Raw genomic sequence first — 71,518 nt, forward strand, 5'->3', positions numbered from 1 at the left:
CTGGCGTTATAAAAAGCTTAACAGAACCTGTGTAACCAGTATCCAGGCCAAGACACAGAGACTAGGCTTAGGAATGGCCCCTAACGTTTCCTGTTAGTTTCTTGGCCTCCCAGGCTCTGGGACCACACGTGTGAAGCGCTATGCCTGGCCTAGTTGTTTCTATCTTATCTAGATGGGTTCATACCACGTGTGCAGGCAGCTCTCGCAGATTCTCGAATTCCAAAGTGCACTGAGAATCACTGAGGCACAAAGAGAACCAGTGCCTGACAAATTTGCCAGGGGCTGAGCTTTCCTGATTCCATCTAGGAGCAGGTAAACTAATTCTAGAACAGAAATACCAGCTTCCAGACAGAAATCCCAGGAGCGGAGGAAAACGTCACTGCACAACTCTGCCTGCACCATACATCCCAGGAGTCTTTAAAGCCATTCCCTTTACCCTGGTCTCTGCCCCATGTTGTCTTCTCCCGATTACTCAGTTTCCAGAATAAGCATGCCCAGAGAAAATAAAATAAGCTCTAAGCCATACTTAAGCATATTTCCCTCTGTGAGCCAACACCCTAAGGCTTGGGCTTTTTTTTTTCAGAAGTCTTTCTCAGGTTTCATTATTGGGGTTGGGGGCAGGGTCCAGCAGCAACCATGTATGATTAATCCAAGATACACCAATCAGATTGAGTTTCTGGATCTAGTTGTTAATAACTTAGTATTCTTAAAATAACTCATAATGTGATTGGAGATCTACGTTATACACTTAATACTATGCAGCCAGGCGCGGTAGGATGGTCCTGTGATCCCAGTACTTGGGAGGCAGAGGCAAGAAGATCACCAAAAGTGTCAGATTGGCCTGGAATACATATGGTGTGTATTCCAAAATACACCCAAAAGAAAATAATGTTACATAATTTAAAAAGCAGAAGACCCAAAACCAAATCCTGGGGTTGGACAGATGGATTGGTGATCATGAGCACTTGGTGCTTTTGAAGAGGATCTGGGATCAGTTCCTCAGTTCCCAGCATCCGTATGTCAGTGCACACTCACGACCGTCTGCAAACATCAGTATCAGGGGATCTGATATTCTCCTCTGACCTCTGAAGGCTCTAATGACACCCTTTGGTCTCTGCAGGCTTCAATGTCCTCCTCTGACTTCTGCAGGCTCCAGTGCTCTCTCCCGGTCTCTGCAGGTTCAAACACTCTTACTCTCTTCTGATCTCTGCATGCTCATGGTGTCTACACACACACACACACACACACACACACACACACACACACACACACACACACAACCAAATTCTTTTGATAGGTAGTTATTATGTGAAATTAAACAAAATATGCAGGGGCTGGGGAGATGGCGCAGTGTTTAAGAGCACTTGCTGCTCTTCCAGAGGATCTGAGTTTGGTTCCTAGCACCCGTGTCAGCACCATTTGTAACTCCGGCTCCACACGATCCAAAGCGTCTGACCTGTAAGGGCATCTGCATGTGAGTGTACTACCCACATATAAACAGACGTAATTACAAAGGAATCTTCTAAACAGTCGGTATTTAAAAAGTAGCTTGTAACTGGACAAACAGTAAAATCACTTATCATAGAGATCATGGAGATTTTGGACAGAGAGAGATTGGCTGGAAGCAGACACAGGTTCAGCCTTGAAGTTTAAACATTCTTGAGACTTGGCCAGTACTCTAGCACCATACAGAGCTTGTAGCTAAAGTCTGTGGCAGTCAGGACCAGCTGGTAGTCTAGCTGAGTCTGGAATTCAAAGCTGTCAAAACCCTCCTACTGCAGTCTCCTGAGTACTGGAACTATGTGTGGGAGCCATGAGGCCTTGCTCCATCCATCTGGACCTCTTTTTGATTCTTACTTAGACATGGCCTTATGCATTACAGTCTGGCCTTGAACTCTGAACTTTTGATCCTCCTGACTCTATCTTCTGAGTGTTGTGTGTATCACTAGGCCTGCCTGGTTTCTCTTTTCTTTTCTCTTTCTTTTGTGAAACAGGGTCTCATGCTTGACATGCTGACCTTGAACCCAATGTGAAGTCAAAGAGGACCCAAGACCTTGAGTTCCTGATCCAATGGCTTCTAGCTCTGGTATGATAGGCATGTTCTACCATGCTCAGCCCTAGGTGGATCTCTGTCTGTCTCTGTCTGTCTGTCTGTCTGTCTGTCTGTCTGTCTGTCTCCCTCCCTCTCTGTCTCTCTCTGTTTCCCTCCCTCCCTCCCTCCTTCTGAGATAGTAGCAAGGATTTTTATTGTCAATACAGGAGATAACACAGATAGATTAATTTTTATGACAATTTTAGACTCCAGGGCTTCTTTGTGAGATTGGCTCATTAAGTAAAACATATTACTGCCCCAAACAAAATCCAGCAAGCATTTGTGACAGTGTTCAAGACAATAGGCCCATGCACAGCAAGGAAAAAGAAAAAAAGGCATTTGCTTGTTTTCTCTCCTCAGTAAGATGTGTAACACAAAGCATGCAGTTCACTTGGTGGGAAATATTTTTGCTATAGAAGAGATCTGAATTTTTCCTCTTCCTCTCACAAACAAAATCCCAGGTCTTGACCTAATAAGGTAATTGAAATAAGGTGATTTCAAGTGAACCTCAAGCTTACCTCCTTACTTGCTATCTTTCCTCTTAAGAATATACATCCAGTACCTACAGGTGCTTAGTGAGCACCTATTTAGCACGAATGAGCTTCAAGCTCTGGGAATGAAGAACACAAGACCACAACAAGCCCAGTTAGGATGCATTTACCAATATGGACTTAGTAGACTCAGCTTTTTCCCATAGGAAGTTCTTTGACCAAATTGGAGCTAAGCTAATTTCACTTTCAGGAGAGGCCCTGGGAGACTAGTATTTGTTCTGTGACATTTAATAGCAAGGCACTAACAGCAGAGGCCCATCAGGCTAATGAAAAACACATAGCCTCTAGCTTCAGTGTGCAGAGCCGGGGTCTTACCAAGTCTGGCTGTGAGCTGTACCCGGCTCTCAGATAGGGTCAGTCCTGCTGACCAGGCTAGGAAACATCAGGAAGACACTGCTGTGCAGGTTAGTAGGGTCACATCTCCGTTGACGCTTGTGATGATCTCAGGAAAAGAATCGAGAAGTCTAGGTTTAGGAATCATGTAAGCATTGTTTACTCAGGAGTCATGGCTTAATGTCCCTCTCTAGGACAAGAGATACAAAAATAGGTCACAAGGTCCCCCAGTCAGCACAGCTAACATTTTATTTTTCCCCATCCAGCACAGAACAGCTTCGTTCACAAAGGATAATCTCTTTGAGGAATGTCGCTCTAGCCTCCACTTAAAAATACTACATCCCTATTTCAGAGCTGAGGTTACTCAGCAGAGTTCCTGGGACTGCTCAAAGCCTTCTAGAAAGAAATGAGCATGAACTCAAGTCATGGGGTCTGAGCGTACGGGCTCAGTGTTTGCTTTTTTCCTTCTATCACTGGGACATCGTTTTTGGGCAATTTGAAGGTTGCTGGATCTTCAGCTACTCAGGTGGCCTGGATATGTCTCAGCCTCTGGGGAGGACTCTGGGCTCCTTTGTAGGGCTAGCTGGCAAAACCTTCACGACCAGAGTAACAGGTTGGTCTTGGTCTAAAGGAGCTCTGTTTACCTGGTGAGTTCTTATCATTCCCACTTCCGTGGTCCATGGTGCTAGGATTTGGGCCAGATTAGGCGGAGAGGAAGTAAGATGAAGCAGCCTGCTGACTTCTGCTTACTGGGCGAGGGAGGGGTGTCTTGTGTGGTGGAGAGAACACTCTGCGGCTTTAACTAATGGAGTGCTTCTGCCCTTCAAAGCTGCTTGGTCTCAGTGCAAAGGCCCTTGTGCTGTGTATAGCCAAGTAGCTCTCAATCCTGCTTGTCTCTCAAAATGCCAGATGCTCTCCTAGGTCTGATTTGCGGTGAGATAATTCACTAGGATGTGGGTAGCTTTAGTTCTCACCATAGTAATTTTGTCCACACTGTCGCTGGCTACTGATGGAGTCCTCTCACAGTAGAGAGGTAACGATGGCTTCTCCTTCCTCTCCTTGAAGAGGTGCTGGTATGTGTGTTCTGGAATCTCTGGCTTCTAGGGGATGCTGCTCATGTCCAGTGGAGAAGATGTCATGGGTGTAGGGTCCTTGATGCCACCGTTATACCTGGATACCTGGCAAGACATCTCTATGGGCAGCAACACCTTGCCTAGATGCTCCCTGGGCACAAGACCATTGTGAAATGTTAGACTATGGTGACAGATGTTAAATGAGGATCATTATCCAGGTGTCGCACACTAACAAAGTTTCCATTCAGAGGTTCTGCACACCTGTCACAGCCCAGCTACCAACCAGGCTGGAGGATCCATCTTCCCTGGGGCTGTGCCACAACACAGAGCTAAGCCACTGTGAAAGCACAGTACGCACAGTCCACACCAGCTCTCTGGAGCACTGCCACTCCTGCCGGATTCCTTAATCTTCCCACCTATCCATGTGTCCAAGCCTCTGACTATTTATCTATCCATCCTACCACCTACCTCTCCAGACCCATCTAGCACTCGACTATCGAGGATCTCTCCATGACAATTCCATTCCAGGAGGAATCTGATGGCAGAGGCGCCTGGGCTACACTGCAAACCTAAGAGCCAGGTTCTCTGCTAGATCTGGGGTCCCCGCGGGGAGAATTTCTTACAAGGCATAATCATTTAAGTCCTGTTTTCTTTTCATCCTCATTTTACCTACTTATCCTCGTGGCCATTGTCTTCATCTGCCAATGGGCTTCCTTCTCTTTCTGACCGTGCGAAGCCCTCTTTGGCCTTGGGGCTTTAAGAGACTGCTCTTCTTCTGTGACCTGAATGTTCAGCCAGCAATGCAAAGAACTGTCTCTGTCTGTTCCTTTGCATTTGTAAAGTGTCCCGTCTTCGGAGAGGCCTTTTTGTGCCCAACTTCTTCAAAGGGTGCACTCTGCTGCTGCCTTGTCTGTCTACTTTATTACCCCAGCCTGTTTATTTCTCTTATAGAATCCCAGACTCTTCCATCATCTTATTTATTATTTTATAACTCACCAATTAGAGAAATAGGCCCATGTGGGCAGTATATATATATATATATATATATATATATATATATATATATTCTTATGGTGTGCCTTCTGCTTGTTTCACTGTTTACTGATGTGTAGTAGTCCTTCGATGTTTTTGAATGAATAGGAGAAAGATGCGGACTGGACCTTCCTGGTATTAGAAAGCTTGAAGATTTGTAGAGAATAGACTGGATAGAATAAGATTGGAGAGAAGGTCTTAATGGCAAAGCAGAAGAGCCGATCCGAAGGGAACCCAGGTGACTAGAGTCTCTTGAGTTGCGCAGTGAAAACTGTGGCTCTGGAGGGTGCCTTGTTATGCATGCCACAGTCGGTGATATATCAGAGGTTTAATCGAGTCACTGCAGAATTTTGTAATTATGCTGAGGAGTGATGAGGTACCGGGACCCAAGTCTTATTTTCATCACTGTGGGAGATTATACAGTGTGAGGATTCAGGGTGTCATGGCTTCACAGACTGTATGTTATTGTTTAATTAGCTGATGGTGGTGAACTACAGACGTAGTGTCATAATGAAAATTCTGTAAGGAAAGACCTGTGCATGTTTAAGTGTAAGCGTAATGTAATCCCCATAAGAGAGGTTTTCGGCTTTCTTACTCTGCTAGGTATCAAAACCAATGTGTGTGCATGTTAGCAAGCACAGATTTGTTTGAGGAAGGCCCAGTTTTTCATCTGTAAAGAGAGCTAAAACATATTTAATGGGTTTTGAAAACTGATTACTAAGATAGGGTCTCATTATGATAGTTGCCCTACCTGGTCTAGAACTTGCTATATAAGCCAAGATGGCCTTGAACTGAGATCCACATTTGCTTGTCTCCTTCACTAAAAACATGTACCACCATGCCTGGCTAGTTTTACTACTTTTAGCTATTCATTTATGTATGCCCGAGAGTAGGTTTGTGCACAAGGCTGGGGAGGGCACTGAATTGTCTAGAGCTAGGGTTACAGATGGTTGTGAGCCACCTGCTCTTGGGACTGGAACCAACTGGGGTTTTCTGCAATAGAAGCACATGGTCCTCACTGCTGAGCCATTTCTCTAGCCCCCAAAATACAGGATTTTAAATGAGAGGTTATGGGAAAATCAGTGTTACATAGTGATCTCTAAACAAACTCCATTTTCCCTGTTATCTTACAGGAAGATTCTGAATTCTCCTTGACTGGCATCTTCTATTGGACTTCCACTTTCCTCAGAACTGCTAGACTCTAAATAGAACATTGGCTAATATTTTTTTTCTTTTCTTTTTTCTTTTTTTTTCGGAGCTGGGGACCGAACCCAGGGTCTTGTGCTTGCTAGGCAAGCGCTCTACCACTGAGCTAAATCCCCAACCCCTGCATTGGCTAATATTTGCTTATTGTCATTTTGTCTTTTCTATAGAAAATACTGGATTTATGACTGTGTAATTAGCTAAATGACACTAGAAACCTTTTTGACTCAGTTTTTAAATAAAATGGGTATAATAGTACTTGTCTAATTGCAAGGACCATGTAAGATTGTACTAGAAATTGATATATGGTATTCAATGAATCATCTCCATTTCATTCTTCGCTCCACATCGGTAACTATCTTTTTTCTCTTTTGTAGATGTTCTCAGTGCCTCTCATCGCTCCTACAAGAAAGGGCTGGCTGAGGAACAATTCTGCAAGAAATGAACACAGTGGCTCCTTCTAGACTTAACAGATTTAAAATAGACTTAGTCTTTAAACGCAACACTTGGGAGGTGGAGAGAGGCAGGCCAATTTCTGCGAGTTCCAGGCAAGCCAGAGACCCTGTTTCAAAAAGCAAAACAAAACCCCCAAAAGGAAAACAAGGACATTAGGACACTGGAGGGACCCCTACCCCTCATTTCTCCTTTCTTGAGACAGGGTCTCACCCAGTCTATTCCAAAAACATTATTAAGTTTGGGTGGACTAGAATTTTGCCATCTCTGCCTGTGCCTCCCAAGTGCTGCTCCATGCCTAGATGGAGTTTTTTTTTCTTCTTCTTTCTTTCTGCACACAGCAGGGAAGAGGGCAAGGAAAGAAAAGGCTCCAATAATCTTTCCGTGGATTTAAGGACTTCAGTTAACTTAGCATGTCAGTTGTCTGTCTTCTCGTTAGAATTTTCCTTTTTTTAAACTAGCAGGTCCCTAGAGATTAGTCCTTTATTTTCTAAAAAGTGAAACCAAGGAAAGCACTGCTTGTGTGCATGCTGGAGTTCCTGTCATGTGGTTATGGAGAATGTCTTGTATGTCGTCCCATTTCCAGCACCTCATAATCTGTCTAGCAGAATAGGCACCCAGAAAGTGTTTGAGGATTATTTTGGAACTTTAGTTATCTTTCCCACAGAAGCCTGTTGTGCCCACACTTGGGCACAAGCAAATCCACGCCTAGAAATAACATTTATTCTAAGGATCTCTGCGCAAAGATTCTTGGGAAGTGGTTCCCCTTCTGCATTCTCCCGCTATTCCTCCCTTGGGGAGTCTTTGAAAGAACTGGCACGACTCGCGTTTCCTTCCCATCTCCCACCTCCGAAGAACAGGCCGAGTATGGGCAGGAGCATAAACCAATCCTAAAGCGGTATTTTCCCTCCCAACCAATAGATACAGGCTGTAAGCACAGGGCGCCGCTTTTGCCATCCTTCGGCCCGCCCCTCAAACTCCTTTTAGATTCGCCACTTGACAACTCACCTAACCAATGGGAAGTTCCTACTCTGAGGGAGGGGGCGGGACCCAGCCCGCGACAGACGTCTGCTCCTGACCAATGGGTTGACAGAAGTGAGGAAGGGGGTGGAAGGCGGAGCCAATGGCGCGGTGCCAATCACGAGCATCAGGGAAAGGGCGGGACGAGAGTGTTAGCGGGAGGGAGGGGAAGGCCTCGGGATCCCAGCCGCGCTGCCGCCGCCGCCGCAGCCCGAGTCGGAGGAGGGAGAAACCAGCGAGAAAATGGCGGCCGTGGCTGCTGAGGCGGCGGCGACCGCGGCGTCCCCCGGGGACGGGGGCGCCGGTGAGGCCGAGCCGGAGCTAGAGCCCATTCCGGGCAGTGAGGCCGGCACCCCCCTCCCGGTCACGGCCACGGAGGCGGCGGTGCCGGACGGCGAGGCCGATGGGCGCCAGTCCGCCCCTCAGGCCGACGAGCAGCCGCTGCCGCCGCCGCCGCCGCCGCCACCGCCGGGGGAGCTGGCTGGTAGCTCCGAGGCTGAGGAGGCGAAGCCGCCTGAGCCCGCGGCTGTCCCGGTCCCGCCGCCCGAGCAGCCTCCGGCCGCCCCGGAGCAGCCGGAGGACGCGCCACGGCCGCCGCCAGCTCCGGCGCTCGTGCCGCCGGCGGGCGGGGACTCAGCGGTATCGCACCTCATCCCGGGCTCGGAGGTGCGGGTCACGCTGGACCACATCATCGAGGACGCGCTCGTGGTGTCGTTCCGCCTCGGGGAGAAGCTCTTCTCCGGGGTCCTCATGGACCTGTCTAAAAGGTACCGCCGGCCCCCGACAGCAAGCTGTCCGCTCCGCCGCGAGGGAGAGCGCAAACCCCGGCTGCTCCCGCCCCGCCCTCGGGTCCTGCGCGCCGCTCTCCTCCGGGGGCGCGCTTCGCGTGGGGCAGACGCGCGCGACCCGGGAGGGCGGGCCGGGCCCCAGGTGTGCCGCTGGGGACGCGCGCGGGTGCAGATGGCTGGCACACCCCGCCTCCTCATCCCCAGCCCTCTGCGACCCTCTGGCTTGCGCACTGGGGCAGATGGGTTAATGCAAAATGCAGATGGATCCCCAGAGAACCGGGTGCTGGGCGGGGGAGAGAGGTGCTGCTGAGGCATTTGCCTGTCCTCAAATCAACCTTTAACTTTAGCGGGGCTGGAGAAAGGGGTGTGTGCTTTGGGCTTCCCTAAAGGTTACCTGTCAGTTGTTAAAAGAGCAAGAGCCTCGAGTTAATGAACCCTTTTTACTGTTCTTAAGAACTGCTGGAAATAGTTTCTCGGAGGATCACTCTTCAATAAGGAGGTACCTTTTGCTAATTTTACTTATAGCTTAAAGAAATATTGAAGACGGGATGAGTCCCTTGTTTTTTGAACCTTTACTATCAAAGTGTGGTGGGTTTGCAAAGAAATGTTCGCATGACTTTTTCTTTGGCAGTGGTAGGGATTGAATCTCTAATGACCCTGGAACTATGTTTTACAGTTAAATTAATGTTATGACTAGAAGGTTGAGTTCATCTCCAAACCTCTATCTTATCCAATATATTTTCACCTTTTGATTTAAAATGTTCTGGGCACTACTTTAAACAGGTAAAGAAGATAATCTGTTTTCAGTTTAGAGTTAACCTTTTTATTCTTTTCTTTTGCAGATAGGAAGTGCAGAGACTCCCATTCATGGCTCTCCATTCTGTTTCCTGCAACAGCACACACACTCTGGTGTCTCACCTGTTTGGAAATGGCTTAGTGTGTTTGATATGTTTATGTATTTATTTTTCCTTTCTTTTTTCTGTACTGGAGATTGAACCTAGAGCCTCCTGCATTCTAGGCAAGCATTCTGCCATCTAGCTACACATCCCCAGCCTTCTCCAGATTTTCTTTATTTTTGAGACATGGTGTGGGTTAAGTTGTCCATGTTTGCCTTGAACTTGCAATCATCCTGACTCAGCCTCTCCCAAGTACTGATACAACAGGCATTTCCCATCATATCCCAATATCCAGGCTTATGCTTCACTCTTAAATTCCTTGACTTCTTGTCAAGACACGGGTATTTGTTTCTACCTGGAAACAGCTATGTAAAATTTATATTGGAATATGGCAGGGGTGGGGGGTTGGGGAGGATGTTATGTTGGCCACCTGTTTGGTTACTCAGTGTACTTTGTTAGTCTTCAGGGTCCTTGATTTTATTTATTTATCGACTGACTTTGGGTTCGTGCTTTTGTTAGTACTTTCGTTTTCATAGTTAGAAAGCTGAATCAATTGCTTTCTACTGGTGTTTTTAATAGAAAGAGAGACACTCTAATGTGTATGCTATTGAATCAAACAGAAGAAGAGGCCAGTGATTGTGAGAATCTGAATTTCAAATCTGCAAAAGAAAGGTGCAAAAAGGTAAGTTTTTGGAAATAGAGTGGATCGTGATTTCTCATGTTGAGGTGCTCGTTATGTCAGTTTTACAGAATTGTCATTTTGAGTTTGAGTTTATTTTGTTTGCTAACAGCACTTCTTGTATATAATGATTTATTTTTGTCAGAGGAGCTTTGAAAAGACATGGAATCTTAGTCTTGCTGATTTGAACTCCTGGGCTCAAGCTGATCCTCTTGTCTCGGCTTTCCTCCTGCCTCAGCACTCCCAGTAGTGGGAAATATAGGCCATCTGTGTCCTGCCTTTTTATCTACTGTACTCAGGTCATGGCTACACTGTATTCAATAGACACTTTAAAAATAATTTGTATCTTATTTGAATTGACCACTGAATTATATATACTTTCTGGTAAAAAGTAACAAGAGCTCCCGATTGAAGGGCAGACATTGTAGACATTGTATCATGTAAGTTAGAGTCTTTGTAACTCTAGTGATAGTACACCTTTTACATGGGAGGCTATTAAGGCTTATTTAATTTGACCAGTTAGTTTGTGACTGGCAAAGATTTAAATATGTGAAAAGTTAAGTGGGGTAGCAAGTTTTCTTTTAAGCAGAAGGAAAGAATTGTATTTTTCAGATTCAGTGCTTTTTCAGATTTCTAGCAACACTGCAGGGTGCCGCAACGGGCCATGGGTCTTAAGCCAAGCAGAATAGTCCCTTACTAGTCAGGCTGCTTTGGAGAGTCTTTCTTTCTTTGCATATAGGAAGGCATATAACATAATTTCAGAAATTGGTGTTTTGCCCTGAGATAATTGGGAAAATGTGTCAGTGTATTTATGCTATTGTTTAGCCTTCCACAGGGTTACTTACTGCATTTATTTAGTTATTTAGGGATTTTCTTTTTTCTTTTTGGTGAGGATTGAATCAGAGGTCTTAAACATGAGTTTTAAGTATGACTTCTACCCCTATTGTCGTCCCCCCCTCCCCCGAACTGGGGACCTAACCCAGGGCCTTGCACTTAGGCAACCGCTCTACCACTGAGCTAAATCCCCAACCCCTATTGTTCTTTTGAGGGTAATTTGTTTGGCCAATTCACATGAGTACAAACAGGCATAAAGCATATAAATTGTATTTCTCGGTTTACCAAAAAGGACAGACTTTACTGTTGACCGACTGTACTTTTGATGAAGACTATATCATCCTGTGACTTCATAGTTCTCTAGTTTGTATGAGTGAAACCATAATGTTTTCAGCAAGTTACTTCTCAGGGTATACACTTCCTTTAAGCAGCATAAACAATACCATCCCTTACTTCTAAAGGGCTTGGCCTTAAATGACATCATTAGCCTAAAACGAGGGTAGTTTCAATATCTCGTCAAAAACAAGTTTTGTTTATCATAGCATTAAAAAAATACTGAATACCTTTAAGTAAAGCATAAAGTTCATTCACTCTTTTTATACCCATTCCTCTTAGATACTTTAGATTACTTGCTAAACTATCTGATTATTTTAGACAATATTAAATTCCTGACGAACTTTTTGGTAGGCTGTATATCATGAAATATGAGCCTGTACGTGTACACTGTCCTGCTTCAACATTTATTACAGTTTAGTCAAATGTATTAAATTATGTAACTGCCTCCATTGGGTGCTTTTTGAATGAAATCCCAGAGACATATATATATAGACATTTCATCTTACCTCTTTGAAAAGATACGGGCTTTACCAATAACCAGAATTCTAGGAATTCCAATTAGTTAATGTGGTTATGAATAAATATTATTTTCCCATAGACCTTCTCAGTCGATACCTGAAAGAATATTCTCTACATGATTTTGTTTGTTTGTTTTTGAAATAGGGTCTTATGTAGTCCAAGTTGGCCTTGAATTCTGGTTCTTTCTGTTTCTACTTCCCTAGTACTAGAATTACAGGCTTGAGCCACCATGTCTGATTTTTTTTTTCCCTTCCCTTTCCCTTTCTCTCTCTCTTTCTCTCTCTCTCTCTCTCTCTTTTTTCTTTTTTTCTTTTCTTTTTTTCGGAGCTGGGGACCAAACCCAGGGCCTTGCGCTTCCTAGGCAAGCGCTCTACCACTGAGCTAAATCCCCAACCCCTCTTTTTCTTAAAGATAAGGTCTTATGTGTAGTCTTGGCTGGCCTTGTACTAGCCGTGTAGCCCAGATTGGATTCCTCTTCACTTCTGTTAGGATTATTGGTGTGTGCCTTGTTCAGATGGATTATTTTATTTAGTACTATCTTTAAAAAAGTTAAAAAGCTACTTTAAAACCTTGAAAAATATTTCTGAATCCCTGAATTAAGGAAGCATGAAGTAGCATTGTCATGTTAAAAAGGCTTATATATTTTAATTTTTGTGGTTCATACATATTGTATTTTTATAAGTATCATTCTGTGTAGGGGGGACTGCTTATTAAAGATTGGAATGATTCTTTTGAAAACTTCAGCATTTACTGCCTAGGACTTTAAATTTGTAGAACATTTACTTGTTTTTAAAGGAAATGTAAACCAAGACAATGATTTCTTTTCTTTACAGAGACCATGAACGTATGGTGCAATAGCCCTACTTTTGGTGGGAAAAATATACAGCCATTCTGGTGGAGCAGTGAGTAGTGGTGTCAGTAGTTTATACTAAAGCTTTGAGGTTGAGGACATAGGCTCTTGTAGTTTGCATAAAGGCTGGGTTAAATTGTATGTTCCTAAAAACATTTAAATTTATTGGTTGTTTTATCTTAACTTGAAAGGTGTTAGAGGGCTTTGTATAGTAAGTAAAGTAGCAGAGGCAAGTGCCAATCACTTTCTGGTCTAGACAACTTCTAGGATGTGCACTACATATTAGTATTATACTGTACTGTGCTGTCCTGAGTGACTTCCTCCATTGCATGGTGCTTTAATCTCACTGTTTCTGTGGGCAGGCATAATTAGTTGTTGGTAAATAAAAATCTAGTTTGAATCTGAGAACAAAGAATTGTGATTTTTTTTTTTTTTTTTTTTTTTTTTTGCTTTGAGACAGAGTTTTTCTGTGCAGCCCTGGCTGGCCTTGTAGTTTGTCGGCCTAAGCTTCCTTGAGTCTTGGGATTACAGAGATATACTTGTTTAGCTCTCAAATAAAGTTCCATCGATTTTATTAGATATATTTTTATATTATATATAACACTCCCACCTCCAGTCCCCACAAAAGTCTGTGTGGACAGGCTTGATGCATAGCCATGCTGGCCCTGAACTCAGATATTCTCCTCTCAGCTTCCCGAGTGCTGCAATAAGAAGCCTGTGTCACCACATCTACTTAGAAATGCTACACATTAGTAACTGGGTGTGCTTACATACTAATGCCAGACATGCCTTATTGGACCTGAAGCTTTTGTTTCTTTGAGATAGAATCTCATTCTGTGACCCAGGCAGGCTTTAAACTGTCCATGGTCTTTTCTGTCTTAACCTTTTGAGTGCTGGGATTTCAGGTATGACCATTCTAGCTGGAGTTTCTAAGGTTAATTTTCAGATGTTTAAATGTAAATAAGACCATATTTTACTGTATATTAGTTTAAAATCATGATGAAATTGTTGGAAAGAACAACTTTTTCTGGATGGGGCTTAGGGGAGGGAGCTGTTAAATAATTTGAATATTAGTGCTTATCTTCCCTGTTGTGGCTGATTTCAGATGCTAAAGGGTGAAAGATGTTTTTAGTTATTTGGCCTTTCAAGTACATCATTTCTTAGTGGTTTGGCTCTCCCTAAATTTCTAAATTAAGATGCATATTATCAGAAAGAAGCTTGCTGTAGTGACTGCTAGATGCAGAAGTAAGAAAGTTTAGTTACATTATGCCTGGATTTAATATACAATGACTTTGCTAAACACAGTTTAGTCAGTAGTTCTCAGAAGTGAATAAATTTCTGGGGTTGCAAAGATGGTTCAGCTCTTCTAGAAGATACAGCTTCAGTTCTCAGCCCACACAAGACAGCTCACAGCTGTCTGACTCCTGCTCCAGGGGATCCAACTTTCTGATCTCCAAGGGCACTGTATGCATGAAGTCTACATGCAGGCAAAACACCCCTACATATAAAATATTTTTTAAAGTGCACAAACTTTTCACCTTGTCCCCATCAGTTTTACTTTCACTCAGTGTGATTCTGATGCAGGACCATTTAGGAGACACCGGTTTTTAGGGAGAGTTTACTTCAAGCAAAATTTCATAATCCTATTACAAAAAGTCATTTTAACTTTTTATAAAAATTATATATATAATTAATACATAATATATATTATATTTTTATAAAATTATAGTAATAATTTGCAAACTAAGCAATGCATTTGGAAGGTATACAACTTGGGTAGCGTATCCAGATTCTTGTTGAAAAGCTGGTATGTACACTTGGAAGTGGTTTCTTAACTTTAGCTACCCATTGCCCATGTAAGTTGTCTGTAACTTTTAATCTTTATCTCTTTTAATCAACTTTTTTAGTTGCCAAACTGTAGTTCCCTTCTCTCCTCATATTTTTGTTACCTAACAGAGCTGCCAAGCTTTACTTTCTCAATTTAATAATTACACTGCATTTGTCATTTATTTATTTTTATTTTCTTAATTTCTTGAGAACAGGGTCTTTCGTTTAAGTAGGCTTCAATTACTGTGTAGTTGAGGATGACCACAAACTTTCAGTCCTCCTGCTTTTGTCTCTTGAGTGCTACAATTATAGATGGCATGCTACCACCTCTTATTTTTAGAGGTTGAGGATGCAGTCCAGGTTTCACCTGTGCTTGGTAAGCACTTAATCAATTGGGCTACTTCACAAGCTCCTACAGTTGCCATTTCTGTGTTGTGTACATTGTTTCATTTCACTCTGAAAGGGTTTTCAGTGTTAAATTTGTAGACATAGTGCCAGATTAAGTAAATTGATTAAAATTACAAATGGTAAATGTTAGTAGGAATATGTAAGGTGTTGTTATTTAATGAAGCAGGGACCTTTACCTTGGCTGGCCTTGTCTTAGCCTTCTAAGTTCTGGCATTACAGAACTTTTATTTCTTCTACATTTATCATTTATTTATTTGTTGTTTCTTTTATTTATTTTCTTTTTGAAAATTTATTTCTTTTATTCTTTATTGAGGCTGGGTCTCATAAAGTCTAGCCTTACCTCAAACTTGACAGCTGAGTCTGGTTTAGAAGTCCTGAACCTCCTGCTTTTAATTCGTAAGGGCTGAGATGGCAGACATATGCTCTGGTCCCCAGGTGATTTTCTTTGTGCCCAGTGCTGGGGTTTGAATCCAGGGCTGCGTGCACATCAGAGGAGAGGAGCACCCTGTCACTGACTATTTTGTCACTGACAGTGTGTTGCCTAGGTTAACCTGTAACTTAGGGTTCTCCTGCTCTATCCTAACCAGTTACTGGCACTAACCCCAGTAGCCACAATGCAGCCTACTAACCCTGCGCTTTTTTTTTTTTTTCTTTTTTTTTTCTTTTTTTTTTTTTTTTTCTTTTTTTTTTTTCGGAGCTGGGGACCGAACCCAGGGCCTTGCACTTGCTAGGCAAACGCTCTACCACTGAGCTAAATCCCCAATCCCGCTTTTTTTTTTTCTTGATAGTGTGTTTTGAGACTAAGCCAAAGGACAACTTGCAGGATTTGTTTTTTTCTACCATGGCGGTTAAGTTCAGGTTGTTGGCTTGGTGGCCAGCACCTTTACCCACTGAACTGTGAACCACCTTGCTTGACCCTTTTTGTGTTTGTTTATGTATGGGTATTTTTAGGGGGGTGGGAACAAGGTTTAGTTAAGTTTACCTTTGGCTAGTTTGGAACTCATTGTGAAGACCAGGCTGGCCTGTAACTCATAAAGATCTGCTTTGCTGAGCCTCCCAAGTGTTGGGATTAATGGCCTGTGCCATCACAGTATGCTGTGACTTTCTTCTCTTCCCCCTCCTCCTTTTTTTTTTTTAATTTTTTTTTATTTTTACAGAATAGGATCTGGGGCTGGAGAGATGGCTCAGTGGTTAAGAGCACTGACTGCTCTTCCAGAGATCCTGAGTTCAATTCCCAGCAACCACATGGTGGCTCACAACCATCTGTAATGGGATCTGATGACTTCTTCTGGTGTGTCTGAAGACAGCTACAGTGTACTTACATATAATAAATAAATATTAAAATAAAAAAGAATAGGGTCTCATTTATCCTAGTCTCCCTAAAGTTCTCTAGTAGCTGTGGGAAGTGAATCTTGAATTCCCTATCATCTGTCTTCTAACTCCCAAACCTTGGGATTGCAGGAGAGCACCACCATACCCAGTTTGAGTTATTCTGCATATCCAAAGTTGTCTGCATGCCAATTGGCCTACATCCTGAGCCCCTTTTCAAAAAAACTTACTTTTATTTACTTTAGTAGCTGTGGGTGCTCATGTGCATGTAAGCACGTGCATGCATGTATGTGCATGCCATGGTTTGTGTGTCAGTCAAAGAACAAATTCTGGGATTCTGTTCTCTCCTACTGTGAGTCTTGGGGACCAAATCCAGGTTGTCAGATTTGCTAGATAAGCTTCAATTCAAATTGTTTTATTTCCTTCAAGAGCTTTGGTATAGTCAGATAGAGCTAGTTTCTGGCCTGCCAGGGCTATCTATAAGGAGAACCTGTCAAAAAGAAAAAGAATGGTTTTGGTTTAAGATTAAGATTATTTCTTTGGCCTGGTGGTGGTGGTGGTGGTGGTGGTGGTGGTGGTGGTGGTGGTATAGGTGGTATAGGTGGTATAGGTGGTATAGGTGGTATAGGTGGTATAGGTAGTGTAGGTGGTGTAAACATTTAGACCCAGCATTCAGGAGGCAGAGGCAGTTGGATTTCTGTGACTTCTAGGCCAGCCTGGTCACAGAGAAACTTCCAAGACAGCCAGGGCTACAGAGAGAAGCCCTGTCCTGGGCCAGCCATCACCCCCTCAAGAAAAAAAAGTGTGTGTGTGTGTGTGTGTGTGTGTGTGTGTGTGTGTGTGTGGCTTTAAGGATTGTGTTTAGGGTCTTAGACATATTGAGTACATATCATGATTATATTTCTAGCTTAAGGTAGTATCTTTTAATCTTTATGTTTTACTTTATGTGTTTAAGTGTTTTGCCTGCATATATGTCTGTGTACCATTTGTGTGACTGATTCCCATGGAGGCCAACAGAGGGTGTTGGATCATCAGGGATTCGAGTTATAAGTAGGTGTAAGTGAGTGCTGGAAATGAAATGCTGGTCTTCTGGAGGGAGCAATCTGGGCTCTTAAATCTTGAGCCATTTCTCTAGTCCAAAGATGAGATAGTTTTAAAAACCTATTTTTAATTATTTTTGGGAGTTGGGTATCTAAATGGTGTGTTAATTGCAAACTATTTTCCCTACAGTGCTATGTAAATGATGGGATGTGTTCACATGGCTACAAGAGAGCATATGCCTGCATACATGCACACGTGTGCTTGCAGGTGCATGTGGAGGCCAGATCACAACTTCAGGTGTCATTTTTCATGAACTGTTTATCTTGTTTAAAAGTTTTAGCTTCATGTTCAATTATATTTTCATGTATGTGTCTGCACACAAGTGCAGGTGACAGTATAGGCCAGAGATGTTAGATCCTCTGGAACTAGAATTCAGATTGTTGTTGAGCCACTTGGCGTGGATGCTGAGAACTGAGCTCGGGTCCTCTGGAGGAGCAGCAAGTGCCATCTTCTAGTCACCTGCCTTGCTTTTTGAGACAGTTTTTCTCAGTGGGACTGGGTGCTTGCAGTTCAGACCAGGGTGGTTAGCTAGTGAGCTCCAGAGATCTGTTTGCCTCCATTTCCCCAATGCTGGGATCACAAATGGTTCTGGGGATCAAACTATGTTCTCTTATTGGTAAGGCAGCACTTCATCTACTTGAGTGTCCCCAAACCGTGTTTTTTTTTTTTTTAAGATTTATTCATTTATTATATATAAGTACACTGTAGCTGTCTTCAGACACACCAGAAGAGGGCATCGGATCTCTTTACAGATGGTTGTGAGCCACCATGTGGTTGCTGGGAATTGAACTCAGGACCTCTGGAAGAGCAGTTGGGTGCTCTTAACCGCTGAGCCATCTCTCCAGCCCCCAAACCGTATTTTTGCAGTTAACTTTCTTTTCCTTTTTTGTTTTTGTTTTTGAGACAGGGTCTTACTATATTATAGCTCTTAGCTGTCTGGAGCTCCCTAGTAGACCAGGATGGTCTCAAATTAAAAGACATCTGCAAATACTGGGATTAAAGACTTGTGCCACTTTGTCTGGCTTATTGTGAAATTTTCAATCATTGTAGAAAACTCTATTGTAAAGTTTTTACTTGGGGTTTTTAAATTTGTGTGTGTCTCTTGCCTAATAGCTCAGGTTGGCTTGGAACATATGTACCTAAGGATGACTGCACTGAATCACCTCTGCTAATATTATAGACATGCATCACTATACCCTGATAGTCAATAATTTTTAAAACTTTGCCGCATTGCTTTATCCTTAATTTTTTGTTTTATCAATCTTTGTTTAAATTTTTAAAAAATTTTATGTGTATAAATGTTTGCCTGCATGTATGTATGTTTACCATGTGCATGATTTGTGCTGAGGAGTCTAGAAGTAGCCATTGGAGCTCCTTAGATATATGTAAGCAACCACTCAGTATCTGAACCCGGGTACTCTATAAGAGCTGCAAGATGCTCTTAACCACTGAGCCATTTCTCCATCCTGTTTTACCATTTAAATTTTTTTATTTTTATTATTAAAAATTATGTGTATAGGCTGGACAGCTATGGTGCATATCTTTAATCTCTGCACTTGGGAGGTAGAGGCAGGTGGATCTCTATGAGTTTGAGGCCAGTCTGGTCTACAGAGTGAGTTCCAGGACAACTGAGACTACATAGAGAAACCCTGTCTTGGGGGGAAAAAAGATGGGGAAAAAAGTATATCTAGTGTGGGTGTATGCATGTGTGTGCAGCTGCCTAAGGAGACCAGAAGTGTGAACTCCCCCTGGAGCTGGAGTTCACGAAGTTGTGAGCAGCTGGATAAGGGTAATGTACAAACTGGTCCTCTGGAAAAAACAGCACACATTCTTAACCTTTGAGCCACCTCTCTAGCCCCTGTTTTTATCATTATTGATATAAACATCTTTCCCTAAATGTTTCAGCATTCTCAGATGTGTTTTATGCATACATATAACACACCACACACCCCAGATTTTTAACTCATTTTTATTTATTTTTTTAACATTTTATTGTTGTTAGGTATAATATGTGTGCCTCTGTATGAGTGCTCATGTGTTCCACAGTACATGTGTGGACGTCAAAGGATAATTTTGAGGAGTTCATTCTTTCCTCCTTTCTACCTTGGCTTCCAGAGATTAAATTCACATTGTCAGATTTGGATGATGGCAAACACTTTACTCGCTGAGCCAATTTTTAAATTACATTTATTTATTTTATGTTATGTGTGATTGTTTTGCTTGCATGTGTCTGAGCACAGATACCCCTGGAAGGGGTATGTTAGGGATGGTTGGAAACCACCATGTGCTGGGAATCAAACCCAGGGCTTCTGTAAGAGCAACCAGTACTCTTTTTTTTTTTTTTTTCGGAACTGGGGACCGAACCCAGGGCCTTGCGTTTGCTAGGCAAGCGCTCTACTACTGAGCTAAATCCCCAACCCCGCAACCAGTGCTCTTAACCACTGAGCCATCTCTATAGGCTTGCCTGCCTGCCTTGCCTTTCTTTTCTCTTTCTCTTTTTGCATTCCCGCCCGCCCTTCCTCCCTCCCTCCCTCTCTCCCTTTAGTTTGTTTTGTAATTTAAAGGAAAATATTTATTTTTCCCATATATTACACCCTGACTGCAGTTTCTCCTCCCTTCTCCCCTCCTTGCCCTACACCCCCACTCACTTTCCTTCCTTTCCTTTGAGAAAAGGGCAGGCCTCCCATGGATATCAACCAAGTACAGCATATAAAGTTGTAGTAAGACTAGGCACCTCCCTGATATTAGGGCTGGATGAGGTAGCCCAATAGGAGTAAAAGGGTCCCAAAAGCTGGCAAAAGATTCAGAGACAGCCTCTACTTCCATTGTTAGGAATTTCACAAGAAAACCAAAGTACACAACCATAACATATGTGCATAGGGCCTAGGGCAGGCCCATAAAGGTGCCCTGATTATAGGTTTAGTCTTTGAGCAGCTGTGACCCTGGTCAGTTGATACTGTGGGTTGTTCTGTGGTGTCCTTGAGTCCTCTGGCTCCTACAGTAGTTCTTCCACTTCTCTGATTCCTCCATCTACTGAGTGGTTTGCTGTGGGTATCTGCATCTACTCCTATCAGTTGCTGGCTGAAGCCTCTAATAACAAGTATGCTATCCCCTTTCATTGTTTTTAAATTAACTTCACTGCAGGGCATGATGGCACTCTTCAATCCCAGCACTTGGGAGGCAGAGGCAGGCAGATCTCTGTACGTTTGAGGCCAGCCTGGTCTATAAAGCAAGTTCCAGGACTTTCAGGGATGTTACATAAAGAAATCTTGTCTTGAAACAAACAAACCAACAATTCCCCCTGCCCTGCTGCCAAAAAAAAAAAAAAAAAAAAAAAAAGGGAATAGCTTAAGTTTCCTTTATTCCATCCTCCAAATCATCATTATATATTTAGTTGCAATCTGATCCATAAATTATAGGACCTGTTTCTCAACTTGAGTTTGTCCAATTTACTTAATCGGAGTTTTATAAAGAAAATAATGTTTTCAGAGTTCTACACTTAAAGCTACCAGATGCCATCTTTTTTTTTTCCACTGAGAAATTATTTTTCATATACTAATAATTACAAGTATGATAGTTTTCACTGTATCTTCTATATCTAGGTAGATTCTACATGTGTCTGTTTTATTTGTTTGCTTTTAGAGATGGGGTCTCCTCATGAGGTCTCATGGCCAGTGGTATCCTTGAATTTACTCTATTAGAGATGGCCTTGAACTGATCCCTCTGCCTCCATTTCCTAAGTGCTGTTACAGGCATACACCAACATATTTGATATTCGCTGTGCTGAGGAACAAGCCCAGGGCTTTGTGCATGCTAGGTAAGCACTGTCACTGAATACATTCTCAGCTCTTGTTCTGTTCTTTGACACCAAGTCTCATACTTACAGGCAAGGCTTGCTTGGAATTCACTACTTAGATTAGATTGAAGCAGTCCTGCTTCAGATTCCTCAGTACTAATTGAGCCACCAACCTGGCTTCAAATTAATTGTTTTTTAATGTAAAAATTGCATACAGAGTTTAGGATCTTAGCCATTGGGTGTGTAGTTGAGTGATGTTAAACATGTTTACCTTGTTGGAGCATTACTCCCGTCTTGCAAATTAAAACTGGCTAGACAACAGATACCCTGTTTTCCTTCCCCAGAACCTGCCTGGCAACCACTATGTCTACTCTGCTTCTGCTTGTTTTTTATTTAAGTAGAGTAATCCCCTCTATCTATGGGGGATATTTTTCAAGTTCTCCAATTATCTTAGGTACTTCTCAGAGACACACCTAATAAGCCTTTGTGGGCCATCCTCATTCAAACTACTACATTGCACTCCTAGCCCTCATAGGCTTTTGTAGCCAGTTACATCATAATGCTCAAATGCACTCAGTCCAACTTTGAAAGTTCCTGTAGTCTATTATAATCTCAGCACTGTTTAAAAGTCCAAAATCTTTATTGAGACTCATGACAATCTCTTTACCTCTAATCTCCTGTAAGATCAAAGTCAAAAGGTGCATCACATACTTCCAACATACAGTGCCATGGAATATAAAGGACCATTTCAAAAGAGAGGAAAGGGAGCAATGGACCCAAGCGAGACCAAAACCCAGCAGGGCAAACTCCACAAATTTTACATCTGCATGTCTGATGTCAAAAGTCTCTTAAGATCTCCAGCTCTGGGCTGGAGAGATGGAGCATCGACTGCTCTTCCAGCGGTCCTGAGTCAATTCCCAACAACCACATGGTGGCTCACAACCATCTGTAATGCGATCCGATGCCCTCTTCTGGTGTGTCTGAAGACAGCGACAGTGTACTCCTATACATAATATAAATAAATAAATCTTTTTAAAAAAAAAAAGATCTCCAGGTCCTTTCAGTTGACTGCAACACACTCCTCTCTCTTAGGCTGGTTTCCCACATCTTGGGATCTCCCAACACAGTCCATGCCTCACTTTCACAGCATCATGTAATAGCCTCTCTGGGCTCCCATGCTGAGATACCTCTAACATATTCTGGCCTCAGCAACTTTGATGAGCAAAAAAGAGATTATAAACTCCTTGTATCTTGGTAAAAGCTGTAAAGTGGCCTCGTGGTCATGGCCAAAGCAGTCAAGTTCTGATGCTTGCTGACACTGGAACTTGGCCCCCCACTTTCAATGACACTTACATTCAGCTTTCTATTGATGGGTCTCTTCACTGCTTAAGCCTTTTAATCTTTTTTTTTTTCACAAGTTGGAAGCTTAGCTTGGGGTGGGGTAGTCTTGTCCTGAGGTTACCATCATGCCCTTTATTCCGTTTAGCATCAGGCTTGTCTTTAAACTTTTTATTTCCTGGAGCATAAGACTTGACCAGCAAAACATTTCCTGTTGTTCCTTTTCTTCAAAAGCTGTACCTTTTATATATCTCTTTGCTTCAAGTGTTCCTTTTCATTGTAGGTCTGTGTAAGTGATTACTAATGACCACATGACACAATCAATGCTAGGCTGTCTTGAATCTCCTCTGCCAGTGCTATTAATCTAAAACTCTTCAATTTAGTGTCACGCAGATTTTCACAGCAAGGACAAAAAGCAGCCACATTTATTGCCAGATAGCACAAGAATGGTCTCCAGGCTACTTATTAATATTCTTCCCCTCTGAAACTTTTAGTGGTCCCCACAGTTCAAGTCATTGTAAGCATTACCACCTTCCATGCTTCTACTAGGATGGCCCAATAAGCCCCTCTCAAGAGCATTCAACCTGGTGTTCTAAAGTACAAGAGTTTTACTTATTTTCCCAGCAAACCGCATGATCAGACCTGTCATAGCAGTACTCCAGTCCCTGGCATCAACTTATATCTTGGTGTTCTGTTATGAAGTGACCAGGGCAACTGTGGTGAAAGAAGCTTGCTTATAATTTTAGAGGTTTAGTCCAATATCAGCATAGGGCATGCAGGTATGTGCTGCAATAGTAGCTGAAAGCTGAAAGCTACATCCAGGTCAGCAGGCAGAGAGTCATGGGGGGGCCTGATGGGCTTTTGAAACCTCAAAGCCCACCCCTCATCAATGTACTTCTCCAACAAGGCCATACCTATATGAGCCTATGGGGCCATTCATTTTTCAAAGCACCACATTCTGGAAGCCTGAAACTGAAGCCCATGTAAATTGGCTTTTTTCCCTCTGTACACTTAATAAGTTTGTTGTTTTTGGGTAGTGACCCAAAAGTCTTTCAAGTTTATATGATTAAAAACTCTTTGGTAACTAGCTAATTTGAAGTTAAAAATAGGTTTGTCTTCATAGTTGTCACTATTAAGTGTAACTTAATCAGTTTTATTCTGCTTTGGGCATTAACTAAGCTTGTAATTATTTACTATTTAACAGCACAGAGTTCTAGGTGGCATGTGCCTGTAATTCCAGAACTCCTGAGGCTGGAGGATCATGAATTCAAAGTAGGCTTAGGTTATATAGTGAGAAGCTATTTACAAGCTCTAATTTTTAGATACTCTGAAGTTTTAAAAATCAAGACGTTTGTAGATGTAGTTCTAAATAAAGTACTTACTTGTTTTGGGGGATGTTGACAAACAGGGCCATATGTGTATTGGGCCTCATCACTGAGTGGTTACACTTAGTCCCTCTAATTATCACTTCTGACATCTCAATGCTACAAGTGGTTTTCATAAGTCTTTTTGATAACTTATTTAATTTCATACTATATTAGGTAGCAGGTATTTATTAAACATACAAATGCTAAAATGTTAATTATTGAACATCAGTTCAAAGCTACATGCAGTTCATTTCTACAAAGTTCATAAATGTAGTTCATTTCTACAAAGAATGAAAGGCCTTTGGATCTGTTGATTAGACACTTGGTGAACTATAAAGTTGGTCTGTGAGAAAACAGATAATGCTGTAATGCACATCTCAGCAAGCTGAGATGCACAGGATTCTAAAATGTGCTAGCTTATAGTTTTCTACCTCTTAGACTTCTCTGGAAATTAATGGTTACTTAGGGTTTATTATTATTGTTATTATTATTACTATTAGTACTACTGCTGCTGCTACTGAGACAAAGTCTAGGTAGCACAAGCTAATCTTGAGCTCATGTAGCCAACATGTGTGTGTGTATATGTGTGAATGTTTATGTGTGTATGTGTGCTTTTATTTTTCTGTTACAGAACCATTAAATAAAAATAACACTGTTACAGAGCCATTAATAACAATATGGATTTGGGGAGGGGGTTGGGAATGGAGAGATGCAGGCAACAATCAGGGTGGGGCAGTGTGTGTCCAGTCCTGGCAGGGACTTGGGCTATAGTCATCTGATTGGCTGGGCTGTGGTTGCTTATGCATGCCGTGCAGCTTGGCCAGCAGCTCCTGGATGATGCCCTCTGTTGGATTTGTGTAGTACTCCAAGAGCCCCTGGATTTTGCATCTTCTTTCCTCTTGACTGTCCAATTCCAACAGTTCATCATCAATATTGACTTCATTTGGCATATCTGACTCTGCTAAGGTACAACAGCTACTTTTTTCATGTCTGTCCTGTACTGTGACTTCCATTGGTTGTACTTAATAGTAACTTGTACACTAGCTGTTTCTGCAGCCTGATGGTGCCAACCACCCCCATGTTCCCCCACTCCAGTTTGCTTAGCACTCACTTGCCCAGCTTGCTATGCTGCCACTGTCTTGTGACTCTCCGATCCCCTGTCTAATATTTGATCCTGTAGTTGTATGTTGCTGTGTGAGTAAGTGCCCACTGAGGCCAGAGCAGTAGGATCTCCTAGTAGGTTGTGAGTCACTTAACATGGGAACTGACACTCAGATTCTGGTTCTCTTAGAAGGGCAGTAATGTTCTTAACCACTGAGCCATCTCTCCAACCCCAACCTGGTCCTCTTGATTCTACATCACAAGTTTTGGGATTTGATTATAGGCATGTGTACCGTGTTTAGCCTACAATTATAATAGATATATTTTACATTTGAGAAAGTAAAGACTTACCATAACTAGGACAATATACTGTAACAAAATTATTATATGGAGCACTGAAACTGGAAAGTCACCTAGGTATGGGAGGCTGCTGTACTTACAGACATCCTATAAGTGGACTTAAGTATCTCCTTGAGGCCCACATGGTGTAGGGAAGTGACATGATTTATGGTGTTGTGTTGTTTTTTGAGACAGGTTTTAGGCATGTGCTCCTATATCCAACTGGTAATTCTGTTTTAAAGGGAATGGATGCAATTTTGTTGGTAAAACTTTCTATTGCATTTAGGTGCTGTTGAATTAATTTCATTGGTCCTGATTAAATATTGATCTAAGTAAAATCTTACAAAGAAATGTGAAACAAAACAAGCTTGCTTCACACTTTCCTGTCTTTATAACCTAGCCTGTCACTGATTTTAAGAAGAAGTGTGTGTGTGTGTAGTTGCAGAGGTCACCCTCAGGAGCCATTGACCTTGTTTTTATTTATTTTTTCTTTCTTTCCTATCTTGCCTTTTGAGACAGGGTTTCACTAGACCCAAGACTCACTAATTCGGCTAGGCTAGCAGCTGAACGAGATCTATCCAGGGATCTACCCATCTTCTCCCGAGTTTGGATTATATATATACCATCACACCCAGTGTTTTCTATGGTGATAGAGATTGAACTCAGGCCCTCATGTTTCTGTAGTCTTGGTTTACTGACTGAGCTATCATCTCAGTACCTGAGAGGTAGTATCTGAACACATCTGCTTGAAATAAAATAAATCTGGATATTATTTTCCAAGTGGTTAAACTGTTTTTTCCTGTTGTGTGTGTGTGTGTGTGTGTGTGTGTGTGTGTGTGTGTGTGTGTGTGTGCAGGGGTCTTCATTTTTCTCTTCTCTTGACCTCTTTGCTGAGGGTAGTTTGATATATCTAGAGTGCTTAGGCCTTCTCAACTAACTCTCACTGAGTCATTAGTGTCTTCTAACTCCCATGCTTGCCTATAGATAATACTTTTCCATTTTGTATTTTTGTGTATAATTTTTAAAAGAATCCCTTCCTACATGTACTTCTTAGCAAAAAGAATTGGCGAGAAACAAAGGAGAATCAGTTGTACTCTGCTGAAGTGTTCTACATAGAGGGAAAATAGTTAATTTGAGGTCAGAAATGAGTTGATTGAGGGTGCTGGTAAGTTCATGCAGATTAACACTGCCATCATAAAAAGGAATAAACTGAACTTTCCTACTCTGAAGTGAGCATTGTGACACATGCCTGGAATTCAGCACTGAGAAGTCCATGTGTTAAAAGACAGTTTCAGCTACATGGTAAGTCCCAGGTAAACCTGGGGTACAAGAGTCAGCCTTAAAAAACCCAAAATTATAAAGATAAACCGAGAAATATACCTGGTTTAAAATAGGTAGTTATTGGTAAACATTTCAGTTAGGTTTCAAGCATTCTCCTGGAAAGTAATTTTGATTATGTTTCTGAGCTTAATCCAGGAAGCAAAAAAGTATAAGACTGATTAGCAATATTAGAAATTATGAGCAAAATCATGAATAATACCTTTATCTTAAATGGGGTTCAAAACCTAGAATGAAATAAACCATTTCTTTTGGATTTTGGAGACAGGGTCTCACTATGTAGCCCACGCAGACCCCAGAAGATCTTCCTGCCTCAGCCTGACCTAGTCTGGGGTAACTGATGTTTTCATTCACAGTTCATGTCACTTTGACACTGTCATTTACTCACAGAAGTGATAGGGATTGTTTGCTTATTGGTTTGTTTGACAGGGTCTTTAATGAATGTTGGACCCTCCTGCCTTCGTGTCCCAAATAGGCTAGGGTTACTAGTGTAAGCCAGGCACGTTTTACCATGCCCAGTGTTTGCATTGCAGGGACTTGAACCCAGGACTTTGATCATGCTACAGAAGTTCTCTGCTAACTGAGCTACATCCCTAAACTCCTAGACTGTGCTGCTTCACCGATGTCCTAGTCCTAAGCAAAAAAAAGTGTTAAACACCAAGGTTCATTTCCTCCTTTAACTTTGGTGCTTGCTACTTGTTCGAAAGAGTTTTGAAAACAATTTGAAAATAATTGTAGCCACAGGAAGTGCAAAGTTGGTATAGAGGTCTCTTGGATCATTATCTACTTTTCCTTCACAAATGATTTTTATTTACTTATTTTGTGTGGTGCTGGGGATCTATGCCAGGCAAGCAGTGATCTATAACCTATGCCGTGTGTGTGTGTGGGGGGGTGGGGGGGTGGATAGAAACTTGCAATATAGCCTAAGATGTCTTAGAATCTAGATTCTCCTATCTTAGCCCCCACTATGTACCATCATATCTGACAGATTTTTTTTTTTTTTTTTTTGAGCTGAAGATTGAAGCCCTTGGGCCTAGCAAATACTCCGCCATTCAGCTGTGCCCCTGTCAGAATCTTTCTGTGGTAATTAAAGACGAAAGATGAGATGGGTTAGAATGAGTCACCAATGTCTAAGTGCTGTGCCACACATGGAGAAGATACTCAGCATACCACCTAGTTCTTGGAGCGTTTGCAAGCAGTTCTTTAAGAAGAAGCTCATGCAAGAGATTCCTTCCCACCTCTCATTTGCACCCTGCTCATTTCCCTCTGCTGAGGTGGTCCTTATTGATCATTGATGTGGGTCATAAATAACTGCTTTAGAAAAACCCAAGGAACTGTGCTTATACAAAGTTCAGATTATAGTTATGTTTAGAGAAGACTTAGTGCCATGGCACAGAGCAGGATTCTGTTTTCAGGTCCTCCAGGGGATTGGGATGAAGTTCTTCATTGACTAAACTTGATTGTGATCATGTTGCTGCTTTCCTTTTCTTTGGCAGTGCTGGGGATCAAACTCGAGGTCGGGGCCCTACACAGTATACCCTATCCTTTGCTCATTGACACAGGATCTCACTATGTGTTCCAGGCTGGCCTCAGCCTTGATACTGCTAGGACTACACGTGCCTAGCTTAGTGTTGCAAATTAATGTTTTGGTGTCTTAGGTTAATGGTTTTCAAACTTAGGTTTAGTTAAAAATATGTATGTGTCTGTACAGGGAAGGGGGTCTCAGGTATCTTCACCTCCCAAGAAGAAATACTCATGTCTGGTTATCTATGTATACATGAACAGATATACTGTAGTTATCTCATTGTTTTTAGATACCGATGTTGATGTAATCAGAGTGTAACTGTTGAAATTGGTTTCATAAGTTCATGTCTCACTGCTCATGTGAGGTGGCAACATGATGACTGAGAATGTATCATCTCTCTTTTCTAAAAGTCATTTATTTTTCTGGTTCCTTGAGGTAATTTTGTAGTTATTTAAATATTTTGGGGGTCAGGGAGATGTTTCAGTGATTAAGAGCTATTCCAGTGGACCTGAGTTTGGTTCCTTAAAGCCCAGATTAGGTTGCTTAAAACTTTCTGCTGCGGGGCTGGGGATTTAGCTCAGTGGTAGAGCGCTTACCTAGGAAGCGCAAGGCCCTGGGTTCGATCCCCAGCTCCAAAAAAAAAAAAAAAAAAAAAAAAACTTTCTGCTGCTCCAGCTCCAGGGTGTCTGAGACCTGTCCTGCTCAGACACCAACACGCATGTGTGCATTGCCTCCACCCTCCGCTTTAAAGTCAGTTCCGTCCAGACATAACTAAAGTCTAAAACTATTGAAATGAGGGAAAATTTATGCCTAATATTTGTTGATGAGTTTGTTGAGGATTACCTGAATCCATGAACTGGAAACTAACATTATTTTATACATGCTAAACTAATATTTACAGTTGGTAAGAACTCTGAGAACTTCGCTGTAGATTGACTGTGTGTGGTGGGACATGTCTGTCATCCCAGCATTTGTGATGCAAAGGCAAGAGGATTTGAGTTTAAGGCCAGTGTGTATTACATAGCAACTTCTAAGCTAGCCTAAAATACATAGCGAAACATGATTTCGAAAAGTAAACCAAGTCATTAAGATTATTATGTCTTGGGGTTGGGGATTTGGCTCAGTGGTAGAGCGCTTACCTAGGAAGCACAAGGTCCTGGGTTCGGTCCCCAGCCCCGGAAAAAAATATTATTATGTCTTAAATTCTCCAGCCTACAGATTTATTAGGTGATAAACATGAGAGGATCCTTTTTGTTTGTTTGTTTTTTGTTTTTGTTTTTGTTTTTGTTTTGTTTTGTTTTTTTTTTTTTTTTTGGTTTTTTTGATACAGGACTTCTCTCTACAGTCTTGGCTGTCCTAGAATTTGATTCGTAGATCAGGCTAGCCCTGAACTCACAAAGATCCTCTTGTCTCTGCCTCCTGATTGCTAAGATTAGACTAAAGGCATGAGCCACCACAACTGTCCAAAAATTTATTTTTAACAAGTAATTCTGAACCTTTTGGAGAACATGAACATAAAACACAGAAACAAATGAGCAAAAACCCAAAAACTTGTTCTTTGTGAAAACTGATGTATAGAAAACATTCTCTTCCAATTCATAGGTTCTGCCTGGCCTGACAGCCTGCTGCTGACCTTGGGTTCTCTGTAACTCTGCCTTATGAGACTGGCATTGGCACTGTCCTGTGCTAGATGCTGCCATCTCAGTGTTCTAAAATAAGAATGTGGCATACACTAAGATACTTGGAATATGCTTTTGTTTCTATGTAAAGGAATGAACACAACAAATTTAGCTTAAAGTTTCTTTATTTCAACCAAGTTACATTAAGCCAGTTATATTTCTAGGTTTGTCTGAGAAACAGTTCTTATTTTCAGCTCATTCCGCTTCCTACTGGAGCTGAGATTTATCTATACATGCTTACTGGATATAAAACTAGTTTTAAATTGGATTACACTTGAAAATTTTTCCTTTATTCTTTGCTTTTTCTCTTTGAGACAAGAGGCTTTGGCTCTGTTGTACAAATTGGCTTTGAACTCAGAATCCTTTGTCACACCCTCCTGGGTACTGCCACTGCAGATCCGTGCTAGCTGAAATGGTTTCTGAATGTAGTATGTGATTTTAAAAAGTTTGAAACTCAGGGACACTGAAGCGATGAGTCAGCAGTTAAGAGCATCAGTTCTCTTCTAGAATTGTGTTCAGCCCCCAGCACTGACATAGCAGATCACAATAGTCTGTAACTCCAGTCCCACGGATTCTCTTCTGACTTCTAAAGGCATCGCACTCAAGATACAGATAGATGATATTCATGGAGCCAAAACACCAGTATATACATAGTAATAAAAAACATTGAAACCACAAAGCTCTATTCTTATCAGCATTGGAAATAGTTTGAACATCTGAATTCCGTGCTGTTCAAACTGACCTGGAACTTGAAGTCTTGCTGTCTTAGCTTTGAGTGCAGAGATTACAGACAGGTACTACTACCCTGCATTTTATTAAATGTTTGAAAGATGTTATGACCAGAGGAAAATGATTACATTTAATATATGGGTGCATTTACTGAAAAATGTACATGGTTCAGTGAGTCTATTATTACCACATGGCATCTCATATTAGTCTGGTAACAGAAAGATCCATTTTAAGTAAGTTAGTACTAGTTATTCCAGTTAGTCTAGTATTGTCTAGGGCAACCATTTAGGTTATTTCTAATTTTCTCTAAAATATAAAACCAAAAGAAGTGGAGAGTTTTGATATTTTGGAGACAGCAGTAGCATATTTTAGATTCTTGTTGTATAGATGCATATGAAGTTGTTTATATTTAAGATGTTGAGGTACAGATATCAACTCACTAGCTTCCTTTTGTTTTTCCCTTTTCTTCAAAGGTTTGGGCCCCATGGGATCCCTGTGACAGTATTTCCCAAAAGGGAATGTAAGGACAAACCGGACGCCATGCAGCTTCAAAGTAACACATTCCAAGAAGGGATAGAAGTCAAGCGGGAAGTGAATGGTGCTATTCCCGATGCCCTTTCTCCAGTCCCTCCTCCTGATTGCCTGTGGACTTCCAAACCACCTCCTCTCTTCCATGAAGGAGCACCTTATCCTCCCCCCTTGTTTATCAGGGACACATATAACCAATCAATACCTCAGCCTCCTCCCCGGAAAATTAAGCGACCCAAACGAAAAATGTACAGGGAAGAACCCACTTCAATAATGAATGCGATAAAGCTACGTCCCAGGCAAGTCCTGTGTGATAAGTGTAAAAACAGTGTTGTTGCAGAAAAGAAGGAAATTAGGAAAGGTAGCAGTGACTCTTCTAGGTATGAAGATAAAAAACGGAGAAACGATAGTGTAGCTACTGTGAACAAAAAACTGAAAACTGACCATAAAGTGGATGGGAAAAACCAAAACGAAAGCCAGAGAAGGAATGCTGTGGTGAGGGTTTCCAGTATCCCTCATAGCAGGGGCAGAGTAGTCAAGGTTTCTGCTCAGGCAAATACATCAAAAGCTCAGTTAAATACCAAGAAAGTGCTTCAGAGCAAGAACATGGATCACGCAAAAGCTCGGGAAGTATTGAAAATTGCCAAAGAAAAGGCACAGAAGAAGCAAAGTGAAACCTCCACTTCCAAAAATGCGCACTCGAAAGTCCATTTCACACGCCGGTATCAGAATCCTAGCTCAGGTTCTCTCCCACCTCGAGTGCGCTTAAAACCACAACGGTACAGGAATGAAGAAAACGACTCTTCTCTGAAGACGGGACTGGAGAAAATTCGGAGTGGCAAGCTGGCCCCTAAGCCGCAGTCTCGATGTACCTCCACCCGCTCAGCAGGTGAGGCCCCTTCAGAAACACAGAGCCCCTCAGAAGGCCCAGAAGAGTCCCCCAGTGAGGTTCAGGACACAAGCAAAGTGCATGTGCCTGGGGAGCAGGAGGAGCTGCGGACGTTGGGCAAAAAGGGCAGCAAAAGCAGTATATCTGTTTACCTGACCATAAACCAAGAGAAATCTGACTCTTCCAGTGCTTCAGTGTGTAGCATTGATAGCATGGATGATTTGAAATCCTCCAACTCTGAGTGTAGCTCCTCTGAGAGCTGCGTTTTTCCTCCCGGCTGTATGCACGCACCCTCTGCCTCTTCCACTTCTACTTCCTCCTCTTCAAAGGAAGAGGAGGGCCTCAGTAATTCCTTGAAAATGAAAATCTTTTCCAAAAACGTCTCTAAATGTATCACACCAGATGGCAGGACCATATGCGTAGGGGACATTGTTTGGGCCAAGATATATGGCTTCCCATGGTGGCCAGCCCGTATTCTTACTATAACTGTGAGCCGGAGAGATAACGGCCTTTTAGCCCGGCAGGAGGCCCGTATTTCATGGTTTGCATCTCCAACAACATCTTTCCTTGCTCTGTCACAACTCTCCCCCTTTCTAGAAAACTTCCAGTTACGGTTTAATAAGAAGAGAAAGGGTCTGTATCGCAGGGCTATCACAGAGGCGGCTAAGGCTGCTAAGCAGCTGACCCCTGAAGTGCGGGCTTTGTTGACACAATTTGAAACATGAACATGGACAGTAAGGTAGGCAAGAACCACTGGAGCTGCTGCAGATCCCTGGCTAGTTAGGAGTCGTTTCCACTAGCTAGCTTAGCCAAACTGGAGAGAAATTGCACTCACTTGGCTTTTTATATGTAATATATAGCCATTTTTAGACTAAGAAGCTTAAAACTGAAACATGCTTCAAATTTCCTCTTCAAGAAGTAGGATTTTAAGAATATTTTCCAGTTTTGAAATTGAAAACCATCCTAAGGCATAGAAGCCATAGCTTCAAATGAAACAGTTGTTGCAGGGACTGTTAATTGCCATTTGTAGCTAGTGTATGTGTGTGTGTGCATATAAATACATGTACATACACACAACAACACACCTACATACATACACATGTATAAACTATTGTCTGTCACCATGTGACACAGGTTGCAATATTTGGGGTTTTAGTAAGGGCTGGAGCTTGGGGAACGGTGGCTACTCAATGATTACTTGTTTTATAACAGTGAACACTTAGACTCTCTATGCACATAATGGTGTAAAAGCTTGGTCCTGGGTATTTGACAGATAGGTGCTTGCTGTGACACATTGGGATGCTTGCTGTTTAGTAATAGCTGACCAGGCTGTACACATCGCCCAGTATGGGATTAAAACTATTAAGACTAGACAAGTTCGAGTCAGCACTCTCTTGTCCGGTTAGGTTGTAAAACAAACAGATACTTAGTTGGGACATTTCGATAGGTTTTATTTGGCGTATATAAATAGTTGAGTGAAAATTTAGTCAGATTTCTCCTGACTGGCTGTTCCTAAATTCTTAGGACAGGTCCTAGTAATTAACACTTTGTGAATTAATGTCATGTGTAATTGTTGCATTTTGGATGTACCTAATTTGATAGTTTTTAAGAAGCATTTTCCAGTTAAGGTAATCTGTTTGCAGGTCAGAAAATGAGAAATGTAATTGTATAATGCATTGAAATGTAAAAAAAAACAAAAAAAGCTGTAAATAAAATCAACTAAATCCAAATTATTTGTGTGTGTTTCTCAAAAAGCTTTGAACAGTTTCAAAATAGAAAATTAGTCTTTGTATCAGTGATTAGAAAAGGTGAGAAATCAAACTTATTTTTATTTGCCCTGTCAGGGAAAACATTGGAGAATAGGTAAAATTCAGATAGCAGGAGGTACAGTGAGGCTCTATAGTAATACCATCTGATAGAACTTTAGTTCCTATCAACCACTTTGATAAATTGTCATGCTTTAAAAAATTAGGTAGTTGTAGTTGGTTTGCTCTGTGGTCTTCTGCCTCAGCTATCACTGCTTTTGGGACTAGTAATCTAACTTCCTGTTCTACATGGTCCACCCATCCCTATGATGTTTTTTAAGAGTCTCACTGTCACTTTGGCTGGCCAGGCTGACTTCAAGCTCAGAGCCTTGCCTGCCTCTGCCACTGCCTCCTGAGTGCAGGCAGAGGCAAGGTGATCTCCACAATTAAGTTGCTTCCAAGCTTTTTGATTTCTTAAATTTGATAGTTTCAGTTTGGTACTTGAGATACAAAAGATAAGACTTTTGTGGATTTCTAAAATAATCCAGTTGAGATAAATGTTAGTTGCTACGTAATTAATAAGATTAATTAAAAAAATAAGATTAATAAAATTAGGAAATGAGCTTCTTGAAGCTTGATACCTGATTATTTCTGGGGGGAAAATAGAATCTCTTCTTGGGGAACTTAGTCAATGCTTTTTGATTTTAATAAACACACAATAAAAGAAAAAGATGCATATTCTTTCCTGCAAACAGAAACTAATGTGATTATGACAGGCTGAAAGCTCACAGTGTGATGGGGGGCTTAGGGAGATCTCTTTCTAGGTTTTCTGAGTAACTGGTTCAGATTAGAGTACTTTATCTTTGAAAAATCGATTTATACAAGAGTTGTCTAAAAAATAATTTGAAGTGTGTGATCTGGGATGTTGTAGAGTGACTTTGAAAGTGGGTGTTGCTAATACAGTCAGATGCTTTAGCAAAAATGTATCTTTGTGGCATAAACTATTTGTCCTATTTCAGAACCTACATGGGAAAATATAATCTGTGATTGTGGGGTATGTAAATAACTTTCAGCCAGGCATGATGGTGTGTTCTAGTGATCCATCATTTGGGAGGATTGAGTGACCTTGAGATGGACCAGGGTACATAATGAATTCCTGTCCAGAAAATAAAGATGTATTTAGCTCCGTGTACATGCTTTTACACCTAGCATGTTCTCTGACTTTGAGGCCAGCCAGCGCTATGTAGTGAGATACTATTTTTAAAAATATTCCAGTATTTTCCAAGCAAGGTGACCATCTGATACTTACTGCATCTGGAGATGCAAAGTTTTCTTTGAGAAGGTAAAAGACACTCTTTGTATGGTAATGAACCAAATGGGCTTTTTTCTCTTTGTTTGGTTTCTCTTTTCAGAGAGAAAATTGACTTAGACAAATTTCCAATGTCTGAAAAGTAGCTAAACACAAGGATCAGCAAGGGCAGAAGCCAAATGAGAAAGATGTCAAGCAGCGACTTGAGAAATTTACAACCTCATGTTTCCCTCTTCATTTTTAGAGCTTAGAAATCAGCAGGTGGACTGGTCTTTTAGAAGAAAGGTTTTTCAGATTCTAGTTTATTCCCACAGAACAGAAGACCTGTATAGGATTCACTCTCTACAGTCAGGCTTAATGGTGTGTCCCCAAGCTAGCCTATGTACAATCTACCTGAGCTTCTGCGCCTCCTGCCTCCACCTCTCATGCCGAGATTCCACCACACCCAGTTTGTGATGATGAGGAATGGACCCAGTTTTTTCTTTGTGTTAGCAAGGCACTATACAAACAGATTGGCATCCATCCCCAGTCTCCTCCTAAGTGGTTTTGATATTTTTGTTTTTGTTGTTTTTTTTTTCCCCCAAGTTTTGGGCAGGATCTTACTACATAGCCCAGGATGCCCCATAACTCTATGTAGCCCAGGCTAACCTTGGGTTTTTCTGTGCTGGTATTATAGGCATAGGCATACTACAACACGTGGCTGGGAACAAAATGTTAATGGTTGTTACTGTAGCTTAGTACTATGTGGAGCAAACAGGAATCTTTCGTTGGTAGACAACATAGAGCTGACACTAAAATCAGCTTAGGTAGACATCTAGGGTCTGGATGTTATCCCATTAAGAGAGACTGTTAACTTTCTAAAGTTATTGAAGGAAACACATGTTCAGACATTTGGAGAGTGGCCAGTTTTCCTTTATACAGAATAACTGAATTGAGAATCTGAAAATCAGAAATTTATAGCATACATTTAAAGTTAGATTTTTTTTTTTCTCATTTAAGTTGTGAATGTTCTGTAGTCAGTGGCACACTGACATGTCTAGAAAAGTTCATAATGAAGGTTTTAATTCAAAGATTTATGTTCACTGATGGTTTCAAATAGGGAACTAGCCAGTCAGTAAAGATCATTTTCTAAGGAGGGGCAGATTCAGTTTTTGTTTTGCAGCTGTGCTAATATAGCTATTAACACTTTAACGTAAGAATCTGGAATCGAGAACCAAAGTTGGGCTGGAGCCATCTCACCCCAGGGGACAGTAAGCAGCCAGTCTGTTTACTTCGGCCCGGTTCTGACGTAAAAGGCTCTCACTGTGTTTCCACAGGTTGTGTATATTACTGTACTCAGGCCTTCATTGAACCACAGTTGCACACTGGTAAATGGTTTATTATAGCTTTTGCAGAGAATCTGGGTAAGTTTTGCCATAATTGATTCTAAGTTTAATCTATCCTCAAAAAGGGACACCATTAAAATTTGGTTTTGTGGTGCTTGCTGTTGTAGCACTCCCCAGCTGTGATATTCAAAGGACTTTACCTCCTTTACTTTCCCTGTGTCTTTAGTTAAAAATAATATTGACTTTGTTGTATTAAAGTGAATTATAATTTTATGCATACTTAGATATGACCTAAATTTTGCCATTGCGGGGGCATATTTGAATCTCAGAGGATTTTGTTGTATGGATGAGGCTGTCTGGACATGTAGTGATCCTTCTACCTCAGCCACTTAATATTGGGATCGTAGCCATGTGCCACCATAGCCAGTGTAAAGTTTTGTCTTTTTAAAAAAATTAGACAGGGTCATACTGTGTAGCCATGATATGTAGACCAGGCTGGCCCTTGCCTACCATCTTAAAATCAATTTTAATTGTACAATTAAAAAGCCCTGATGTGTGTGTGTGTGTGTGTGTGTCGGGGCACCTGCGTGCCTCATGTATAAATGCCTTCAGAGACTAAAAGATGATATTAGATCGTCTGCAGCTGGTGTGCTAGGCCATTGTGAGCCACCTGATTTAGGTGCTGCAAAATAAGAGCCTGAAGCTTTTGGAGCCCTGAGCCATCTCTCCAGTCCCCAGTTGTCCACTTTAAAGGTGTTAAGTGTGTTTATATAGTACCACTGTCTATTTGTAATATGGATGCTTTGCTTTGCCCCCCTCCCACCCCCCAATTTTGTTTTTTTGAAATTAGGTCACTCTAACCCAAGTCTGGTTTCTAGCCCAGGACAGTCTTGCCTTAGCCTCCCACATGCTGGGATTGCAAGAGTGACTTATAATCATTGTAATCAGTATTTTTATAGAGTTTTACATTTACTGAGAATTGGTACCAGGAATGTTCGCTTCCAGGATTCCTTGCTGTGTCCTGTATGGAGAGAGTCTCTAGATAGCAGCACTAAGCAATGCTTTATACTTGAGAACCACAGCTGTCCACCACCCCTTAGTTCTAGGTGAATTAATTTGACTACATTGACTACAACAATCTTTCAATAGTAATAATTGCTCAGATATTTTTTTTTGTGAATAATGGAGCCATTTAAATTAGTTTGATAATAATGGAGGCTGGACAGATGGGTCAACAGATGTAAGTGCATACTGTATTGTACCCAACATCTACTTCAGCCTAGGTGGCTCCTAACAGCCTGTAACTCTAGTTCCAGGATACCGGACTGACTTCTGACCTCTGAAGTGTCAGGATTCTAGATCTGCACCACTATACCCACCCAGCTCTAAAGGCATAGTGTAAAGACAAAATCTTTACAATGTTTTGTAAAAGTTTTGTGAAAAGAAAGATCAATCAGGAAGGTCAGCATTGGGTAGATAACAGGTTTGAGGCCAGCTTGGGCTACATGGATCCTGTCTTAAAAAGGGGAAACTCATAGTTTTTATACTGGTATCCATGTCTGTAAGGAAAGAAACGCCAAGTCCTTCATAGCTGAAGTATTAGTGCCACCCTCCCACCCAGTGTGTGTAGGTATGTATAAGTATGTTAGGGTTTTGCTGCTGTTTTGAGACCAGGTCTCATGTAACCGAGGCTGGCTTCAAACCTGACATCCTCTTGTTTCTGACTCAGACTCCGTTTCCTGTCATTTGTCCCTCTAGGTCTCCAGTCTTTGGCTTTTTTGGTTAGGCTTTTTTTAAAAAAAGAAGTAAGCTCATGCTGGGCAGTGGGGGCACAGGATTTTAACCCCAGAACTTGGGAAGCAGAGACAGATGGCCCTGCCAGTTCTAGGTCAACCTGCTCTACAGATGTGTTCTACGGTGGCCAAGGATACATAAAGAAAACCCTGTCCAGAGGGAGGGGATCAAAATTACAGTGCATCGTAAATTTTAGCAAGTGTGTCCTTTCAAACTGTTCAAGGTATTTTGCATCCATTGGTGTCTCTTAACGCTCAGGTAAGATTTTCTTAGAAGCTATTGAAGAAGTCTAGTGTGGAACTCTGATCCTGATCTGAGGCTAGCCCAGGTTGTATAGTAGACTGACTTTATGTTCCCCCATAAAGCAAAACAAAACCAAACTGTTGAAAGCCTGAGAAGCATACTTTTCCCTCTGGAAAAACGAAATGGAAGTTTTTGGTAGTTTAAAGAGATCGTTTATGTGGAAAGGTAAGAGTACCATCCAGATGAGAGCACAAGATGCAGGGGAGCATTAGCAGTTTTGCATCGGCCTTGCTTAACAGCAGGCTTTTATCAAGCAAAGAATATTGTCTTTCACGTTTTAGGCATGTGTTTGAAAGTATGAGCTCTTGATCCAGATGCCCTAGTCTGACTCTGATCTGCTCCTTACAGGTAGTGTGGCCTGATAGTGTTCTCAGTGTAGGCTGTTACCTCATGGCATCATCTGCAAAATGGAGAGAGTGGAAGTGCCGCCTCAGAGGGTAAACTTTAGAGCAATAGAAGAGTGCCTGGCATAAGCCTGTGTAAATAGTGCTCATGTTACCAGCTACTTATGTGTAGCAGAGAAACTGGTTTTGTAGTTTTGATACTCTCTGTTCAATAGTAACACTATTAGCCACACATATCTAGAGGTAGCATAAAGTCCCTGGGGTTTAGGTGACTTCTGTTTTGTTTTGAGATTGGCCTCAAACTGTTGATCCTGCTTTTTACTTCACTGACTTCTGAAATTACCATTTTTTTTGCCTCCATGTCTGGGTAAATTGGCTGGTTTTAGCTGGTATTTATAGAGGCTAACTATTGGAGGTCATGGGAATTGTGTATGGGATATAGAAACCACGATTAAAGTTTATTATAGTTTCATATTTAACTTCACGTACTTAGAAGACTACCTAGTATTCTCCCATTCTGCTCAGAGCAAGCATAGGTGTAAGTAGAAATGTTCATCTAGAGCTGGTGAGATGGTGAGCTAGGTAGAGAAGCTTGTTGCCAAGCCTGACGATCTGACTTTGGTCTCTGGGAATAAGGTAGAAGGAGAGAACTGACAACTTTAAATTGTCCTCTGATCTCCAAACATAGGCTCTTATGTGTGCATACAAAAGAAATGGTCATCTTCTTATAAACAAATGAGGAAGACTGACTCAGGCATGTTGTTAGTCACCACCTCCAAATCTGCATATCCCAAATCCTTTCCAGAGCTTGGAGGAGAATCTGAGCTTGGGTCTCTACAGCAGAAGCCTGTTAGAAGCTATCAGCTGTACTTGTCATCTTGTAAGTTGGCCAGTTTGCACAGTTTCTGTATGCTCTTGGGCCTTGACATTTCATCTAATGGCAAAGAGTGGAATCTGTTTGCATGTGTATTGATGGGAGACTTAGGAGGGAGATACTTGGCTTTAATCCGTGTGTGTGTGGTCTTATTTCCCAGATAGTCACTGTTACCCATGGCTCATTTTGAGATGCTGTTGGCTACAACTGTATGGCCAGTCCTTCTCCCTCCACTTTAGTGTCTGGGACTGGCACTGTCCTGAGTATCCTGGGAAGAACTTGTGTGGGTTAGTCTAAAACTCAGACATGTAATCAGTAACAGGTTAGAAACCAGAATGTACAAATGAGACTTCGCCTCTACGTTTCCTTCTTGCTCACATTGCATCATACACATTGGAGTTTATGAGTCTTTAGTGGAATCATAGGTACATGCATACAGTCAGAATCTTTCACTTTTTCATTCTGGGCTTTGCACTATTTCATCCTTTCATTGACTCTACCAGGGAGATTATTATGTACTACTCTCTTCTGATTGGCCCCTGATCCTTGCTGCCTGTAGGAGAGCACTATTGTCACATTTGGGCTTTATCTTAGAGGACATGTAACTTCACTGAGCTTGAGACCTCTGCCTTTCCATGGGGGATCCTTGCCTTTACCGCATCTCAGACAGGGTCCTTAGCTCTTCATGGTAGACATCCTGTATTGGGTGGGTGGGGGATAAGTTTCCAAAGAAAACGTGACATATCCAGGGGAAGCTCATCTTCAGCATTAACACCCAGCTCCAGTCAGCCTCTGTATTGACTGACAGGCTGAGGTTTTATGCAGCATTTTAAGAGTTGTAGTGAAGAAAAATGAACAGGAAAGGTGAGCACATCCCAGGCGTTCTTTTTTAAAAGTACATTTATTTGGGGCTGGAGAGATAGCTTAGTATGGTTAAGAGCTCTGGTTACTCTTGTAGATGGCCTGGGTTTGGTTCTTAGCACCCATTTGTATCTCCAGTTCTAGGGGTTCCAATACTGCCTTTTGACTTCCTTGGGCACTAGGCGGTCAGATGGTGCACATTTGTGCAGTAACAGTACTCATCACAAAAATGTTTGAGTTTGTTCATCTGTTTTGGTCTCATTCATTCCCTTCTAACCCCAACTACTCTCAGAGTCATCTACCATCTTCATGCCCTCTTTTTAAATTTATTATTATAACCCTTGGTGTTCACTCAGTGGATCATGATTGACCTACCTGACTGTGTTTAGCATGGTGGTGTACACCTTTAATTCCAGCACTTGCGAGGCAGAAACAGTCATATCTTGAGTTCTGAGCAAGCCTAGTCTACATAGCAAGTTCCAGAATAGCCAAAGACACATAGAAACTTTGCCTCAAGAAACAGACAAAGAAAGAAAAAAGAAAACTGACTAACTCCCTCAGCCATTGTGGCTGGAGGGTGAGAGGGAAGTCTGATGGAAGTTCCCCAAAGCAGCCGTTAGTGCACTGGCTCCTTTTCTGTCCTGTGTGGTTGCAGTTGCCTCTGGTAACACTACACCTAGAGGCCTGTGTAAAACCTTACTACTGAACCTCGTTTTAAAGAGTTACTTTTCTCACCTAGAATTCAGAGGTGATTGTGCTTATAATGTCAGGATAACTTACTTTAAAAGTTTTATTTACTACTCTACTGCTTCTGGTTTGGTATTTTAATTAATTTAGTGAGATAAGGCCTTATAATACAGCTCTGGCTTTCCTACAACTTGCTTTGTAGACCAAGCTTGCCTGGAATGCAGAAATCTACCTGCTTTAATCTCTGCTTCTGCTGAGATTAAAGGCATGCCTGATTGTGATTTGCTTGTTTTGTTTTTCAAGACGACATCTCTCTCTATAGCTCTCGATGTCCTGGAACTCACTGTAGACCACGCTGTCCTTGAATTCAGAGATTTGCTTGCCTCTGTCTTCTGAGTGCTAAGATTAAAGGCATGCCAGCACCAATGCCTGGCATTTGCCTGATTGGTGATCCCAGAGCTAGCTGTGCTGATGATAAGAGAATTGTTTACACTAAAACTAGGGAAGTAGGTATGCAACCAAATATGTTTAGAAATAAAATGTAAAGGAGGATGTGCTGACTCACACCTGTCCTAGCACCCAGAAAATGAAGGCAGGAGTTTGAGGCTAGGCTGGGCTACAGAGAGTTCTAGACCAGCTACAGGCTGTGGTGTAAGACCCTGCCTCAAGCAGAACAGGAACCTTCTAAAAATAGTCTTATCATTGAATTATGCTCAACACTTTAGGTTCTGTTCAGAACAGAAAGCCTAAGTGAGAAAAAGCTTAAAAAAAAATGCTCTCAGCTGGTTAGAACCTGAAGCTAAGTAAGGGTGATGGATGGATCGTTAACATTCAGAGACAAAGGGATTTTGATGGTCTTTGAGCTCCTGAATAATGTGGTAAGGGTGGGGTGAAAACTTGAGCCCTATGGACCATCTAGATCAGGACCCCTCCAAGAACTAGCTAGTGTTAGATGGTAACTTTTTTTTTTTTTAATTTTTTTCATTTTTCTCCTTTTCGCTTAGGGACCTATTGTGAATTAGCACTTCCTCTTTCATTTATGGGCTTATTGGAAGGCAGACACCTTGCCAGGTTACATACTGCATCTTATGGGATGTAAGATAATAATAACATGTAAGAATGCCTTTCTTGGCCATTGTTGGGTTACCCACATGGCTTTCCAGGCTCTCTGTTACCAACACTGTAGTCTGAAACTGGCAAGTTACCCAGAATAAACTCGTTAGGAAAATTCAAATTAATTTTGGTTTTATTTAAACTTTTCTTCTCTTTTTCTCATTAAGCTGGATTAAAAAGAACGCAACTGTCTGCTCTATTTTTGTTAACTTGGTTTTTTCTACCATAGGTCTCAACAAATGGCAGCTATTACATCAGACAGTGACGAGTCCTGCTGCTCCCTTACAGTGTCTGACAGACCACTGTGGATTCAGACTGGGAGCATTGAAGTTAACAGTGAAGCGGGCAGGTCTGTCTGTCTTAAGCCCTGCCATGAAGTGAAAAGGGCACTACATTGTCACTTAACATCCCTGAAGTAGATTAGGCTAGCCTTCAGAAACTCGTTAGTTTTCATTGACCTTGGTAGTTGTCAGTAACTTCCAGGAACCAAGAACAACTTTTCTAGAGTAGGTATCCTGTGAGTGTCTGTATTGAGAGCAGCCTTGTGGAGTCAGGTGTTACATTGTAAGCTTATGTTAGCTGCCTGGAAATCAGGGACTGGCTTATTTTTTCAGTTTCAATCTCTCACTAATATTAGTCATTTAAATTCTTTGTTATGTATCACTGTATAGGTGATAGGAACGTGGCTCAGTTGGCAGAGTGCACAAAGCTCTGAGTGCATCCGCAGCACTGAGTAAGCCAGGCAGGCGTGGTGACACATGCCTGCCAATCCCAGCACTCAGGAGGTGGAGGCAGGAAGGTTAGAAGCTCAAGATCATCCTCCTTATCCTAGTGAGTCTGAGGAAATGCGTAAGATATGTATGTGAGGTCTAGTATGGTGGTGCATGGCTTTAAAGGAAGCAGAGGCCAGCCTAGTCTACATAGGGAGTGACAGGAAAACCAGGTCTACAAAGTGAGACCCTGTCTCCAAAAAGAAAAAGAGATGCACGTGTACGTGAATACGTAGGAAGTAAATCTTAAAACTCATTGTCATTTGTATACGGTGAGTGAGACTCTAGAGGTGGTACGATAGATAGGTCCAAACTCTGCTTGCAATTGTGTGTGACTTAATGGATAATGTGCAGCATTGACTTTGGACTCTTACTTGGTGGGAAACGTTTAGAGATTTGGGTTGTTCCTCTTGAACTTATCTTTTTTACATTTATTTTCATTTGTGTGTGTGTGTGTGTGTGTGTGTGTGTGTGTGTGTGTGAGAGAGAGAGAGAGAGAGAGAGAGAGAGAGAGAGAGAGAGAGAGAGAGGGGATATGCCAGGTAGGTGACCTTGGAAGCCAGAAGAGGGCACATGTCCTTTGGACTGGAATTACAGGCATCCAGTCCTTGATGTGGATGTTGGAAATGATACTCCTATGCAAGAGCAGTAGTGTTTCCTTAACCTCTGAGCTATGTCTCTAGCTCCTGAATGTGCCTTTTATTTGAAAAGTCTTTGGTCTTCTGGGACAGGGAATGCACTAGGGCTATTTGACCTGCTGTGTGTGCAGCTCCTAGAGAATTTTATCATTGCATGTAAACTTTGATACAGGTTCAAAATCAAACATTTTGCATTGAATACTGTGTCAAAATTTTGGACTTGTAGCTAAATAGGGATGGTAGCCACCTTACTGTAACCATCTGGGGAGAGAGGCTTGGCTTCCTATACTTCTGTGGTCCGTGGCGTTCTGGTTCTGGTCTTCAGCTGAGCTTCAGTGGGCCTCACATTACAATGTGGGTTTGCAGCTGGAGAGATGGCTCAGCAGTCAAGAGCACTGGCTGCTGTTTCCGAGGTCCTGAGTTCAATTCTCAGCAACCACATGGTGACTCACAACCATCTGTAATGAGATCTGATGCCCTCTTCTGGTGTGTCTGAAGACAGCTACAGTGTACTCACAAACATGAAATAAATAAATCTTAAGAAAAAAAATTAGCTCTGTCAAACCATGAGAAAGATACAGACAGACTTCGAAGTTTTAAATATTGGGAAAGATAAGTGCTTTTTCTTCCTTCTGCATTCTTTGTGTGTTTTATTATTCCACTGAAATAGCATTATCTTCGGTTTAATAATATATTTAATTCAAAGATCGTCTTTCTTGGGTCTCAAGCTCCCGTGTGGAGGGCACAGCTAGGAACTGAGTGGTACTGGGCTCCCACTAATTTGTGTACTCGCTGTTTGCTAACCCTGGGCAGACTGGCTCTGCTGCTTCAAAGTGTTTTCCGTAAGTCACACTGTCTGCCCGTCGTGCCTGGGCCCTGCCTTTGCTCAAAAGGCTACTAAAGATTGTCATGTTGGTGGTCAGGTGTAATGAGGGCACACTGGTCAATGCACTGAAGTGTCTAGTGATAAAACGGCACTCTCAGTGCCCTCCAATGGCTCTGACTCTGGGGAGGCTCCCTCCAGTCCCCTTAGCTCTGCAAGTAGCACACCGTGATCTACCCAGTTAGCTTTGATGATGTACACCTTAATCACAGAACTCAGAGATGGAGGCAAGAAAGATCAGGAGTTCAAGGTCAGTTTGAGGTCATCCTGGGCTACAAGAGACTCAAAAAAGGGGAGGAATTGGGGTAAGGCTGGGTTTGGAGGCTCACACCTTTAATCCCAACATAGAAAGCACAGGTAGGCAGTTCTTCATGAATTCCAGGCCAGCCAGAGTTACATGTTGAGACTCTGTCTAAAAGAACATTTTAAATCTGCAGGTTAACTGTGCTGGGATAAGGCTAGGATAAGCCTGGTGATAAGGCTGGTGTTTCCTAAGAGTCTATTTCTGCTACTTTGATGTATTTTAACTTAGAAGTAACATAAAGACAAAGCCATAATTCTCCTGCTATTAGGCAAATATTCAGAAGAAAAGGACTCAGGTGATAGCCATGTGTGTTGGAATTTGGTCAGATGTGCTCAGGTAAATTAGACAATGCTTCCACTGGTCTACAGTGGCAGTAAGCTGTCTTTTAAAAAGTCAAATATTTGTTTTAAAAGAAATGCAGTGCAATCCCATGATCTGTAGGGCTTAAACAACAAAGACTTCTTTTTCTCCTGTTACCTATGACTAACTACATTTTCTTCCTTTTGTTTATTGTATTTCAGCACAAAGACATTAGCCGACTGCTGGTTTCTTGGATGTGTACCACAGTGACAGAGCAACAGAGCAACAGGACTGAATAAGATTGGAGTTTTAAGCTGCACTAAGAAGTCTATGTAAAGGCAGTGACCAAAACCAGTCCTCTACACAAGGGCAGTTGCAAGGTAGACTGAATGGAAGGAAGGTATTAGGGAATATTTTCTATATATAGAAGAAACAAACTGCTGCAATAAATTATGCATGAGGTGAGGAGGAAGTGGTCTGAGCAATGTGCAGGACGCACTGAGTGGTGCGGAGGAATCACTGACAGTAGCTTCTGTTGAATGTGAACGATAGTTTGGACAGGCCTACGAGGCAGAGGATGGTGCGGAAAGTCAGAACTGTTCGCATACCTAACCTTTGTGCTTTCCCCAAGGATTATGGTTATCAGTTCAGAAGTGAGCAGAGGTGTGTTTAAAATGGCGCTCCAGTGAAACAGCAATGGTCACGTGTGCTAAGGCCAGTGTTTCCTTCGGGTGCCAGCAGAAACGAGAGGAAGAGGAGCTGACATCCTGCTGAAAGGATGGCTAAGTGCCCCGCCCCACCCACAAGTAAACTGTGGATCTTTTAATAAAACAGGGCTGTGTTATCTTGAATATATGTTTGCTTGTTAGAACATATTAAGATGTATTTATTTGCCACTAGTATTTAACATTTTGTGCACATTTTCATAACTACATCGTACCTTTTCCTATTTTGACTCCCAAGTGGATAGGCTAGTGTTGAGCTTGGAATGAAATCATCCACTCCCAAGAACCAGCTCAGACTCTGAGCTGGGCAGGATTTTATTGTTGCCTCTCCCCTTACTGAGTGGTGCTGTTCAGAAAAGGTGGCAGCATCAGTGTTGATCTGGACCACTTTCCACAGCAAGAACCCCTACTTCTCAGTGCAGGAGATTCTCACAGGTGTCAGGGAGGACTTGGCCCTGGGGAACAAGTGGCAGAACAGATCCATGGAAACAGCCTAAACTTTTGGTGCATGGAACATGAATTCTTGACAGAGACCACAGATTTTCCTTGTCTTTGCTAAATATATACTATGAAACCCCTTAATTTTTCTTGTTTAATGAATGGAGAACACATGAGAAAATCAGATGGACCTGTTAGTACTACATTTTTAAAGCATTTTATATTTGATGGTGCCGTAATTTTAATAATAAAACTGAAGATTTTTAGTGGCAATACTGATTTATTTTTTAAACCAGAAAGATAACATCATATTGATTACTTACTACAAAAAGAAAAAAAAAAAAGAAGAAAAAAAGCCAAAAGAAAAGAACTAACTCACAGTACTCATCAAAGCAACACGAGTGACGAGTGGGCACTTGGCTCAAGAGCTCACTGCCTGTGAGCTTTCTCTGTGGGTGACAGCACCCAACAGCCCACTGCTCAGGACTAGGAAATGCTCTGGGTGGGACTTTTAGATCATTTGCTATACCTGACTGTGATTTGATTTGTAACTCAAGAAGAAAAGCCGGGTAGTCTGGAGTCTAGTGAGCTTAATTCAGATCCTAACACACTGCAAGTGCTGGGAAGTCCTGACTGCATTTTACAATGATCTCTTCGGAGACTTCCACACCATGACGTCATCTTACCAAATGGGCTCAGGAACTCTAACAGCAGGGAGCTGTGGGGAGGCCGTGAATCACAGCTCCAGGCTCTGGGGCCCGTCTTAGGCCCCAACACCAGCAGTACCTTTCATGCTCACTCAGGAACCAGGTGTCTCCCAAGCCATGTGGAATTATGCATGGATTGTATCAGGAAGACCTTTAAGCTTTAGAAATCTTTATTTGTAGAGTGATGGAATTGACCAAAAAATAATATTAAAAAGGCAAAAGCACTGGGAGAGATCAGGTTTTAAGAATTTACGTATTTTTTTTTCCCTTATGGCAAATCCTTAAAGGCCTTTTATTACAAATTAGATTTTCATTAAAAAAGAAAGGACACTTGGTGGTATTTAAAATCTAGGCCTACCATGTTACAACTTCATTTTTTATTGCTTTAGTTGCTTAATATTTAAGCTCTGCTTCATGCTACCTTTTGTCTGTATTAAAATCTTCACAGGCCTATTTCATTTGTAGACTTGAATTGTTTCTCCCTTCCATCTGCTTGGAGTTAAATGTTAAAGAATGTTGTGTAAAGTGTTATCCAATAAAGTCTTTGATTTTTTTTTAAATTTATTTAAGAACTGTTTTACTGTGTAGGGGTTGGTTACCTTTAAAAAGTGGTTTTTATATTTTCTTTAAATTTTAAAATCCAACCCAGTTTTGTGTTTGGGTAAGTAGTGATGCTTTCTAAGAAAGACCTACAGGTTTTGGTCACTAAGGTCTTATGGGATTTCTTCTGAGTAGAGGGAGAGGCCGGCAGGCTACATAGTCTGATTAGGACCCTGTACACAACAGATTGCTTTTCTGGTTTAAGCAGCCTGTCTTTAGAATTGACTGACTATACAACTAGGTAGGTTCCTTTGGTTTTAACTCTTAAGGAGTCCATAGCTGGCTGGGTATGATGGCACATAGGGTCGTAATCTCAGCGTTCAAGGCTGTAGTTCCAGGTCATCCTACACATACCAACTTCTTTCCGACCTAGACAGACTGCTTGGTGCCATAGTTTATAGGATTGACTGTGAACCACCAGTGCTTTGTCATTAGGAAGAAAATCAGTTTATGAAAGCCGATCAGGCAATTGAGGGTTTTTCTTTTTGTTTGTTAGGTTTTTTGGTGACTAACATAGAAACTGCTCTATTTCAGTAAAGCAATTTGAAGACTTCCTGGCACTGCAGAGGATCTGTAGAATCTCCGATGTTAAACACTGCTTGATTCAGTTTACCTAATTATCCATTAAAGAAGCCACTGGAGTCTGGGTCAGTTTGAGGCAGGCAGAGCTGTCAATAGCACATCATTCTGGGGTGGTCAGACTGTGCTTGCATATCCCACAGACAGATATCCTCAACACCTAACTACCTCTTTACCTCATTCTGTCCCTGTATCCTTGGTCAGTGAAGACAGCTGTTCACTTGTTTCAAGTCCTTAGTGGATTTCTGGCTTCAGAGTGAAGGCACCGTGCGGCTGGAAGCTGTGTCTTGTTGCTCATGATGTGCCAAGCGTGTGCCCAGGTTATGGCCCAGTCTGGGTGCTAGCACAGAACTACATCCATAGCAGGATAGTGTCCTCTCCCAGTGCCGATGTTTCCTTCACGGCTGTTGTGATGACCAAATGGCCTATGACTCCCAGTGCTTGATAGCAGTTCTAGCAAGGGGAACTTGTACTTGTGTCTGAGGAGTGACCTGCTGACAGTCACCACCACCACCTGTTCTCTGTAGGCTGCCTTGGCAGGTACTGGGGGGAGCAGTAGGCCCTGCTGTGCCCAGAGTGAAAGGGGGGAGGAAGCAGGGGATGTGTTTAAGTTTTGCCTTGGGAAGCTGCTGCATGGGCTTTATTCATAGCTTATAGGTCTTGGAGGAGTACAAAATTGAAAGTAAAAAAAAAATTGAAAGTAATCTTAAAAAAATTATAACGATCCCAAAAGAATTGTAAATGTAGAGACTGCGGAGACACATGACTCAGCAGGGGAATCCCCTTGTTACTCAGCCTTTTTGTTTGATTTGTAATACCCACATGGTTGAGGGAGAGAAATTATACTATTGCAGGCAGGCATGGGCATACACTTGTACATAAATGTAATTTTAAAGAAGGTAACTTAAAAAAAAAATCATTCCTAGCTATAGCAGTTACCAGCTCATGACCAAGGATATTGAAGTTCTTGATGCTTTGAAATATAAAAGGTATTTTAGCTCTTGGAGGTTTTTATGTAGTGATTCTGGCTAGCTCAGACCAGATTCTTGGTCTCAAGTAGTCCATTTTTCAGGACCACTTATGAAGTCTGGAGTGGGCTCATGGGCAGCTTAAACAGGAAGGGATTAGAAGCAGTTAATATACTGTTCCCTGTACAGTGTACTGGAGACAGAATCCCAGCCACTTTCTAGAGCAGTAAGTCAGGAGTTCACTGTACCTTCAGTCTTCTAAGTTTTAGGATAACAGTAACAGCCATATGTCCAGGTAAGGTTCTATTGTATGTATGCATGTATGTATGCATGCATGTATGTATGTGTGTATAGTGGCACATACACACAGCGTTTGTTATATTCAATCTGACCATGGGACCTCATACCTACTAGGCAAGCCTGCTACAGAGCGGTAGTTCTAACACAAACTTTAATTTCTTAGATTTTATTTATTCATTTATTTTTTGAGGCAGGATCTCATTATGTAGACTAGGCTGCCCTCAGCTCAGTTCAGTCTGCCTGCTTCCTGAGTGCTGGGATAAAAGGCATATGCTACCATGCCAGGCCATTAAACATTTTTAAATTTTAAATGTGAATGATACATATGTGTATATGTATATTTGAGCCATACATGCATGCCTGGATTCCATAGAAGTCAAAAGGCATTAAATTCCCCAAACTGGAGTTATGAATGGATGTGAGCTGTCATGTAGGTTCTGGGACTTGAGTTCTGGGAACTGGAGTTCTGAATGGATGTGAGCTGTCATGTAGGTTCTGGGACTTGAACTTGGGTCGTCACCAAGTTCAACAAGTGCTCTTTACTGAGCCATCTCTCCAGCACTGCCTCACAACTTCCTTCGACATAAATAAAACAGTGTTACTTTGGCTGTTCTGGACCCCTGTAGGCCAGGGTGGCTACAAATGAACACATCTCCCTGTCTTTGCCTCCTGAGTGCTAGGACTAAAGGTGTGCTACCAAGTTCAGCCTTCAACTTCCGTTTTCAAAGGGGACCCAAATGTTAGAATTGAGCTGATCGACGGTGGAAGTGACAGGCTGAGAAAGATCACAACCACCAAACTGAAATTAATTCTGGGAGATTTGCACAAAACATACATACATAGGACTGTCACATAATTTAGCATAAAGAGCTGAACACTGGGTATGAGGTCACATGACTGAGCATTTGGGGGGCAGATCTCTGAGCTCGAGACTAATCTGGTCTTCATAGTGAATTCTGAGCCAGCCAGGACTACATAGGAAGGTCTCGTCTGATGAGAAGAGGCTGGGGTTGGGGATTTAGCTCAGTGGTAGAGTGCTTGCCTAGCAAGCGCAAGGCCCTGGGTTTGGTCCCCAGCCCCGGGGGAAAAAAAAAAAAAAGAGACGAGGCAGGGTAAAGGAACAGAGAGATCCAGGCTTGGCTGCTGCCTGTGCATGTAGGTACTGGAACAGCTCTGCAGAACCCCAGCAACTCTGGCTGTGCTTTTGGTCCCAAGGACAACCCCAGAGGGAAGCCTCGGTAAGAGGAAAGAACAGAGGCTTACAACTGTGCTACAATATTTGATCTGAACTGTGTCTTAGAAGGAACTGGAACAATCTCCCTGGAAAGCTTCCACTCAGGTCCCAGCACTCAGGAGACTGAAACAGGATGATCTTGAGTTTGAGGCCAGCCTGGGCTACAATAGAAGCTACTGTCTGAAAAGAAAGCTCAACAGAAAATGCCAGGTCATCCTAGTTACATACCAAGTTCAACACAAGTCTGGGATACATGAGACCCTCTCAAAAAAAGCTCACCCTTACCCCCGGCAACAAAGCTACCATTACCTCACACAGCTGTCTCAACAGTCTGGTTCTTGGGCTCCTATCCTACGTACTCTTCCATTTTGACATCCTAGACCCTGCTAAGCTTGTGAAAGGCAGGGTTTTCAGGCCAGCTTAGCACTTGGGAATATGTAGCCTCTGGCGGAAACACATCTTTCAGGTTTATGTTTAACACTTACTTTTAGCTCACACCCTGCTGTCTATTCAGAACGGCACTGAAAAGCCCTTGTCTGGTCTTCCTGTATCGCCCTGGAGACTTGAATACTGTGTGAAGTGGTGCTGGTGGTTTTAGTGGCAAGATCAGAGACTCATAGCATCAAACAAACAAATCTGTCAGCCCAGCCAACATTAAAGCGTCCCTCTACTTTATCCTCCACAGATGTCTTGTACCTGAGTAACCTTGAAATAACAATGTCTGAGCATTCTGCTAAAGCTGAGAGTAGGCCCACTACTGTAACATGAGTCACTAGGCAGGCTTAGCAAGCAGCTGCCTAACTTCTGTATCTGGACATAGTGTAATGTTCTTTACTCAGAAGCACAGCTGTGTGGCATTTTGGAGAGACGGGATGAAGTACAGGTACTGGCTAACAGTACAAGCACTACCAGCCTTACTGGCTGCAGTGCTGTGAGAACAGGCACATGCAGAAAGAGGAAACAGATTTGAACCATCCCTGGTGTTCACGTCTGTCAACTGAGGCTGCAAAAGGAAGATCACAAATTGTTAGGCTGGGCTATAGAAGTCTAAGCTGCCCAAGACACAAGGGCTTTAGGTCTATAACTCAGTGGTGGAGCTCTTGCCTAGTATGCCCAAGGCCTGAGTTAAATTCCTAGCACAGAATGTAGGCAGTCAGGATTCTAAGAGTGAAAGGTGAATATAAGAATGGTGTAAGTCCACAATGTATGTAAAATTAATCTATGGTGAACGGTATACAGAATCACAAGAGTATAAATTTACTGTATAATAGCCCTAAGTATGGCCAAGCCTCTGGAGACACTCCCACCAGTGGAAAATCACCCAGGTGAAAGTCACCATATGGTGTGGGTGTAGATACATGAAATGGTGGAAATATAGCCAGTGGGGTGGAAACACTGAAATTCCACGGCAGACAGGAACTTCTGAAAGTCTCAAGAAAGTTTTGTAGATAACCTACATAGCAACCACACAGTGGCTTACAACCATTTGTAATGGAATCTGATGTCCTCTTCTGGTGTGTCTGAAGAAAACTAGTATACTCATAAACTAAATCTTAAAAAGGAAACAACCCCAAATAGACACTAATGGACACACCCTGAAGACCTTTGGATTCACACTGTTAGCGTCTCTTCTGGAATCTCCAGGTGCTAAGAATCTAGGAATCAGTGTGAGAAACAGATCCCAGCCTGCCTCCTCCAGTGCTGGGAGTCAAACCCATGGCTCACACATTTACTCTATCACTGAGCAGTAGCCCCATTTAGCTTACTGTGGAGAATGTCTCCCCACAAAGAGTTTTACTGCCTGACTCTTATGCAGTTAACAACGGTCTATCTTCCCTTCCCAAGTGCTTGGTTACCATGGGCATGTACCACTGTATTGGGTTGTTTCAAAACGATTCTAAAAAGGAGACTGAAAGTTATTTGTTTTACCTTCTGCAATGTTGCTAGAATTAGAATACATGTCACTGGGTGAGCTGTACGCTACATGCCTGTAATGTAATGTACTTTGGGAGGCCAGCCTAGCCATAACAGACCCTGTCTCCAAAACAAACAAACAAACAAACAAACAAACAAACAAACAAACAACCAACATCAAAAAACCTATTACCTTATTATTGAATGAAAACTCTGGGGACTGGGCTGTAGCTCTCAATCCAACATTCCCAAAGAAGTAAATGCAGGTGTGCGCCATTTGAAGCAATCACAGGATTTTCAAATCGTTAGGAAGCAGCGGCAGAGCGCCGTGAGCCAGCTCCCCACATACCCCAGTTCCTCCGTAGGATTTTGCTATTGCTAAACATTTTCAAAATCTTAGATTTGGGGCTGGCTTGTGGACATCTGGGCAGCCACATGACTCCCCCTTTCTTTTTTTTAAGAAACATTTATTATGTATATATACATCATACAGCTTTCTGCCTGCGTGTATGCGCCTGCAGGCCAGAAGAGAGCACCAGACCTGATTACAGATGGTTGTGAGCCACCACGGGTTGCTGGGAATTGAACTCAGGACCTCTGGAAGAGCAGACGGTGCTCTTAACCGCTGAGCCATCTCTCCAGCCCCATCCCCCTTTCCTTTATGCAAGCCCATGGCTGTTGCCTGGTACACGCGATGCTGGCTTCCCTTCCCATTCTCTAACAGGTTGTGGACCGGAGGAAGGGAGAGGGGTTCTAAACCTCCAACACCTAGACTCAGGAGATGGTTCAGTAAAGTACCCAGCATGCATGAGGCACAGGCAGGTAAATCTCTCCGAGACTAGCATGGTCTACTCGGTTGTAGGCCAGTAGGAACTACTTAGTGATTGAGGACGATACCTGAAGTCAACTTCTGGCCTCCACACACTTGCATGTACACATGCATTCACAAAAGGATACCTCCACACCCTGCAGCAACATCTATCAGGTAATGTAGCTGGCAATATCATTCCCGGTTCTTTGGGCCAGAAATCCTTCAGAATGGGCTGAAGAAATGACCCATCAGTTAAGAGTGCATATTGCTCTTGCAGAGGACCCAGGTTTGGCTGTTAGCAACCATGTGGTGGCTCCTATGACTCCACTTTCTGGCCTCTGAGGTAAGTTTCTGCGTGCACATAGTGTATATAAACTCACACAAGCATACACATACACACAGAACTTGAGGGCCTATTTTGTAGGAACCTTGGGCTTGCTTCCTGAAAGCCTGGGAACTTAGGAGGGGAAGGTGTGCAGTGCTGACTGGTTTGCCCAGCCTGTGTTCTAGATTGAGATTTAATCAGTCTGGAGTTTGTGGCAATCCTTCTGCCCCCACATCCTAAGTGCTAGGGTTTACAGGTATTAGCTACAACACTCAGCCTTGCGGTCTACACGTTCAATCTGGCATCTAGTTTCCTTGAGAAGAGTATGTATAGAGGAAAATCAAACAAACCACAAGTTGTACAGAAACTTTGGCTAAAATCCACTTGGTGTTAGGCACTTTTGGCCAAATGAGGCTATCGAGTAAGTTCCAGGGCAGTTGTCACACACATCACAAAATAACACGGCAGGTCATCTCCAAAATACAGCCGACCTGTCACTGTGACACTCAACCACTAACTGAAAACCAAACTACCATCAACAGATGCCTAGGTAAAAAGAACCCCTCCTGGAAACTTCTGCCTTTATGCAGCCTACCAGGTTCTGTTTGGGGACAAACATACCATTTGGAATGAGATTTTAAGCTGAGATTAGCACTGACACTTGGTCAGAACCACTAATTTCACAACCTTCACAAAACTGAAGATTGACTTACATGGCTTGTGAAACAGGATTTCCGAGTTCCCACTCACTGATCATTTATTCAAGAAAGCCTAGCAGCAAAAACTTTAACTTTGTGGGATTCAGAATCAGTGACCTTGATTGAAACCAGAACTGGTTCCACATGTCATATAAAATCTGCTTCAGCTGCTGTTATGGGAACAAAATTAACAACACAGCCCCCAACTGTCACGGGATGTTTTTATTGACACAGAGGAACTCAAAAGCCTGCTGAAGCCCTGCCCTGCAGCATCTGAGCGAGTGTGAGCAGGAGGGGCCCTGTCCAGTATGAATGGTCACCACTCAACTGACAGGCTTACATGGTTAGGGGAGGTTTTTGGTGGCTAGCACATTTGTGTGGCTCCAAGAGGTCAGCTTTGACAAGCAGGCTTCTCCATCAGACAAAGAACAGCCAGAACCAGGGACAACAGCTGCACAGACACCACCTTAAAATGGAACTTAATGAGGCTCATCACATCAGGACGCACATTCCACCCTGATCATAAAACAAGAGCAAGAAGGCGGGCGGCTCTGGTTCTACTGCATAGTCTATTTAGATAAGATGCTTTTACACTGAACACCTGCAGAGCATGCTCGCTGTGAACCGCTCATGGCCTCCCAGTCAGCCTTTAGGACTACTGTTATTTGTTATCTATTATTATTTGGATTTTGAACAAAATTGATGGAATAGGAGCCAGTAGAAGAATCCTGCTTGATCTGGAAATTTTCTGTGGAGAGCCCAAAAGGTCGCAGAACCAAGTTGCCAAGATCTTTTAGTTTACCTGCAACATAAAAACAACTCAGGTGAATGCTGGGACAAAGAGGCAGGACACACTAGTCAGTTGGCTTTGTTGTCAGGAACCTGACTGACACCTGGGAGGCTTTTCAGCCTCTTTCCTCTCGGGTGTTGTCACTCCACTGCCTGAGTGACACTGGAGCTCACAGTCCTTCAGGATCCTCCACGGAGATGAAAATCTCCTGCCCGGCTGGCTAGAATTACAAAGGACAGGGACTTCCATCCCAAGCGCTGGGTGAAGGCATTTGGCCAAGGCTGGCCTTCCTGGATGGGAGGACAGTGGCTCTTTAACCCATCTGTTTTAAGGAAAACAACAGTAGCCATCAACCCAACAAGGCGCACTTCTATTGAGCCACCCTCACTCACAAGTGCACTCTTGGCCCCCAACTCAGTCTTTACAACGTTCCTGTTATTTTTGGGGGAGATGAGATCTCGTTCATTTGTGTAGTGTCTTCAACCCCAATAATTCAGGGTTCCCTGCTCCCGCTTCAAGCTTTACTCATTCATCACTCAAGTAATGAAGATATACCAAAAATAAGGATTCTTATGCTGTTCTAAGACATAAGAGGCCCTTGGAGTTTGTGTGCTGATGTGGAACTCCCAAGAGATTTTGGGATTTATGGAGTAGTGGACAGAATTTATAAAACAATGTTTTGGAAATTTTTGACTGGGATGGGAGAATAAAGTTTCAGTGCTTTCTAAACTGCATCAACTTTCTTCCAGGTCTGCTTCCAATGGAGATAAGCAGGAGGGTAAGATGGGAAGAGACAGGCCTCACAGTAACATTCTCCTCCGTGTTCCTTGCTGGCAACATTCGCCACTCTGAGTCACCCCACTAGAGGAAAAGACCAAGTGAAGTCAAGTTGCATGTCTTCACAATGGAAGCTTCTGGACTTCATCTGGAGATCTTGTCCAGGAAGACTTAACATGTTTGAAGAAAACATCCATTCTTGGAGGCAGCTCCCAGAACCTGGGTGATCACTCTTGTAGGTCTCCCAAACTAAAATCCAGCCCACACATGCTCACTGCTGCTGTCCTTGAGCACCTGCACCCCCAAGTAGACACAAGCCCCGAAGCTCAGGCACAGGGACAGATGTCCAGGTGGGCATCACAGCATACAAAACTGAAGCAGGCAGCCCTGGGGAACCTGAGTCACAAATAGCCCCACAGCCTATTCTAGAGCTGATAAGAGAGGGCTTGGAGAAAAGAGCCACATAAACACAATATCCTGTGATGACGGGCACAGGTATGCTGATGCATGCCTGGGATTCCAGCACTAAGGAGGCTGAGGTGGAGAACTGCCATGAGTTCAAGCTAGCCCGGACGACCAAGTGAGCTAAGGGCACGCCATAATGCGGATGACCAAGTGAGCTAAGGGCACGCCATCATGCTTCACAGTGCAGTGTTTTAGGCTGATCTGTACAAAAGGAAAAGTGTTCTGTGGGTGCTCAAAGACCACCCCAAGCTAAAGTGAAACATTCAGACCTCCCTAGATCCTCACTTTGCCCAGCTAGGGGAAGGACTTGCTTGCATAAAGATCTCTGAACTCCAATGCTTCTCAAAATGCAGAGAAAACTAAAGTCTATCGGCCCACCCATGGGCTGCCTAGACGTGTAGGGATTGATGAGGGGAGGCTGCCCTGGCTCCCAGTGGCTTTGCTGAAGCTGCAGCGGGAGACCCTCCTGTGGAGAACACAGAACTGAGCACAAGGTCAAATTTCTCCGTAGGAAAAAAAAAATCCAAGACCTTCAGACGGATTACTTCACTTAACAAGGATGGTGAGCATACGTGCAGCTCCTTTTGTAGTACACACAACGTGGTCTACAGAGATGTAAATTGAGAATTTGCTGGAAGACAAAACAGGCAGAGTGAGCCACACTTCCAAGGAAGAAGACAGGAGGCTGAGCCAGGCCTGGTGTCCTATGGCTGTTATGCCACAGGAACCCACTGACAGTGATGTACCAAAGGGGAAAGCTTAAGGGTGCTCTGGAAGTTACAGTTTCATGGCATTGTGCAAGAGGCCATTTATTCATGGAGCAAACATCTCTATGATGCTTGGTGAAGAGTCTGAAGCCATAGTCCAGCCAATGGAAACTCAAAGACTCAGGATTTAGTGTCTGAAAAAGTCACTTATTGCTGTCTGTGATGACGGCAGAGAAGCAGTCAACTTCTGTGAAGACAGTGTTCAAACACAATCAGACACACTTTCCTGCTGCTGTTTAGGCCAGTATCAATGTTCAGAGGCTGAAGCAGCTCCCTCATTTCAAGGCAGCCTATCTGTCATACTTGTCTCAGGCTGCTAATGCTATCTCCCTACCTTGACAGCAATAAGATTTTCTTAGTCCCTCCTGTAGCAAACTTGGCATCCTAAACAAACATGACAACAAGTCCCTTGGAAGGTGGAACCTATCACATCAGGATCCTACAGCAGTGCAGAGTTCAAACCTGCTTGCACTGTCAAGGCTGTTAAAGGACTAGAGATCTAGCTCTGATTAATCTTAGTTTCTCTGACTTAAAGCAACATTCTAAGTGGTTCATTATGTAAACATCTCTTTGAGGAACCTGACCCTGTGTGAGACGTTTCCCCCAAGGATAAGCAGGAATGCCTTTCTTTGCTGTGGCTTCAGCACAAAGAAGGAAAGATGAAACCCAGTGACTGACCTGCTGTTTAGGAGATTCCTCTCAGCTGAACCACATTTCCCTCCTTGGCCATTCTGTGGTATGGCCACATCCTACTTTGGCCCCAACCCTCCCATGTGAGCTGCCTCCACCCCTACACATCTAACTCTCCTCACAGTGCAGCCACATTCCCAAGTAGGGTCAGTGAACATAACTTGGGCTGCTGGGTTCACCTCCAATCGCACTTCAGTGCGTCTGGGGCGCAACACCTTGGCCACTCTTCAGGGATCATGGTCTGTATATTAAGTCTTAAGAAACGGTCTCCAAAGGCAACTTCCTTTCGCAGTTGGTTACTGTTGAAAAACTACCTGTAACCACCCATCTCTGGTAAGGAGAGGAACAGAGTATCTCAGAGCCCAGATAACTGATGGAACATGGGGTCCAGGGAGAAGCACGAGAGCATACAGCTCTAGTCTTCAGGTTCTCTGGCTGAACAGCTTAGGATAAAGCACTTGACGGACGATGACAAAGGTCTACTTCTAATCAGATAGTTCTGAGACTCACGTTCACATCATTGGTCACTAAGTACACACATCTTACCCTCTCAGTAAGCTGCTAAGAATGGCTCGCATCGACAAATCCTGCATGTGGAATGAGAGTCTTGCTTACCAAGCTACCTAAAGCTGGGAAGTAATGCTAGGAATTTATCCTTATCCTCCTAGAGCTGAGCTTCAAGAATCCTGAAATGTCTGACAATTTCACTTTTATTTATTTGTAAAATAAATGCATTTAATTTTTGACTACAAGAATATGTATGTCTAAATGTCTATGTGGCATGAAAACAGACGCAGACTCAGTTATCATATGTTATGAGCTAAAGCTTTTTGCTTTCTAAAACAATAGTTAAATTTCCTTTAATTTTTAATACTTTCCTACTGTCATGTCTAAGAATGTAAGTAGCAGATCTGTTTATCTTTTGTTGTATTATAATGTTTAATTTAAAAAACTATGGTGCTGGGCTGGAGAGATGGCTCAGTGGTTAAGAGCACTGTCTGCTCTTCCAGAGGTCCTGAGTTCAATTCCCAGCAACCACATGGTGGCTCACAACCATCTAAAATGGGATCTGGTGCCCTCTTCTGGTATACAGGTGTACATGCAGGCAGAATGCTATATACATAATAAGTAAATCTTTTTTTTTTTTTTTTTTCGGAGCTGGGGACCGAACCCAGGGCCTTGCGCTTCCTAGGTAAGTGCTCTACCACTGAGCTAAATCCCCAGCCCCATAATAAGTAAATCTTAAAAAAAAAAAACCAAACCAAAACCCTATGGTGCTGACTTGATTTTCACTTTAAAAAAAAAAAATCATTTTGGTTTGAGATTAGGGCAAAATTTCCCAATGGCAGTAAACATACTCCTGACACTCTGTAGCATGTATGTATGTCAGGTGTCGAACTCAGCATCCATAATCATAAAACCAAAATATCAAGCAACTCTGAAAACGATGAATATGCTTTATGTTCTGCAGCATCAGATATCCAGCCTGGGCTTGTTTCTTTATGTAAAAATGCCTTTCTCACACAAATTGCCTCAGATTTGCTCACAAATTTGTAAAGAATTACCATTTTTAGAATATTAACTTTATTTTACATTATGTATGTCTGAGTGTATGTATATGCACCATATGCATGGAAGAGTCCAAAGAGGTCACAGAAGCATTGGATCCTTTGAAGGTGAAATGGCTGTTAGTTGCCATATAGGTAAACCCAGCTCTTTGCAAGATCAATACATGTTCTTAACTGCTGAGTCATCTCTCTTGCCCCTTAAACAGTTACTTCAAATAAAACTTATGATTTGTTATCAATGAATTTTTAAAAAAAATATTTATGCACTTTATGTACATGTATGAGTACACTGCAGCTATCTTCAGACACACCAGAAGAAGGCATCGGATCCCATTACAGATGGTTGTGAGCTACCATGTGGTTGCTGGGAACTAAACTCAGGACCTCTGGAAGAGCAGTCAGTGTTCTTAACTGCTGAGCCATCTCTCCAGCCCATGAATGTCTGAATATATATTTGATTGAATATATACCTATCTGTACGCATAGGATCAAGTAAAAATTTTATGGGCAAAAAGAGGTTAAGAGTGGAAAAAGTGCATTAATTTATCTACCTGAGTGACCTACTGGCAAGTCTGTGCACATTCTCTAGACACTGATGTCAAACCACAGATGACCACACAATGTATTTTACATTCATTTTCTTTTAGGACCATGCCCTTGCAATGCACATCAAAGATTTAGAATGTATTCATCAGGAAGGTGCAGCAGCTTTGGAGCAGGGACATGAGAAAGGTGACACAGAGACAAGAACTGTCTAGGAACCCCACAGGTTCTTAGTAAAGCAGAAAGGAAGCAAGAGGCTCTGACTGCAGCTAGGAACCGCTCTGGCAACTCTGAGATAAGTGAATCCCCCCTTGCCCCATTTTGTGTGCATGTGCATAGGCCTGCAGAGGTCAACACTGGGTGTCCTCTATTCCTGTCTCACTTTCCAATTCGGTAAGAGCAGCAGGCCAGAGGTCAAGGGATCCTCCTGTCTCCATCTCCCCACTGCTAGGGTTACAGATGTATTCCACCCTGCCTAGCATTTTTTTTTTTTTTTTTAAAATATGGGTTGTGAGGCTCTGAACTCAGGTCCTCTGAGTAATCTCCCCAGCCTACACCCCTTAAATGTTTATTCCACATACTTCTCACATCTTCCTAAGCACTAATGGGATTTTTAGTACCATTTTCAATTCAAAATTCCTTTCATTCTGACATTACTGGCTATAATGACTACAGATTAAATAAACATAAAATCTTAAGCAGTGATTAAGCAACAGAAAGACTCAGCTGGTTTTTGAGATCATCATGTGAAAGACAAGGTAGAAATCTGGTTCCTGAAAAAGCTGATCCCTCTCCAACTGTACTTCCTGAAATTAAAAACAGCTGAGCAGAGCCTTGTCCCTAGCAATCTCAACAAGACACATGCATATGCACACACGCATATGCAGCATGCACGCACGCACTATTCTCAACAATACACACTCACGATATGTCTCAAAGAGATTCTGAAGTGCTGTTCTCTCCGTAAATGAAAGCAGTGGCAGTCCCACCCCAATCTCCGAGCTGTTATGATCAAGACAAGCAGCAGAAGCAGACTTACCTAACATCTCTTCCTTTAATCTTTCATTACGTTCTTCAATTTGCTTAGGTAATCTCTGAGGAAAAATTAGAAACAAGCATTGGTAAGAGATTCTTATTTAAATCTAACAAGTGTTTAAGCCTTACTCTCATTCACATCCCAGATTCTCAGTTCTTTTAAAATAATAATGATTTGTTTTGTATTTTTATGCGTGTGTGTCTGTGCCAGAAGAAGAGTGTGTGATCCTCTAGCTGGAGTTATGAGTGGTTGTGAACCACCCAAGTGGGTTCTAGGAACTGAGCTCGGTCCTCTGAAAGAGTAGAAGTACTCACAACCAGTCATTCCTCTAGTTCTTTTAAAACTACGTGTGTGTGTGTGTGTGTGTGTGTGTGTGTGTGTGTGTGTGTGTGTCTCTGTGTCTGTGTGGTGATCAGAAAATAACGTTCCTCTGAAAGAGTAGAAGTACTCACAACCAGTCATTCCTCTAGTTCTTTTAAAACTACGTTTGTGTGTGTGTGTGTGTGTGTGTGTGTGTATGTGTGTGTGTGTGTGTGTGTGTGTCTGTCTCTGTGTCTCTGTGTCTGTGTGGTGATCAGAAAATAACGTTCCGGGGTTGGTTTTTTCCTGTCATCATGTGGGTTCTAAGAATTGAACTCGGCATCATGCTTGGCAGCAAGCCTTTACCTGCCGAGCCTCCTCATCGAGTTCTCAGGTGGAAACAACGTCTAGATCAGAGGAAGAGTCAGTAAAAGTCTGTGAAAGCCAGTTGTGGTGCACTCACACACCTGTAACCCCAGTACTTGTGAGACACAAGCAGAAGAATCACTGAGAGTTGGAGGCTGGTCTGACTAAAGAGTTAACAGCCAGTAAGACTTTGTCTCAAAAAACCCAAAATAAGGGGTTTGGGCAAGATGATGACGAGTTTGAGGTCAACTTGGGCTACAAAGAGACACTATCTTTAACAGACAACATAAAAGGGTAGATCACAATTGCCCATTAGTCTCGCTTCTAAGGATCTGATGCTTTCCTCGAACCTCCATAGGCACCAAACACCATGTGGCACACAGATATGCATGCAGGTGGAATCCTCATCCACACAAAATCAGTTAAGATTGTAGAAGAGTCACTAACTATAGAGAACAAAATATCCCCAATGCAGCAAAGGAAAGCTTACACGGGGCACTTATTTAATTTTGAGGGGTAGGGTCTTTCTGCATAGTCCAGCTGGTTCCAAAATTAGGTTTCTTTTGCCCCAGTTCTGGGATTACAGGAGTGTGCTGGCATGCTGGCTCGTATACATGGAGATCAAATGGTACACAGTCCCAGTGAGTAAGTAGCCATCACAAAGACCAATCTCCCACATATATTGGTAACCATAAAAACAGAATTTAGTTGTGACCAAAAAGAGTAAGATTTACTAATACAAAGCAAAAGAAACAGGAAATACTTTTGTTTGTTTGTTTTTTGAGACAGGGTCTCTATTATATAGCTATGGCTGTCCTGGACTTGCTATCTAAAAAGCAGACTGGATTTGACTTCGCAGAGATCCGTCTACTGTCTTCTAAGTACTGGGATTAATGACATACAGCACTACAGCTGGCCAGCACACGTTCTTGAAAATCTGTTTTACCACACAAGCTTCTCTCGCTTGATGGACTGACGGGTCTGTTTCTAATATTGATTTATAATCTTCCAGTGCTTCATCCAGTTTGTCTGTTTTCTCATACAACTCAGCTCTCCGCAGTATCGCACGGATGTAGGTAGGATTTAACTGAATGGCTGCAAACACAAAAGAAATTGTTACATTAAAAAAGGGTTCTGAATACGCCCCCATTTATTACTGGTGGTGGTGCAAATCAATACAGCCACTATGGGTCTCAGTTTGGAAGTTCCTCAAGAAATTAAAACTAGAACTACCATACACATAACCTGCTATTCCACTCCTGGGCATACCTAGAGAGCTCCACATCCTACCACAGAGACAGCTGCACGCACACTTAGTGTTTCCTGCTTCTCTACTGACGATACCACAGATGCGGAACTATCGACAGACCAATGGGTAATAAAAATGTGCTACATACAGAAATCTGCTGTAAAAAAATTTTCAGGAAAATGAATTAAGCAACATGATTTGAATTTAAAAAGACAAAACACCCCTCACATTTACCCTATGTGTGGATCCCAGACTGTGATGTATACATGTGTATGTCTAAACAGCTGTGAGTGCGGGTTCAGCAGCTAAGCTCCTCAGTGAGTCAAAGGCAGGTCATCGGAAGGCTATGGAAGTGAATTCTGTTCCCCACTAGAGCTACAAACATTTTCACATATTTACTGCTGTAAGAAATAGGCTGAAAAATCCATTTGAAAGCAAGTTTGCTCTAAGATGACTCCCACATAGTACGGTCCCTCTGAAAATGCCATCCCATGACGCTGCTTCTTTAAAAGGTCCCTGTGTGAGGGGACCCTGGCCTGAATACAAACCCAACCTGTTTCTGTAACTGAGGCAATGTTCTTTTTTGTTAACAGAAGTTTTACCTTTGCTGCAGTCAGTAATGGCCATCTCCTTCTTGTCCTGTAAGGAAAGATGACAGATCACATTAACATATGCTTCTCTAGTTTCCTCTCAAGGGCCCGAGGGCGCATTGCCACGACCTGATCATCAAGGATGAGTATGAAGGTGGAGAATGCAGAGCTGGGCTAGGCAGTGATGGCACACACCTTTAATCCCAGTACTCAAGAGGCAGAGGCAGGTGGACCTCTGAGTTCAAGGCCAGCCTGATCTACAGAGTGAGTTACAGGATAGACAGAGCTACACAGAGGAATCCTGTCTTAAAACAAACAAACAAACAATTCTGTGTATACATAATGATATCTGGCTGGTCTTATTGCAGCTTGTTATACCGTGTTTGGTTGATATTCCTGAGGGGAGGTGGAGTGGATCTTGGATGGTGATGAAATTGGGGGTAGAGGAGGGAGGGGAAAGTGCAGTCAGGATATAATACATGAGGGAATAATAATAATAATAATAATAATAATAATAATAATAATAAGGAATGTGGGGTTGGAGAGATGGCTCAGTGGTTAAGGCACTTGCTGTTCTTGCAGAGGTTTTAGAGTGCACATGGCAGTTCTGCTTAGAATCCTTCCAGGAGGTCACCCTCTTCTGACCTCTGAGGGCATCAGGCATGCATATGGTGTACATACAAGCAGCGTTCCACATACACAAAATAAAAATAAATATTAAAAAAAGAATGCCGTTTAAGAATCACATGAAAATACATGTTGCTTCCCATATAGAACTCAAAGTTAGTTCATATGAGCGTCCCTGAACGGTCCTGGAAACACATGTACACGTACTTTCTTTGCTCACCTAAGACATCAGCACGGAATCTTACATTAGAATGCAACGGGCAAAACTCTGGGTCAATAAGCAGGTCGACACGGGACACTGAGCCAGTCTCAGGGCTAGCTGCTTCAGTAGCACATCGAAGTGGACCAACCAGGTCCACCTACAGGGCAGTGTCTGTCACAAACCTTACCTTACCCACTGCTGACAGAAACACGAACAAGTCAGACCATGCACCTGACTTAGCTTCTGAATCTAGAAACAGCACAGTGAAGGAGTACTGTATGCAAGGGAGTTGGATTCTGGTCCCAGCTCTGACACTGGCTTCTCTCCTAACATGGCCGTGTCACTTTCCGTTTGTGGGGCTGTTTCTCATATAATTTACTATCAGGCTGGACTGAATGGTGGAAAACATGTCTTCAACTTTAAATGTCCTTTTTCCAAAGGAAGTACAGTATCACAAAAAGAGGCTGCTTCCCGTAACAGTTCTTAACAGTAAGGGCCACGTCAGCGGACTGAGTATTTACAGAGTAGTCTATAGCAGCATCTACGCTGTGTACTAGCCTGGCTGAGTGGTTATGAAGAAAGAAGTTTTCTTTCAGGGTTATGAAAGTTCTGGAACCAGACAGTGGTGATGACTGTACAGCACTGTGAAGATCTTTAACTGTATGCGGAGCTGTTAAAATAAGGGCTGAGAGGATGGCTCAGTGATAAGGTGCTTACTGCCTGTGAGTCAGTCTAGAGTAGAAGAAGCTAAGTTTGAGCCTGCAGTTGGCAATGAGCTACACCGTACAATCTGGCCGTTAGAAAGAAGTTACACACTTCATCACAGCCACAAACCAAAGAAGCTACACGATAAGGCATTGAGGAGTTTTGCAGTGTTTTGAATTTGGAAGAGAAGGCTGTGGAGCCTTTGGCCTACGTAACAAGCCGTGCACACTTGTCATTCCAGCGCTGAGTCTCGGCAGGGCAGAGACAGGGGCTGTGGGGTTTGCTGGTTTCCAGCTCACTCCAAAAACACTGCCCCCACCCTCACCCCCAGGTTCAGTGAGAAACCCTGCTTCAAAGGAACAGAGAGTAAGAGAGGTACAACTAGAAACCCTCTTCTATTGTAAGTAAGAATTGTACACACATCTATATCCAACACAGAAACATAAATCTTTATGAACTCAACAGACACGGTGGCAGACTCTTAGCTACTTCCAGACTCAGAGCTACAGAGCAGCGTTCAAGGCCATTTTAGCTGTGTGGTACAGTTTGAGGCCTGCTTGGGCTCCATGAGACCTTTTCTCAAAAGAATAAAGCATTCTTGTAGTAGGGGCTTGCTTAGCATGTACAAAACCCTAGTTTTAGCCCAGTTCGTATAAAACCAGGTGTGTTTGTGCAGACCTTTTATTCTAGGCTGAGGGAGGAGGATCTTGAGTTTGAAGCTACTCTGGGTTACAAAGGAAGTCTGGTTTGCTTTTTGTTGTTGTTTATTTTTACATATACAATGCTTTTATATTTTAAAATGGTCAAGGATTTTGGTGAGTGATACCAGTAAACTGTTTATGGAAAATGTACAACTTAAGTTGCAAAGTAACCGATCTGTTTGAAACACCTGTTCGTGAATAGAGAGAAGGTGGGCACTGTCGTTTTAAATAGAGAGCTGCTGGCTCAGCATATCTTCTCCAGGGAAGGGCTGCTGCCACCCTACTCCCTGTAAGGCACTTCAGTTGTTTCTGACACCAAGCTCTTGGCTGTTGTACCTCTCTGGATCCCATGTGTGCACTTCTGCTCCTGTATACTAACGCTGTGCTGTGCGCTAACCTTTGTCCCTGGAACTGTGCATATTAATGATCCCTGGGTCTTTTAAACATGCAATAATAACAGCACATAAACAAAGAAATGCAGGAGGCCAAAGAAAGATGGTTATTTCCTAAAAATGTTAATCAAGGACATTACAAACCTTAACATAGTTGAACCATGTAAAAAATGCAGCCGATGAATAGAGGAAGTGAACTGCAAATGTGTGGATGGAAAACCTCAAAGCGTATCCTGGGGTAAACAACTACTTTAGAAATGTCTTACTTTACTATAAACTAATGAACAATAGTGGGAAATGGCTTTGGACTTGTGGTTTGGAGACTGGAAGGTTGCTATCTTGGGTCAGCCTTATTTACAATATGTATCATTTTAACCTGATTATCAACGAAAAATGAAAAGTAAAAACATTCTATAAGCAGGTCTATCAGAGACCAATATGATAAAAAGAATTTATTCCACATAGAAAATATTTTATTACTTGGAGGATATTTGGAAGATAAGTTGGGGCGAAGAAACTAGCTTCTCTAGCATAATCAATCACACAAGGTCACCACCCCCCACTTTTATTTAACATTTCACTCAGGCCTTCACCAAGTAAGCTAAGTTGGCTAGCTTGTGAGCCCCAGGACATGCTTGTCCAGTCCTGGTATCACAAGCACAAACCACAACACATGACCTTTTCTCTTGGATTCTGAAGAGAGAAGGCAGATCCTAATGCTTACTGGCTGCTATCTCTCCAGTCCTCAAATTATCTTGGTATTTTATGAACTTTATATAACTTGGAAGCTGGAACTGGAACTTGTTTACTGAGAAGACCTAGATGAAAGAAAACTCCTATCTTTAAAAAAAGGAGAAAAGAAATGCTATAGTAGAAAAATGAACATAACTTTATATAAATCTGCTTCTCCCAATTGATCAGATTTCCATAAGCTGGAGACATGTCACAAAACAATTTTGTTTTATGAAATTCTGGAACAGGAAAAAAAATCTTTGCCATTTAAGTTGTGATAGTAAGTATTGTTTTTCTAGAAGCTACAATCTACTGTGATTTATGTGTGTGTCCCACCACAGGCCAGAGAATGATGCTGTGTGTTTTTTCTTACCACTCTGCCAGTGACTAGTAAGTCTTAGCAACCCTTCTGTGTCTGCAGCCCTGCAGTGCTGGGTTCCAGGCATGCTCGTGGCTACACAGCTTTTTAAGTGGGCACTGGGATCTGAAGTCAGGCCCTTCATGCGGCGAGCATTCACACCACTGAGCCATCCCCCAGCTCCCGTGAAGAAACTGTAATTAAGCCGCAGTGCATCACATCACTAGTTGGTCTCTTTAGTAAAGCGATTAGGGCATTTTACTCATTGCAAAAGTCTTGGTTTAAAATACAAGGATAAACAAGTTTACATATGTAAAGCACTCTATATAACATATAAAGCCAGTAGTTTAAAAAAACTTAAAAGCCTTTTTTTTCCCTTTAAGAATCCATTCTTTTTTGGAATTAGCTAGCTAGACCTAGAGTAAAAGCCCCTTTAGACCAGGTTGGCCTTCACTGCCTTCAGAAATGAAAATGTGGAGTCTGACCAGGGATACCCAATCAGCAACACTAGCCTTCCTGAAATTTTTTCAATTAATTAAAACAACTTATGGCTGTGTTGTTCGTTTCTCTCTTTTTTGGTATAGAGCCTGCATCAAAAACCACAAAGGGGCTGGAGAAATGGCTCAGGGGTTAAGAGCATTGACTGCTCTTCCAGAGGTCCTGAGTTCAATTCCCAGCAACTACACGGTGGCTCACAACCATCTGTAATGGAATCTAATGCATTCTTGCCCTCTTCTGGTGTGTGTGAAGACAGCTGCAGTGTACTCATATAAATAAAAATAAATCTTAAAAAAAAAAAAAAAAAACCATAAAGAATTGATTCAGTTTTTTGAATATAAAATGTTGATTTGTTTCTTCTATAAAATTATTTCTTTGCCTACATAGAACATTCCAAAAATGTAAGTAGCTTTAGAAACCAAATCCAACAGTAAGTAAGTTCTAGTTTCATATCTCCCCACTATCCCAAACCCCACCCCCCAAACGAACAAACTGGGGCCTCTATAAACAAAACCTTGGTAGCTCAAAATGATTTTGATAAAAGTACTAGAGAATTTAAGACATAAAGAATCGTTTTTTTTTTTTTGTTGTTGTTGTTGTTGGTGGTTTTTTGTTTGTTAAAAAAAATAAAACAAAAAAAGAACAAAACACCAAAACCAACTTCACCCAACTTTGGCCAACACAACAGCTGTAAAGCATGACAACAGCTTACCCATAGCACTTTGGACATGCATAGCTGGAGTGAAAAGAGGTAAGTCTATCTTAAAAAACTTCCGTTATCTTAATGTAGCTACACTAATTATGCTGAGTAAACAGAAAGTCTGATAAGCCCACAACAATCTTACTAGTATCAACACGGTCTAGACACGTGTCTGCACGTCTGTTTACTCCACTCTTCTTCTTTTTTTTTTTTTTTGGTTCTTTTTTTCGGAGCTGGGGACCGAACCCAGGGCCTTGCGCTTCCTAGGCAAGCGCTCTACCACTGAGCTAAATCCCCAACCCCTACTCCACTCTTCGTGATTAGCTATACCAAGTCCTCACTAATAGAGATATATAAAAAACTATCCCTGACACCTATTTTGCCACTTAAAGATATCATTTGCCTCAAGTGTCAGCCACTTTTCCCAGTTTAATATTTTTAACAGAAAAACCCAAGCCTTAGTAACAAGTATCTTTTCATCTGGAGTTTATTTTTTTTTAAAGATTTATTTATTTATGTATATGAATACACTGTAGCTGTCTTCAGTAATATCAGAAGAGGGCATCCCATTTCAGATGGTTGTGAGGCACCATGTGGTTGCTGGGAATTGAACTGAGGACCTCTACAAGAGCAGTCAGTGCTCTTAACCTCTGAGCCATCTCTCCAGCCCCATCATCTGGAGTTTTAACTAGTGGTTCCCTGTGCCTCTAGGTCTTCACAATTCTAGAAGCTTAAAAGCAGCAGCTACAGCTATCCTGAGATGTGCACTACTTGGCTTCCTGCTTCACTAACCTGCCCTAGTTAGGAGGAACTTGTCAGCCTGCCTTCATCAAAATATTCAGCCTGCTACTTTAATGAATGTTAACATGAACCTGAGTCAAGTTCTTCTAAGCATTTTTCTAGACTCTCGATACATTTTTCATCAGGGAAGTACATGGGCAGGAAAGAACGGCAACTTGAGATGCCTGCACTAGTTCTGGAGGGAAATGACCCCATGGAGCACTGAGGATCATGCAATTACAAAAGGCAAACCAGTTCCTACCTGTTTCATCCTTGCAGCAGCTCTATTTGAAAACAGAACAGATCGATCTTTCTGGAAACAGGCCGGGCACATCTGAAGGGCTTGACTGTAAGAACTCTCAGCTTCCACATAATCTGAGGATAATATCATAAAATGGAACAGTAATTATGATTTGATTTTGTTGGATCTCAGTGAAGTTTCCTACTCACAGGACCAGAATTTCTTTTTTTTTTTTTTTTTGGTTCTTTTTTTCGGAGCTGGGGACCGAACCCAGGGCCTTGCGCTTCCTAGGTAAGCGCTCTACCACTGAGCTAAATCCTCAGCCCCAGGACCAGAATTTCTAATGAAAAGATGATCCTAGGCTTTTAGGTTTTAAACGTCACTCCTTCCTTCTGTCTGTAAAAACACAGTGCCTGTTCGTCCCAGGGCATGAGGCACATGTTTGGTGAACTGCTGAACATCCCGTCAGTCAAGAGCCCTCAATTCTCAGAGCAGTACCATGTCCTAGTTGTTCAGCTTTCATTTGGTTCAGCAGTTTAGAAAAGAATTTCCAAAATGTTTAAGGGACTGGACAGGTAGAAGACTACAATGTGAGGTCTATGATTCAAAGTGAAGAAGACAATTCTAAGGTCAGGGTGTAGCTCAGTGACAGAATGTTTGATTAGTATGTGCACAGTGCTAACCCAGTCCCTACTGATTTTAGTATTTAAAAAAAGTAAGCCAGGGTGGAGCATGGTGGCACACACCTTTAATCCCAACACATGGGAGGCAGAGGCAGGTGAGACCATCCTGGTCTATGTAGTGAGCTCCACTGCGTAGTGAGCCCCAAGACAGACAGACCTACCTGGTGAGATTGTCTCAACAAAACAAAAGTAAAACAGCTAGCTAGGTATGGTGGCACATATCTTTCATATTAGCAATTGGGAGGCAGAGACAGGTGGATTGCCGATAATTCAAGGCCAGCCTGTTCTACATAGTGAGTTCCAAGGTTACATAGCCTGACCTTAGAGAGAAAGATCTCTATCGATATCTATCTATCTATCTATCTATAATTATGAAGACATAAATAAATAAATCTTTAAAAACTACAGATAAAATATACATATACACACACATATATATATGAATATGAAAGAGAGAGAGAGAGAAAACATGAGAGATGAGAGCTCTTAGGTATGTGCCCTTTGAAATGGGACAGACTGTATAACACTAAGTGTATTGCTGGAAAGAACGGATGCACTCTTAAGCAAACACACAAAATGATAGTAAGGAGTACTGTGAGGGTTTGCAGGAAGCTTGCTCCTGCAGTGCTGTGTTGGTGGAGGAGATCTGCAAAACCAGAGTTTGCTGGCAGATCCAGGTGAGTGGTGCTGCTGCCCTAGAAGGGGAAACAGGTGTGCAGCCTGAAATGAGTTTTCGGGTGAGTGGTTAGAAAGCCCGAGCTTTCTCCCCAGCCTCTCCATCCCTTCCTGTGTAGTTTGAGATGGTATCCCTTCCTCTTGTATACATTCCCACCGTCTGGCGTGGGGACCTTAGCAAAGCAGCCACTGCTGGTTTTTGACTCAGTCTCCAAAAATGAACGAAATGAGCCTGTTTTCTTTATAAAGTTAGCCTGCCTCGGATATTTTGTTATAAGAATTAAAATCTAACCAACAATCACAGACAAGGACATATGAAAGAAAGCAAGCAGGTATGGTGGCAGATATCTACAAACTCTGTTCTTAGGAGGCCGAGGAAAGAGCACTATAGTTTATCCCGGCCTACAGAGTGGGATGTTGTCCTAAAAGCCAGAAAGGAAAGAAAAAAACCTACACAAACAAGAACGAAAACTTAGTAAATGACCTCTCTTCCTGGAAGGCAGCAAATGGGGACTGGGATGCTACTTTTTCATCAACACATTAAGGTTAAGGTTGTCCAAAGCAGTAGCTAAGGAGCTTTC

General features: G+C 42.3%; 2 protein-coding genes across 18 annotated transcripts in view; one reads left to right on the forward strand and one right to left on the reverse strand.

Moving 5' to 3' along the window:
- Nucleotides 1-5,215: 5,215 nt before the first annotated feature.
- Pwwp2a (PWWP domain containing 2A) lies at nucleotides 5,216-47,637 on the forward strand. Of its 16 annotated transcripts, XR_010055176.1 has the most exons (5): nucleotides 5,220-8,524; nucleotides 9,000-9,044; nucleotides 9,388-10,123; nucleotides 12,643-12,711; nucleotides 31,010-31,078. XR_010055176.1 is itself a non-coding variant. In NM_001127296.2 (4 exons), exons 1-4 carry the CDS (start codon nucleotides 8,001-8,003, stop codon nucleotides 45,436-45,438), a joined length of 1,602 nt encoding a protein of 533 aa, NP_001120768.1. In that variant the 5' UTR covers nucleotides 7,938-8,000; the 3' UTR covers nucleotides 45,439-47,637. The 16 variants fall into 16 exon arrangements, 12 of the variants coding, with proteins under 12 accessions (XP_038941837.1, XP_038941836.1, XP_006246201.1 ...); XR_010055175.1 differs by having other exon boundaries at nucleotides 5,216-8,524; nucleotides 9,000-10,123; XR_010055177.1 differs by lacking the exon at nucleotides 9,000-9,044 and having other exon boundaries at nucleotides 5,228-8,524.
- A 7,069-nt stretch (nucleotides 47,638-54,706) lies between these two features.
- The window catches only part of Ttc1 (tetratricopeptide repeat domain 1), a 25,148-nt gene continuing 8,336 nt past the window's right edge, over nucleotides 54,707-71,518 (reverse strand). The window contains exons 4-8 of one of the 2 annotated variants that reach the window (NM_001005529.1): nucleotides 69,601-69,713; nucleotides 63,656-63,692; nucleotides 62,751-62,899; nucleotides 61,142-61,196; nucleotides 54,707-55,304 (exon numbers count right to left, since the gene is read on the reverse strand). In NM_001005529.1, the coding sequence (NP_001005529.1) occupies nucleotides 55,171-55,304; nucleotides 61,142-61,196; nucleotides 62,751-62,899; nucleotides 63,656-63,692; nucleotides 69,601-69,713 (488 nt within the window). In that variant the 3' untranslated portion in view covers nucleotides 54,707-55,170. Of the gene's footprint in view, nucleotides 55,305-61,141; nucleotides 61,197-62,706; nucleotides 62,900-63,655; nucleotides 63,693-69,600; nucleotides 69,714-71,518 lie in introns of both variants that reach the window. The other variant, XM_039085372.2, reaches the window with a different exon arrangement.

This window comes from Rattus norvegicus, chromosome 10 (assembly GCF_036323735.1).
Source record: "Rattus norvegicus strain BN/NHsdMcwi chromosome 10, GRCr8, whole genome shotgun sequence".
Classification (NCBI taxonomy): domain Eukaryota; kingdom Metazoa; phylum Chordata; class Mammalia; order Rodentia; family Muridae; genus Rattus; species Rattus norvegicus.

What these genes read in the sequence shown, in the direction of transcription:
- Pwwp2a (NM_001414339.1), top strand. Translation starts at nt 8,001, where the DNA reads ATGGCGGCCGTGGCTGCTGAGGCGGCGGCGACCGCGGCGTCCCCCGGG. An exon ending in CTCATGGACCTGTCTAAAAG is followed by an intron (nt 8,525 to 31,009) that starts GTACCGCCGGCC and finishes TTTTCTTCAAAG; the next exon opens with GTTTGGGCCCCATGGGATCC.